Genomic DNA, 72089 nt, shown 5'->3' with positions numbered 1-72089 from the left:
CTATGTTGCTCAGAACTGCACACAAGAATTTCACCTACTGTTGCACTTGTGTACATGGTAGTGTGACAATAAAGTGATTTGATTTGATTTGATAAACCGGCGTCTGTTCAGGGCATCACCTCTTGACCGTCGACTGTGAGTGACATCACTTCCCAAGACAAACACGCCCCATAGCATAATCCAACCCTTGACCCTGATTGACAGGTTTCTGTGTAAGGCATCGGAAATGGAAATACTAAGGGAATTAGTATTCCATTTGAGTATTAGAAAATCAGTTATTTTGAATTCTTATAATAAAGGTGACTTAAATTTCATTGATTTTGATTCTCTTAACAATACCTTAAAAATTAATTGGCTTAAACGTTTCCTTCACAATCAATCTTCTATTTGGAGTATAATCCCAAGATATATTTTTTCTCAATTAGGAGGTATACATTTTCTTTTAATGTGCAATTATTCAATTAGTAAACTTCCTGTCAAACTTTCCAATTATCATCAGCAGATGCTTATGGCTTGGAAACTTATTTACAAGCATAATTTCTCACCACACAATTTTTTAATTTGGAACAACTGTAATATTCTTCATAAGAGGAAATCTTTATTTCTTGAAAACTGGTTCAATAATGGGGTGATATTAGTAAACCAGCTATTTGATAGTGAAGGTAATTTATTTAATTATTCCGATTTTGTTTCAGGATACCAATTCCCAGTATCTAGTAAAGAATTTAATATAGTTTTCAAGGTCATCTCTTTGGAAATCTGTATGCTGTTTAGAAACAATAATAGTGCTACAGTGACTTCTGTTTCTCCCCTAGCCCTGAATCTACTGTGGTTGGTTCTATTTGTTTTTCAATACATAAATCCAATTATAAAATTAGGTCATTATTTTTGGACCCTGTTACTTCAATTCCTTCCTCCATTTCTTATTGGAATAACCTTTATGATGATATTAAATGGTCATATGTTTGGTCACTTCCTCAGAAATTCTTTCTAACTAATAAAGTTAAAGAAATATCCTATAAAATTATTCATAGATTTTATCCAGTTAAATACTTTTTAAAGAAATTTAGAAATGATATTGATACTTCCTGCTCTTTTGTGAAGCCTCCTCTGAAACTGTTGATCATTTGTTTTGGGAATGTCTTTTTACTCGGTCTTTCTGGAACAATACTGATGCTCTGATTGTCCAAAAGGTTTTATGTAACTTTTCTTTATCATATAGACACATTCTTTTTGGATTTTATGTTAAAGACAAGAATCTAATTAATGCATGTTTTTGTATAAACCTTCTTTTATATATTGGAAAGTTTCATATCCATAAATGTAAATATATGAAAAGTAAACCCCAATTTAGCTTTTTCAAAGAAGAATTGAAGATGTATTTAAATACAATTTCAACTTCTGTTAACAAGAAAGCAATGAAAACATCCAGAATTAGTGCCATGTTTAATATTCTCTCTTAATGTTTTTTTCTTTTGTGCCCTCTTCTTCTTCTTTTTTTTTTCTTTCTTCTCTTACTCTCTTTTCTTTTCAGACTATTGTTGAATATATTTAAATTTCTTTCACATTTCCTCTCTTAATGTATTCGGAACCATAATTTCTCTTTTGTTTTGAAAGATTGTTTATATTTCTTGTATGTATCGTCTTGTTCTGTTTGTTAATATTGCAATAAAGGGAATTAGTATTCCATTTGAGTTTTGGCTGGCTACATACGCGACGCTGAGAAAGTGAAAAAGCAGACGTGGTAATTGAAATTGCTATTTAAATATGACAGGGCCAAAACTCGTAAGATATGGGAAACGTCTCGGGTTACATGTGTAACCCTTGTTCCCTGAAAAAGGCGGAACGAGATGTTGCGCTGCTAAGCGCTACGGGGAACAGCTTTCGCTGTGAGCCGAGCTGAAATAATGTGTGGAACACGTCAATGAACATTGACCGGAATTTATAGCCTCGGTTGATGTAATCATTAGATGCACCTGAGGCCAGGCTATAAATGGATACGTCAACAGGTGTCGTCAGATACTTCTTTTTGAAGAGCAGTCCTGGGACGTCCCAGTGCGGCAAAGCAGCGCAACATCTCGCTCCGCCTTTTCAGGGAACAAGGGTTACACATGTAACCCGAGACGTTCCCTTTACAACAGGCTTCACTTTGATGTTGCGCTGCTAAGCGCTACGGGAACGCAATACCCACGCCGCCGCGACTTGGGGCTGTCCGGACCCCTACGGTTGTGCAGTGTACTCACAAAAACGCGAGAGGTCTCAGACATGAGCTTGAGATGTCGACTCAAGGGCATAAGAGCCCGGAGTAGCATAAACATCTAAACCATTCAATTTTTATGAATGTGTGTGGAGAGGACCAGCCTGCCGCATCACAAACTTGTTCAGGCATGAGCTGAGATGTCGACTCAAGGGCATGAGAGCCCGGAGTGTAGAACATCCAAACTAAAAAAGTCCAATGAATGTGTGCGGCGAGGACAACCTGCCGCATCACAAACTTGTTTAGGCATGGGCTGAGATGTCGACTCAAGGACATAAGAGTCCGGAGTAGCAAAGCATCTAGCCCATAAAGTTCGATGAATGTGTGCGAAGAGAACCCTATCGCAACACAAACTTGCCATAAAACTGATGAATGTGAGCGGAGAGGACCAGCCTGCCGCATCACAAACTTGCTCAGGCATGAGCTGAGATGTCGACTCAAGGGCATAAGAGCCTGGAGTAGCAAAGCATCTAACCCATAAAGTTCGATGAATGTGTGCGAAGAGAACCCTATCGCAACACAAACTTGTCATAAAACTGATGAATGTGAGCGGAGAGGACCAGCCTGCCACATCACAATCTTGTTCAGGTATGAGCTGAGATGTCGACTCAAGGGCATAAGAGCCCAGAGTGGCAAAACATCCAAACTATAAAAATCTAATGAATGTGTGCGGAGAGGACAACCTGCCGCATCACAAACTTGCTGCAGAGGGAGACCTCTAGCCAAGGTTTTAGAGGAGGAGTGCCCTCTGGTAGAGTGCGCCCTGAAACCTACTGGCGAAGCTTGACAGCGCGCCTCGTAGGCCCGGGCAATAATGAGGATGCCTCTTTGAGGGCACCCCGCCCACCAAGCCGTGGCAAACCGCAGTGGCCAAATACAGCCTGGCAGTGGTGAGGCAAGTGCCCGCTGACAGTTCTTTCTACAGAAAATCCAGAACTGAAGCAAACTGGCAGTTAGCTGGTTCTGTAATAAGAACTTTAGCAGAAGGAAACGCATGCAGGCGCATTTGCGTTTCTACGTTCAGCGGGGGGGGGGGGACTGGGCGACTCGGGGAGAAGTAGAGGAGACATTGCGCTATCAACAAAGGCGAAGAGGTCCTCTTCTGCCCTGTAAAATCTACCCAGATCAGTTCCAAGTGGAGGGAGCCCTAGCACTTGAAATGCTCTCGATGACCTCAAGGATGAGAAGGTCCTCCCTGTTCGGAATCGCCCAAGGCGAGCCGTCGAGGAGAGGAATTAACTCCGAGAAACATATCCTGTTCGGCCAGCGCAGCGCCATTATTAGGAGGCAAGACCCTTGCTGGTGAACATTGCCAAGACTCCAGGGAGCAGAGAAACCGGGGAGAGAAACACATATAGACGCATTCTGGGTCATGTATGTGTCTTAACGTCCAGACCCAAGGGGGCTGGGTGATTTCAGGGAGAAGTAGAGGAGACATTGCGCTATTCATAGAGGCGAAGAGGTCCTCTTCTGCCCTAAGATCTCACCCAAATTTGTTCCAAGTGGAAAAAGCCCGGCATTTAAAAAGGTCTCGATAACCTCAGGAGAGAGCCCTGTGTCCCTCAGTTGGTACCCTTAGGGGCCAAACATGAGATTCCACAATTTGGGGCAGGGATGAAATATTTCCCTGTGCCTGAGATAGAAGATCCTTCCTGTTCGGAATCGCCCAAGGCGAGCCGTCGAGGGAAGACATTAGCTCCGAGAACCAAGCCCTGTTTGGCCAGCGCGGTGCTATCAGTAAGAGGCAAAAACCCTTGCTGGCGAACTCTGGGCAACTACTACCTTAGGGTGGAGTTCTTAACTCCCCCGTTGGTATTTCCTGTCTGGACCGTAAATCTGCTCCCGTATATGGGCATCCAGGGATATAACTGACCTGAGTGACAGGAGCTTACCCTGGGCCCTAAGGAGAATCCAACGTGTCAGAAATACAGCTGACAAGAACGTGGGTCTCCTTGAAGATTTATGTAAGAGGCTACCGCTGTATTGTCCACCCGCACCAAGACATGGCAGCCTCAGGAGGAGGTATTTCAGGGCCAGAAATACAGCCATCAACCCGAGACAGAGACTGTGACAACCGAGCTGATGACCCTCCTATCCCCTTAAGCTGGAAGACCACTTAAGGCCGCTACCCCGCCCATCAGGGAGGCGTCTGTTGTTAGCAGTCTGCGACAACAAGACGCACCTAGAGTGGGACCCAAGGCAGAAAACCGGGGTCTGAACCACATAGGAAGGGAACGAAGCCTGAGGCGTGTAACCCTATTTAGCCCAGGGGTTTTGGCCCTTGGAAGAAATCCCCTGGCTTTTGGCCACAACAAAAACGGTCTCATGAGCAGAAGGTCCAGAGGGATCACCGTGGACGTGTTCGCCCTGAGACCTGGAAATCGTTGATACTGATAACAGTGCAACCTTGACCTAGCCTGACTTTGCTCAGGGTGATCTGAATGGACTCAATCCTAGCGGGAGACAGTTGTGCCCGCATTGAGATTGAACTCCATACAATGCCCGATAGACAGTGTTCTGAGTGGGAGAGAGGACGCTTTTCTTGGCGTTGAGCCTCAACCCCAGAGAAACAGATGAGCTAAGACGATGTCCCTGTGCTGAACTGCCAGTTCCTGGAACTGCGCTAGGATCAGCCAGTCGTCTACGTAATTCAGAATGCAGATTAACCGGAGTCGCAAGGAGCCAGTGCTACATCATGCATTGTGAGTGTGCGGGTAAAAAGGGCTAGGCTGAGTGAAAGAACCTGACCCTGGAAGACTTCGCCCCCGGAAGTGAACCTCAGGAACTTTCCATGTTGTGGCAGAACTTCTAAATGAAGTATAGAAGTGCGTCATAAGATCGATGGTGACCAGCCAAACGAGTTGTAGGGCTTGAGACACGACCGTCTTGACAGGCATCATCTTGGACTTGAACACCCACGGGTAGTTCAAGCTTTAAGATCTAAGCCAGTCGCCACCCCTCACCCTCCATGGGAAACGGGAAGTATTTAGTGTAATAACCTAACTCTCTCTCTGGAAGGGGAACACATACCATGGCCCCTTTAACCAGGAGATTGAGTTTTTTTTTTTGTTTTTACAAAAAATAAATCCGGTTTATGGTAGTGAGAACACGCCGTTGAAACACGGAAAAGCAGCGAGAGAATTAAATCCTGACGCCCTTATAAGACCCACAGAAAAGAATATATCCGGCAGAAGTTTCCACGCTGCCAGGATCTCTGAGATGGGTATTATATTTTAACACTTCCTGTTGAGGGGTTGTCAGGTGTTTCGCGTCCTGAATAAAATGCAGGAACAGCGAAAACACCCGATTTTGACGGAAGCCTCTGCAACCCGAAACACCAAGAGGTGGCGGGAATGGAGGGGCTTCGAGGGGGTACAGGGAGGGGTGAAGTGAAGCACGCGCCCGTCCCGAGGGAGCTACCCCTAATCTAGGCGCAAGACCGTCAGGGTTTTCTCTTACTAGAATTTATAGTCCTGAGGTCTTGCTTCGGGGCTGGCGAGGGCGGCGAGACTGTCCCCAATCCCTGGGAGGAGGAGCACGACTCGCCACGCTTTGCTTTTGAGCCTCCCTTCAGTCAGGACCGAGGTGGGTCTGAGGCTTGCTTGTCAAGCGCAGAACCCACACTCAGGTCATCCAGGAGGTCAGCCTGGTACGCCTGAAAAACAGCATAGTGTGCAGAGCAGCACCAGCCTGACCTGCTGCTTGATAAGCCCTTCCCACTAAAGTGGAGGTTGTCCTACAAGGCTTTGAGGGGAGAGAGGGCTTCTTAAGTGACGATGCCGAGCCCGGCGAGAGATAGCCCTCAAGCGTCTCTTCGACCGGCGGCATCACTGAATACCCCGTGCCTCAGCACCCACGATAGTGGAATATAATGACGTCGAGGGTATGTGAACACGGGAAGAAAATATATATATATATATATATATATATATATATATATATATATATATATATATATATATATATATATATATATTATATTTATTTTTTTTTTTTTTTTTTTAGGGGTTCTCCATGAGAGAAAAAGCTCTTCATGGAGGTTATCAAAGAAAGGAAGGGACCCATGAGGCGTTCCCTTTCTTAGACTGGAAGATAAAATCTATCCCCTAATTTGGAGCGTTTGGGGGTCTGTTTTTCGCGTGGCCAGTCCAATCTGGCAACCGCACGAGTAACAACATCGAGCAATTCCTCCGTATATTTTTTTATCGCGGACGGAAAGCTCGGAGGCGGAAGAGAATTGCGATCCACCTCATGATCCGAAGAAGCGTCGGAACGCGCCGAGATCATGTGAAGGACCAGCTGGGTTTGGGGAGAGAGTGAGAGAAAGGGATCAATCCGTCTCTTGCTCCTCAGCCAAATCCATGCACGAGCCCCACGAACGATCTTTTCGTGAGTGCTGACTCCGAAGCAAGCGAGGCGAGCACGACGCACTCTGCCTGTTAAAGCAAATCGCAGTGCTCGCACCGCCCTGCTGCAACGCGAGAGCAGAGTGCTCTTACCCCCAAACAAACAGCAAAAACTGATGTATGCCGTCTTCAGCTATAGAGCGAGAAGAGAGGAACACGCACCGTTTGCTTTCAGTCATTCTCTCTTTTTTTTAAAAATATATATATATATAATATTTTCTAAACAGAAGAGAAAAATAGAACAACATTCACTGCACACTGCCTAACTGATTCTATCTCCTAACAGAGGAAAGAAAGTTTTGACAGGGTGTGTGAAACACACAGAAACAGAATCGCTCTGAAAAAAGAGTTTCTGACGACACCTGGTGACGTATCCATTTATAGCCTGGCCTCAGGTGCATCTAATGATTACATCAACCGAGGCTATAAATTCCGGTCAATGTTTATTGACATGTTCCACACATTATTTCAGCTCGGCTCACAGCGAAAGCTGTTCCCCGTAGCGCTTAGCAGCGCAACATCAAAGTGAAGCCTTTTGTAAAGGGAACACAGTTGCAAACGGACTTTGCTTTTCCATTTGAAATCTGGCAGTCACTGTGCGTTTGCTTAAACGAAAATGCAAACCGTAATGCGCGATTTGCAATTGCGTTTGGATTATGTCACATTTTATGCGTCCACAAATTGAAAACGCAATTGCAAATACAATTTGCAATTCCTTTTGAATAATGTCCGGAATATCATTCCATATGTATGTATAAGTATAAGTAATATAAGTGTGGTAATATTCACTTTAACAACTTAATTACAAATAAATATAAATATTTTTATGTTTAGCATGCTAACAGCAAAGTAAATCTACAGTGCAAATAATGGTGACTCCAGTGCGCCTGCCGCATTCAGCATTTCACACTGTACAAGATAGAAATGTCCCGCATCTTAATGAAATGGGACATATAATTGCTTAGCGAATATCCAATCATGTCTGAAATGAACATTCTGATTGGTTGGTCAGCTAAATCAGACTGTCTATCTTGCCCATGTCTTCAGTTGTGCTTCCACTCCATAAATACATACAATTCACTCAACGGTGCTGTGGCCACATCAGTAGACTTAAAAATGATGGACCATAAGCCAACTCATTGCTCTGGCAGTCATACATATTATCACTCATTTTAGGTGAGCAAATGCAAAATCCATAGAAGGTTAGGTGGGCATATGGCATATGCCTGCGTAAGCCCTTGACTACACGACAGTAAGGATGTTACTGTATGTTAGTTTAATTGAATTACAGTCCAATTATTATGCTTATTTGCATCTGACATTACATGTTGTCCTTGTTATTGTAAAAAAGTTTGTTTACAGATATAATGGGTCATTTCTTTCTTTCTTTCTTTCTTTTAAATGTTTTTTTTTTCATATATTCACAACCTTACCTTCCCCAAACTCTGATGAAGCCTATTAGAGGCCAACAAAATGAGAGAGAGAGAGAGAGAGAGAGAGAGAGAGAGAGAGAGAGAGAGAGAGAGAGAGAGAGAGAGAGAGTCTGTATGGAAGAGTGAGGCACCAAAAAGTTCTATTGGTTTTGAGTAGATCATTGGAGCTCTTTATTTTTGCAACATCAAAGGGCTTGTGTCTGCTTTGATGTGGCAGCATGCTGTTTAAGGTACAGAGTGAATGGAAAGATGTCAAGCTGCAAGGTGCCTCTGTAGTTTGCGTGGAGGGCTCTGCAGAGCAGCAGATGAAAGGACCAAACAGGGTTTGATAATGAATGTCCAACAAGTAGCCCATCTCAGGCAGCGCTCACGCAGCGGGAGCCAGAGCTAACCTTCAATGGCGTACACAACGCCCTGCACTCCTCCTTTAACTACTATCGCTCACTCCCTCTCTCTTTTTAGGTGTACACTCAAAACTCCTGAGAAGTGAGCTTTAATCTTCTTGTCAATTAAAACTCAATATAAAAAGCAACCACACAAACACACGCTTAAAGGCCTGCGTGACTGTGGTTGCAGATGCACACAAACACACTCGCAGGCACTTTTTCTGTTCCTTTTTCTCTCTGAAAGACATTTGATCTCTTTCTTTTTGACAGAGCATCTCTCTAAGCTCTGCACTAATTGGCTTCCAATTTCACCAAGACTCGACTCAATTAGGACATCGCTTACCAGTTTGCCTCCCCAGTCTGTTTGAAGCCATTGTCCACCACTGCACTGACAGAGTTTTGCATCAGACTCTCCAGCAGTGTCAACTCACCTGTTTCTTTGATGTGCTATTTCAGAAAACAATGTGATGGGGTGGAAACTGACAATATTCCTCAACGCATGTGTGATGAAGCGTTGTTAGACTGAATACAATTGAAGGCTGATCAAACAGACAGACACATTTCTTAGAATTAGTCAATCTATCTTAACTGATGGTTTTATAAAGCCAGTAGTTGTATAAATTGTGTTGTCATGAAGGTTGACATGACAGATATATGGATTTATGACTGCTATATAGTTTTCATGTGATGAAATAGATGAGAAGCAACATCTCGTCTTTAATAATGTCAATATTTCAAGCGAGAGAACATGGCCCGGCAGTTTGAGTGGAGACGAAACTCTAGCTTTAAAGATCTGGTGTTCATCCATATAGAAAATATGTGGGCTATTTTAAAGTTAAGGAAGAGTTGAGATTCCTTTCAAGTTCTCTGGGCTAAATGTGGTATGAACCCCCTTACCTACAAATCCCTGGTGTGCAACCATTCCAATCAGCTATAAATAAAAACCTGACATGCCTGTGGTGAAATGAGAACCTTAATGAAAATTAAGCAATACAGAACCTTCAAAAGCACAGTGAAAATGATTAATAAAAGTGAGGAATTAACTAATCTGCAAAGACAATGACATCACTAATCACATAAATCCATAAATCTGAAATTACAACATATTCTAACAAAGTTTACAATAAGGGAAGGGAACATCAACATGATACCGTTTGGCATTAAATCTCTTAAGAGTGTTATATTCTGTACCTATAAAAAGATAACAAACTTATCATGGCACACATGGAAATATGAGATTAAACATTTATTACATAACAAGCAAAGAATAAAAGAATGAAACGAATGATTAACATTTTTATTTGTAGATCAAAGACAGGCAAGTGAAGGAACCACATACTGTATTTCTCTCACACATACTTTATGAATAATCTTTAAGAGCTTGTTTTACCAACTGTTTTGGAATCATGCCAATGATTTGACTTGACTTGTGTAGAATTCTTTATCGTGGACTCCAATTCTGCCAACACTGCGTTAAGTGAAACCACACATCACTCTATGTTCAACAAGCAAATTCAACCAATGAATATGTGTGGATTTTGGGGTCTTGGCGAAGGCCAGTGTCACAAACCACTCTGGTGGTTGCATTGAAATGGTCAAACAGTTTGGGCTTTATCCTTTCTATCAGTTCTATTCTATGTCTGTTTGTCGACTTAAAAAAGTAATGTAACACATTTGAGTTTTGTCCTTTAACCTCTATACACTGCTGGGTGCATTTTTCATTTCCCTTTTTTATTTGAAACTTGTAACACTTAATAATAATAATAATACTAAAATACTAAAATACTAGATTGTTTATAATGTTTCCAGGAGTGTTGATTATTCATGTTTTTGAGACATTACAGACATTACATCAGAAAAGTTACATAATTATTTCTGATTCAAAGCAATGGGTCAGCATTATCCAATCACTACCAAACATGTTAAAATATTCTGAATCTATCACCTGATTTCCATTGTCCCATGTCTGCCAAACATGCAGAACTTTTGATAGGAAGTTTGAATTGTATGCACTAGAACATTATAGGATGCTCCCTTGCTCCCTTTTTGAATGACTTAACCTCCATTACAGTACTAAAATGCAGGGTACTCTCTGAAAAAAGGAAACTTATGAATATGAAAATGACCTTACTGTGATTATCTTCACACTTAATTACATAAGCCATCAAAAAACATAAAACATTTTTGTTGAAATTGACTGAAATAGTTTTTTGAACATGGATGTTTTGTGCAGGTAATAATATCCAAATACTAAAAATTATGCCTGGATATAACAACTATAAATATTTAACATTTATTCTCTATCATGCCGGGGCCATTCCTACAATTCGGTTGTACAAGTTGTGGTATTTATGTTGCTTAATTTCACCCAATTACAATTGAAATAGACTTGATAAAAATAATTAAGACAATTTATAAAGTTACGCACTGCTGTGAGAATGGAATTAAATTTTAAATAATTAAATAATTTTCAACTATTGCAATGTGTAATTTTCAGAGCTGCACGTCAAACATCTTTGACAGAAATAAGTGCCAAATCATTGGATTTATTTCACCATACAATTAAGATTGTAGTATTACATTCTCTCACTAACATGTATTTATTTGAGGTAAATGTGTCATTTTAACACTGATAGTGGAGTTTTTTTGTGTGTACCTTGATTTATTGTCCACCATATGTCATGTCATGACACTGTGACCTTTAATTGAAGATATATGTTATGACATCACACACATACCAGAGTTATTTGAAGTTTTTAACACTTTTGTTTTATTGATTTTTTCCTTTATTCTGTTGCGTTAGTCATGTGTGGTCAAGGATAACATGTCCACTCGGATGAATTAAGATATATTGGAAATTAATGCAATTTAAAATTTGCAATATATTTATGTTAACAGAAATAAAATCATCAATATATGTTTAAAAATAATAAGAATAATATAGGTTTTCTATAGATATCAATCACAGACCATGTAGTAGAATTTATCCACTGAATGTCCACCCTGTTATTTTCCAGCATGCCAATTTAACTGGACGGACGTCTACATTTATTTAGTCATTTAGCTTGACCAGTATGACTAATACAATTTTTAACGTGCCCTTTTTTAATTATAAAACATAAAGACACTTGTAAAAGTAAGTTTTGTTTCTCAAAAATGTCAAATGTCACCAAATTGTAGGAATGACCCGGCTCTGCTTCACAAATCGCGTAAGCGTTAAGAGCAAAATGACAGAGAGAGAATGGGAAAGCAATACATTTTACATTATGTTAGAGCTCCCTCAAGCGTGTGAAATGCAGACATGCAGCCTTCTTTACCACTGTGAAAGTGAGTCAAAGCAAGGTGCTCAATTTTATTTATTTGTTTATTTATTTAAAGTAGGCAAATTAATGAATCTGTATTTTCCCCCACTTTAATTTTATAAAGCATATATTTTTTCACTCAACAACATAACTTACTCCGTAAGCTCCTGTCACCAAGACAAATTCCTTGTATGTGTAAGCATACTTGGCAATAAAGCTGATTCTGATTCTGAAAAGAAATTTTTTATTTTCAAAACAAATCATTGTTCCATACTAAATTCAATAAAATGTGGAAAAAGTCACGAAAACATGTTAGCCAATCTCAGTTGGTATTCTAATCTTATGTGCACTACTGCATATTTTGGCATGAAGAATTCTCACTGTCGTGACTTGTCTACAGCTTCCTCCTGGAAATTCAACAATGCCTCTTTCACTTTCAGTTCGGACGGTCATAACCGAGTGTTGGTCTGCAAACTCCAACGACAGAGAAGCATGTGCCATTGTTTTCCAATTCCAAGGTAACAAACAGCCTTGGAATGAAGAATCATGAAGGGAAATCTAATTGACAGAAACTTTTACAAGCGCGTGTTCCTTTCGCACATATTAACGTTACGCGTTTCAAATTCGACACAGTCGCATTTGTTAATAAATGCATATGTCAATTAGGAAATATGTAGACGTATAAAATCATGACTGATACATTCACCTTTAAAGTAGGCAGACAGTCGAGTTCAGAAGATATTTTCGAGCATGTCTGGTAAGTTTTACACTCTGCGGAGTGTGTATTCAAAGTACTATTAATAAAATGCCTGTTTAACTAAAAGTATAACTGAATAATATTTTTTTTTTTTTACACATCTAGACATACCACGCAAATTATTTCAAATGATAAGAGGTGCGTATACTTAATTTAAGGAGAATAAAAGGCGGGGACACGGGTTAGACAAGGGCGGCTTTTGGCACAAATGAGGAAATGAGCTCCTTTATATACAGGGCTTGCTACTTGTGCCAATGCTAAAGCACTGTTAATGAATTATTGATATCATAATTTGAATTTATACGTGTTTCTCTTTAAGTGATGTGATTTTTGATGTCAGGGTTGCAGTTTAGTTCACTTCTGATTCTGACTGGTGGCTCTGAACCAGCACTCCAAGATTCAGTTTAAGTATGAATGCTCAGCAGCTGGTGCTAAATCAGAGGGCAGAGCTTCTGGGAGCCCTGTGTGGTGGAGGCAGTGCTGAACCTCTGGACTGTGTTCTGGACCTGCTCCTGGCTTGGGACGTTATTATCTGGGAGGATTACCTATGCATTCGAGTTGCAGAGAAACCTCTATGTTCCAACACCAGACACCTTCTAGATGTGGTCTATGATAAAGGAGAAGATGCTTGCAGTCTTCTCTTGGCTGCATTTCACCAGGTCTTACCTGAGGAGCAGAAGGTTGGGCTGTGCTTTGGGAAAGTATGCCCTGTAATGGAGAAAATTAGCCCATCCACTGCAACTTCCGTATTATTAACTGACAGGCCAGTGCTAGTAAGACAGCTTAGAGATAATATTGATGAAGCATTGAATGTTTTATTGACAACTGGCTGTTTTAACATCAAGGACTGCGAGGGAGTGCAACTACCTGTATACACACCCTCACAGAAGGTAACTTAATATGTTTGGATGTTATAAAACATAATTTACATTCATATTGTATAGATTTTATGTCTTTTCTTATTAGTGCCCTACGATTAAATATCACAACTCTTTGGTATTGACTGTTGAATTACTGAAATATTTGAAGTAAATTGTCAAGTAAATTTGCATAATATTAGAGGTAAAATCATTATATTTCTCTCATACATCCTCTCAAAATGTAACTCTGCTTGTCCTATAGTTTTAGATTAGTGCAAGTCAGTTTGACATGTGCAAATATTTCTTACTACCAAGCCTGTTTACAGTTACAATCTCCTCTACTTAGTCAATGAATTAATAAAATATGCTCTTGTTGCAATGTGTAGGTTCGAAGGCTGTTAGACCAAGTGAGGTTTAAAGGGGAAACTGCAGCAAAGACCTTACTACAGTATCTAGAGCAAACAGAGCCCACCAAGCCAAATCCTGAAGATGAAAAAATTAAACTTTCTGCTGGTATGATACATTTACACATTTGTCAACTATGTCTTAGATTTCACTCTGTTTTAAGAGCACTAGCACTAGGTGCAGCTCTATGCCATAAGTCAGAAGCGCAAAGTCAATGGGTGTGACCACAGAGTTTTGGTATTTTTGTGCTAGCATGCGCTAATGGGCTGGATCAAGTGCAATTTAATTCTGAGGTACTTGTTTGGTTATTGCAGCGTCTGCGTCCTATTATATAGAAGTCCATTCACTCAAGAACCAGTGACAAAGACTGCACATTCATAAGAAGTTGGTAGTGTAAATGGACTATATGAAATGAATTAGAAGAATAGAAATATGGACAATATTTTGTGCATTAAGACCATGTTGAATGTGACATGCTACTTTTATACGCATTGAAAATGTGGTTCATGATATGGATGTAGGTTCTGTTAAATTCTCGAGAATGTAAGTAATATTAATAATTTTCCTCTACTGACACACAAATCACAGCTAGTATTAACAGTTATTGTATCGGCACACACCTCATTTCTACCTGTCGATGTTCATTTTGAAAAATGTAATCCATTTATTGAAACACCAAAAAATAAACCAAAAATATTTCTAGACTTCAAACTAAACTAAAATATAATTAAAATAATAAATCATGAATACAACTGTAAATATAAACATAACAACAATAATAATCGAAAGTTTAACTATCCATTTATTGACGGGAGACAAGCAAATTTTGTCATCCTGCGAACCCGGAAATGTGCTTCTCATGTTGTCAGTTACATGCGATATTTAAACCCTAGTCGACTAGTTCTGCCACTAGTCGATGCATCTGGTAAGGTCCTTGCTTACTCTTTGTGGATCACATGATTTCAGTTGCGCTTGTTGCATATTGTGATAGGAGGAGGAACAATTCTCAGTCCACCAACTGCGTCCTCTGTGCAAATACATTCTCAAACACAGGCTATGCAAAAATATATTTGGAATTATGCTAAAGTGTAAATAGAGTAAACATGAAGCACTTTTCATTTTCAAAGCATGTATTTGGAAACCATGCTTCTAAGCACTGCAGACATCGTGTTCATTTTCACATATCTGTGCAAGCCATTATTCTTACAAAGTACTCTGAAACTAATCAAGAATTATAGGGACATACTGTAGTTGTTTTACACAGTTTCTGAGAAGTCGGTAATTCGGAAATTATCTCACCGACATTTCGGATTTGGATGGCAATAAAATCACTGATTAGCCCCTGTAAATGCTGTAAATATCTCACGTCCCCTTGTAAAACAATTACTGTCCAAATAGGGCTTTAGATGTTACTACTGTCTTTTGACTTCAAATTTATTGGTTTGTTATTGTTGGCTAATCTTAATATCCACTTCTCCAGAATGTCTGGTCTATCAGAGGAAACTGCAAAGCTCTGTTGCTGCACAGTCCCACTTTCTTAGCACCTATGGTGGGACAGGACGTTTCTCCCTGGATGACATTTACACGGACGGACATCTTGAAGTGATGAATGGCTCTGGTGAAACTACAACATTAGGGCTGGAGGATGTTGTGGGCCCTGTGGGAACACTTAATGAAGATGCTGACACTGTGCTTGTGTCTGGGGAGGCAGGTAGTGGCAAAAGCATATTGCTTCAGCGACTCCACTTGCTTTGGGCAAGAGAAGCCTTGCTCACAGATATAATTGTGCTTTTCCCGTTCAGTTGTCGCAAGCTCAACGCAGAGCACAGAAAGCTGTCCCTTAAAGAGCTCCTCTTTTTGCACTGCTGCTGGCCTGATCGAGGTCAGGAAGAAGTTTTCCAGTTTATCCTAGACCACCCTCATTTAGTCCTCTTTACCTTTGATGGGCTTGATGAGTATAAACAGGGTTTTACAGATGAAGAACGTCACTGCTGCCCCACTCAGAAATTACCTATACCTATTTTGCTTTTCAACCTTTTGCAGGGGACACTAATGAAGGGTGTTAAGAAGGTGGTCACCAGCAGGCCACAGGCTGTCGGCCCATCGCTGAAACGCTATCTACGCAAAGAAGTGCTCCTAAAGGGGTTTTCCCCCGAGGATATTAACTGCTTTGTGAAGAAACATCACAATGACCCTGCTTTGGCTAAACGAGTCATAGAATCCCTGCAGGGTAATACAACATTGCTAGGCCTTTGCCACATCCCAGTCTTCTGCTGGATTGTGACCAAGTGCCACCATGAGCTTCTGGGTGGTGAGGATGGTATTCCTCAGACTATCACTGATGTCTACCTCCTGGTCTTACAGCATTTCTTCCAGCGGAAGTCACCTCATCCCCAAGGAGCTCTGGGTAAGGGCTGGTTGGAGGAACACATGGACACAGTGATAAGACTTGGACAACTGGCTTTGGAAGGTCTAAAAGCCTCTTGTTATGTGTTTTCAGGATATGAGCTGCAAAGAAATGGGGTCACAGAACAGGATGTCAGTATAGGTTTTCTCATTTACTGCAATGACTTGTCTGTGACAGACTGCAAACGCTATGAATTTCTGCATATCACCTTACAGTGTTTCTTTGCTGCTCTGTATATCACTCTAAATTGTAACAATGATCGTTCTGTTATCCCAAATCTCTTTCGGTGTCAGGATAGGCAGATGTCAGGCCGGTCTCATATGTGTCTGGGACATTGTATTGATCGCTCAGTTGAGGATGAGGTAAAACCAAACATGGCAGAGATACCAAACCTCCAGATTACAGCTCAGTTTGTTTCAGGCCTATTATCACAGCGGCACCATAACCTCCTCCTTGACTGCTGTCCTGCTGCTCTACGAGAACGTAAGGTCAAGCAAGTAGTGAAGTCCTTGTCTAAAGGGATGCAGAGACATTTCAAGTCCATTCCTCGTCCTGTAGAGGGTGAAAAGAAGAGCATGCATGCCATGCCAAGTTTTGTTTGGCTCATTAAATGTATTTATGAAATGCAAAACAACACAATTGCTCAAGAAGCCATGGCTAAGTTGGAGGTTGAACACCTGAAGCTCACCTACTGTAACATTGGACCTGTGGAGTGTACTGCATTGACGTACGTGCTGAGACACCTGCAGAATCCTGTTGGCCTTCAGCTGGACAACAATTCTGTTGGAGACACGGGCGTGGAGCAGCTTCTTCCATGTCTACATATCTGTCACTCTCTCTAGTAAGATCATAGGTCTGCTGATTGTGTCTGTTTTTGACTGATAGTTTATATAGGCTTTATGCAGTTTGGTAGTGTTTGACATCATCTTTTTAGTTTGTTGTCAGTAAATGTATTTACAAGTATTTCTGAATCCACAGTTTAAGGAACAATAACATATCAGATGAAGGAATCCGGATACTTGTAGAAAAGGCAATAAACTGTGAAAGCTTCCAGAAAATAGCGTGAGAATATCAAACACCTATCAACTATGCATTTTATCATTATACTTAGAATACCAGGTTTCATTATTATCTCAACATTTTCACAGACTTTTCAACAACAAGCTTACAGATGCTTGCACCCAACTATTAGCTAGGCTGTTGAAATCAAAGCAGAACTTCATCTCGTTGAGGTCAGTGCTTGCTTCATGTCAGGTTATTAATTGTTAGTTTTAGCCATTAGGTTACTGATCTTTCCAATTTCATATACAGTATTATCTCACTGGGTTGTACTGCTCATGTAGAAACGCATTGCTCATTCCAAATTTATAACTACTTTGTAGGCTTGGAAATAACAACATCACGTCACAGGGAGCAGAGCAGCTTGCTGAAGGCTTAAGTTGCAACCACTCTTTGCAGTTCCTGGGGTGAGGTCAATAATGAGAGGAATGCATTGTTGTATGTGTCTATCCGGAAAATATGCCACAGCAGATATAAGTGTCCTAAATCTTGTAGTGTAATGGCAGTGGCTGAGGAAAATGCATTTTCATTCTGACTGTTTATTTCCAGGTTATGGGGTAATAAAATTGGTGACAGAGGGGCTGAGGCATTGGCAAAAGCTCTGAAGAATAATACATCACTAATATGGTTCAGGTAATCCTCTATATATGACCATAATGCTGAGTTGTAGACATATATGAATAATTCCTTTGTAATTTGCAGCTAGGTTTCATGCTAAATACACAGGAAAAATAAGTTGTCCAGTCTTTTTGCTTGACAAATCAGATCAAATTTAATTAACAAATTGCTGAGCCACTCAGCAAGTTTTGCTTTTTATGTGTAATAATAATGTTTGGTTTGTTTTGTATCAGTCTGGTAGATAATGGTGTGGGCAGTGCAGGTGCATGTGCTCTGGCTGAACTCATCAGAGAGAGCAAAACTCTGGAGGAATTATGGTGAATCATTTATTAAACACTTTTAAAAATGTATATTTTTCTGATTTACATGCTATCTCTTTTAAACTCTTTCTCAGGCTAAACAAAAACAGTATCAGCAGGAATGGGGTTGAGTGTCTCATAGAGGCACTGAAAATGAACTCTAGTGTGAAGGACATCTGGTAAGATCATACTTTTTTGATTACTGTATACTTGTATGTTTTTTATTTTCTCCCCTTTTCCCCCCAAATTGGAATGTCCAATTCCAATGCACTCTAAGTCCTCATGGTGGCGTAGTGACTCTCATCAATCCGGGTGGCGAATCTCAGTTGTGTCTGCATCTGAGGCATCAATCTGCGCATCTTATCACGTGGCTTGTTGAGCATGTTACCGTGGAGACGTAGTGCGTGTGGAGGTCCACGCTATTCTCCGTGGCATCCAAGCACAACTCACCATGTGCTCCACCGAAAGCGAGAACCACACATTATAGTGACCATGAGGAGGTTACCCCATGTAACTCTACCCTCCCTAGCAACCGGGCCAATTTGGTCACCTCCAGGTGTGGTAGTCAGGGTCAATACTCGCTGAGCTACCCAGGCCCCCTACTTTTTTAAATAATTCAGTGTTTGGCATGTATGTAAAAATGTGATGTTCTCGTTCTAGAAAGAATTATGATTGATGTAATACATTTTGAGTCTATTTAGCCAGAAGATAGAGACTGCAAATTTAAATACAAATATCTGCTGAAAGCGAAATTTGTAAACATTTAGAAGGACACTAGCATATTTATGACCTTAAAGCAAATGGAGCTTAACACTTTGGCTCCAGAAGTAAAAATACAATTAATTTTGTATATAGACTAATTGATTTTCAACGATAACTTATAAACTTATTAAGTCAGACCTATGAGGTTGTTCACAGATGGTGTATGCTTCCATTGAAGTCATCCGTCTGTGTTATTTCAACTTCATTGTTTCAAAATAGTGTTTTATAGTGGAATTCATGGTAAACAACTGCATTACCCATGCTCAAGCAGAAAACGCTTCTCCAATCACAGAACTACGGCCAACTAAGCCCGTGAAACATGCCTCGCAGCAACTGCCCACTGACAAGACACACTGTGAATGACATAACAGAGTCGGTCTCTTCACCATTACTACTTATATATTTTGCAATAAACGTAAAAAAAAAATACTTATAATCTATAAATAATATAGAATCTTATAATAAGTATCTATACTTATAATCAAAAATCTGAAATGAATACTGTGGCAGGGCGGAGGGCGGGGCCGGGTCGTGATCGTACACACCCGGTCCCGTATTAGGCTAATCAAGCCTCCCGAGAGGGATAAAGGTCGACTGCAGAGGATCGTGCGGGGGAGAGAGATAGTTTACGGACATGTCCGTCATATGTGTGCGTTTGTCTTTTGTTTAAGTTTGTCATTAAAACTATTATATATATTATCAAGCCGGTTCTCGCCTCCTCCTTTCCATTGATCACTTTACAAATAATTTTATAAATTCCCATTGTTTTCAGCAATGCTTCATGGGATTGTAGTTTGTGCCCTCATGAAAGACTGTAAATACACAGTGTTGTACCTTTGTATTTTTTTATGATTTTCAAATTCTTTTTTGCCTCAAAACAAAGTTTGTGAATTTGAGATTTACCTCGGAGCTGGTTGGTTAGGTTAATGGCTTACAACTCTTTTATGAAGGATTTTATGTAAGTCAATGAGAAAAACGAATAGGAAAAATAAGTCCTGTTGTGCTCTGTAGACATGAGCAAAAAGTAACAAAACTTTCATATTGATTTTATGGGGTCTTTAACATGTCAGTTATAGCCTATATGTCAATAGGAGAACAGAGATCTGAAAATGTTTTATTGTATTATATATATATACTCTGTTTTTGTATTATATGTAACCTATATGCCCTGGTGAATATGTCAATCATGTAAATAATATTAAGGTCCTTAATATAAATGCTCTTTTTTTGTGTTCTTGAAGGCTGAGAGGAAATAATCTGAGCCCAGAGGAAGAAGAGGAGCTGAGCAAGCAAGAAAGCAGACTGACCTTCTGAGGGCAAGAAGACTCTGTAATGCCTGCCGCCAAATACTATATTCAATGCGCATCATTGTCCTTTTAAAATCTCAGAAGTAAAGGTACAGTGGATATAAAAAGTCTACACATCCATTAAAACAGCAGGTTTTTGCACTTTTAATGTAAAAATGACAACCTATGTAATGCCACTGAAAACCAAAGAGACATCTCCGAGAGAGGGGGGAAAAAAAAAACTTAGAATAACCTAAATGCATATGTGTGCACATCCCTGAACTAATACTTAGTTGAAGCACTCATTGATTTTATTACAGCACTCAGTCTGTTTGGATAAGAGTCTATAAGCTTGGCACATCTTGACTAGGGAATATTTTCCTACTCTTCCTTGCAAAAATGTTCCAGATCTGTCAAATTGCACGGGCCCTCTTCAGGTCTCCCCAAAGATTTTCTATAGAATTCAGGTCTGAGCTCTGGCTGGGCCATTCCAAAACAATAACCCTTTTTTGCTGAAGCCATTCTTTTGTTGATTTGGATGTGTGCTTTGGATCATGGTCTTGCTGAAAGGTGAAAGATCTCTTCATTTTCAGTTTCTAGCAGACGCCAGAAGGTACTGTGCCAAAACTGACTGGTACTTGGAACTATTCATGATTCCCTCCACTTTCACCTTCCCCAGTTCCATTTGAAGAAACAGCCCCAAAGCATGATGCTGCCACCATGATGGTGTTCTTTTGCTGATGTGCTGTGTTGTTTTTGCACCAAATTTACCTTTTACAATTTTGGGCAAAAGTTCAAACTTGGTCTCATCAGACCATAACACATTTCCCCACATGGTTTTGAGACTGAATATAGGTTTTTGCAGGCTTGGATGTTTTTTTTATTTTTTCATCAGAAAAGGCTTGTGTTTTGCCACCCTGCCCCATAGCCCAGACAGATGAAGAATATGGGAGATTGTTGTCACATGTAGGGAGCAACCAGTTCTTGCTAGAATGAGATACAGCTCCTTTCATGTTGCTGTAGGCCTCTTGACAGCCTCCCTGACCACTTTTCTCTTTATCTTATCAATTCTGAAGGGATGTCCTGTTCTTGATAATGTCACTGTTGTGGCATACTTTCTCCACTTGTTGATGACTGTCTTCACTGTGTCCATGTTATATCTAACTCCTTGGAAATTTTTGTAGCCCTCACCTGAGCAATACCATTCAACAATGAGATCCCATTGATGCTTTGTAAGCTTCTTGTGGCCCATGGCTCTTGTAGTATCGTGCAACCAAGATGATGTCAGAAAAATCCTACAAGAACAGCTGAGATTTATTTGGAGTTAATCTGCGTCACTTCAGGTGAAGACAGACATGTACTATTTCACTTGATGATTGATTGATTCTGAACACAGCCACGTACCCAGTTATAAAAGGGTGTGCACACTTTTGTTTTGTTTTTTCTCTCCTCTGAAATGTGTCACTTTGGTTTTCAGTGGCATTGCATAGGTTTTAATTTTTACATTAAAGGTGCAAAAAGTCTGATATGATTTATCTTTGTTTAATTTTTTACATCACAAAAACCTGCTGTTTAAAAAAGGGTGTGTATACATTTTATATCCACTGTAGCGAAGTAGTACATAATCAGGGTTACCAATCAGAAAGATTCAAAGCACAGAACGAGCACTGAAGCACTTGTCAGGTTGTATACCAGTTTGCGTTTATTCTACAGAATGTGCAATATTTCATATTTTGTATTTTATTTTTGTATTGTAAACATGGTTTATTTAAGGGTCTGTTACTTTTTAAGGGTGGGTTTGTATTTTTTAAGTGTTTTGAACACATTTGCTTTACACCATCCAATAACTATATTTAGTTGCATTGTAGCCATGGTTGTATTTGTTTTTTCCTTTTCTCACAAAATAACATGGAAGGGGAAAAGTTACTCTATTGTTCACAGATTAAGAGATTTATTTGTGCAAAACATGCTGCAAAAAATTCAAATAACAAGCCAAATATATTTTCTGTTACATTTAACTGAAACACGCATGATATTTTCAGTATGCATTCAGAATCAGATTTACATGTATAGCGTTAGGGAATAAACTGCACAACCTGTCAAACAGCCAGTTCCTCAAACAGCTCAGACAAACTACTGGAAAACCCCAGGAGGCGGGGCTTAATAAAAGTGAATCGAAACGACCAATCAGAACCGCATGTGTCACTCATTCGCCAATAGGAGAGCAAGTTGTATTCCTGAGCATAACATGTTAGGTTTCACTATCACATATACAATCTCACACTGTAAATAATGTCACACTGATTTCAAATTAAACGACGGGCTCGGCTGTGTCAACGTTACCGGGTGTTCTCGTGTTCCCCCACTCTTTCGCCTGTGATCATCAGTATTATTTCCAGCGGGATTATAGTTCGTGGGTTGGCGGCTGTCTATCTATCCATTAACCGGCTGTGTCAGCCCAGAGTGGAGTCAGCCCTGGCTTTAGCAGAGCCCATCCGACAATGTCAAATAAACACCGTCTTCACTAACAGCGCCAAGAAAGAATACTCGCTTTCCAATTTCGAAGACGGACGGGATAAAACCGGGATATTCAAACGTCAGGTAAGAAGAAAAAAAAAAAAAAAAAAGTCTGATCAGTCCATGCTAAAGTCGCACCTGTTTATCTTCTGTGCTGTGAATCTGATACATGATCAGCTTTAGATCTGGATCTGGAACTGTAACAAGATCCATTGGTTATACAGTACACGTTATTAGACAATTATTTATCTCTACACCGACCTCTAGGAGTGTGAGTAACAGCAAGAATAGAAGCTAATCGTTTGTTTTGCTAGCAGATCACCCTGTACCTGATCGCCATTGTCATTATGTGTAAGGCCTGTCTTTCTCTGCTGCATCCTTTTCAATTATCAGTCACAGTCTAGTGATGGAGAAGATGCACATCACTAATGTGATGATATTTTCATTACATCGTAATGTGTACAGTGAATAGTAATAGCATGTTCACGGTGGTCTAGCAATGGCATTACAGGTGGGTGTTTCCAGCTCTGCATGTTTCCTGTGTTGACCATGCATTATAAATTGTGCAGAATGTGGCTTTTCTGAACTTCACAGATCACTCACTGCCTGTTGTAAATTAATGGCTGCCAGTGTTATGGAATGAAAATCAGTAAACATCAATATGTTGCTCATAGCTGGAGAGTCCCTGGATTGTTTAGAGGCAAACACCACTGGAGTTTGCAGGTCAGAGAACAAAATGTGCCAATTCCTACACCAACAACACATGGGAGCTGTTTATGGAGATAGTGTTTAGACTTGAGTTGATCAACATTGACATTTGCAGGATTGGCCAAATCATTTCAGAACAGCTGAACTGAACTACTGGGTGTTCATTCACTGCCTCATCTTACACCTCAGACAGAAAAAAAAATGCATGCAACTTAGTGAAATGTTGTTCAACAGAGCATTCTGCATCTCAATTTATACTCTGTTATTAGTCATTATGCAGTAGTGGTATGTATATATGCGTACAGGAAGTGTGATTTAATTCACAGTGTGAATTCCCCTGCTGCTGGGGGAAAAACCGAGCAGTCACACATAATTTTGTCTATGTATGTTGTACAAGTGTGTTCAGACGGTATTTGTAATATTGAGGTCACTGTTGTGTCCCTCTTATAGAATGTATTATTTGCCATTCCTCAGCACATTTTCTATCAAAGAAGTGGGGAGAAAGATGAAAACACCCTCAGAGCCCAAAGGCTGATCAGTGATCAGAATGTTTCTGTCTATTTCATGTTTATTGAACCATTCAGTATGCTAAACTCAAGGAGACCCTGATGACACAAACCTAAAGATTTAATGGGGATGTTCAGTTGCATTAGCGATTTACTCCCTAATGCTATAGGTCAGCGGTTCTAATTTCTACCTTTATAGACCCATGGATAAATATTAACAAAACAAAACTAGATTTACTTGTGAAAAATTACAGTACAAATGTATAAACTTCATTAAAAAAATTTAAACAACAGAATTACCTAATTTAATACTTATTTGTTAAAGGGGTCATGACATGTTTTTTTTTATTGTATTATTATGTTCCCTTAGGTGCAATTATAGTATTAATATATTTTTTTTTAAGAAAAACTTTTAAAATCTAGTGATTTATGACCTTTTCCCACCCTGTTTCTCATCCTCTGATTCAAACAGTCTGTTTTGGGGGCGTTTTCCATTTAAGACTTCAGTGTTAACGCCCACTGTTATGATTGGCTAACGTCAGTGCCTATGTATCAATTATTGACGCCCCAGCCAGAACAATATGCAAGTAAACGAAGTAAAAACACTGTGATTATTCATAATGAATGAAATTGCGCTTTAAAAAGTAGTTTAAAGTTTAAAATAGATTACTTACAGTTTGCGTCGTCGTTGTTCCCAGAATAGTCGGCACGGACTTATCTTTGAGCAACAGTTTTCTGGCAAAGCCAGCATCATATTGAGATTTGTTCTCAAAACAGTCATCCTTAAAATGTACAGAACAAACGCTTAAGTTAACACTGCCGTGACTGGGTCAGATCCGCAAAAAATAAACTGCATCCATTTTTCCCTGACGTCTGGATCTTTCGGCAGCTTATTCAGAGGTTTTGTTTGACCACAGCCAGGAACAGCACATCTGTGTGGCATCGTAATTTTCCTGTGCACAAGTAGTCTCTGTCAGAGCTCGCTGTCCATCGACTGAACACTTGTGAGGCGACGGCGATACTGAAATGAGCGTAGTTGTCTTTGCGCTTATAGCGTAGTTATCTTGTGCTGGAGGCGGTCATATGCAAACGCTGTTACGTCACTTCTAACCGACACGTCACTTCTAACCATGAATCCAGAACGAGCTGTATTTTGAGTTTGATTAAATAAATGATTCGTTTAGAATGGGGAGGACGTCTTAAAATATTAAACTTGCAGGACGTTTTAATGATACAAAGACCTCTTATATACCAAAAGATCAAGGCAAATTTGGTTTCTCATGTCATGACCCCTTTAATGTTTATTTAGAAGTGTCATTATTTTTTTTATTTTTTTTTACCTTAGAATGCTTATATGGGTCATAAATGGCACGGAGGTCTACTTTTTTGATTATTATTATTTAATGAAGGGGTTTTTGGGGTCTGGGACCTGTTGGATCAGAGGGTGAGGGCTAGGGCCATTCCTCACACAAATGTCCGGGAACTTGCTAGTGCCTCGGTGGAAGAGTGGGGCAACAAATCTCACAGCAAGAACTGGCAAATCCAGTGCAGTCCATGAGGAGGAGATGCAATGCAGTACTTAATGCAGCTGGACCAGATACTGACTGCTACTTTTGAGGATTTTTAGGAGTTTATATATGAGAATTTCATATTTTATCACCAAACAGGAAATTTCCCATATTACTGTTATACAGCCTTTTACACTGTCACCCACAAGTCTTTTAATTTGTATTTTTAATGAGTTTGAAACTTTTTAGAATTTAATAAAATATATATCAACCATTTGACATTTTAAATAATACAATTATCATTACAATAAATTTGCCTTGAAAAAAATGTATGAAGAATTAGCATCTGGATTTCACTTGGTTCTTTATAGACCATCATGTGCATATATGTAAGGTTGCATATCCCTTCTAGGGTTAAAGAATGTTCAACATTTTATCTTTTCTGCTGGCTTCCTTGCAGTACATTTACAGACCCCCAAGGATCCACAGACCTGTAGTTACAAACCCTGACCTTAGTTATATGATTATAAGACACTGAATTGTTGTTGTCTTGCATACAGTTGAAGTCAGAAGTTTACATACACTTAGGTTGAAGTCATTAAAACTCCTTTTTTAACCACTCCACAGATTTAATATTAGCAAGCTATAGTTTTGGCAAGTAATCTACTTTGTGCATGACACAAGTAATTTTGCCAACAATTGTTTAGCTTTTAATTGACTATAACAATTCCAGTGGGGCAGAAGTTTACATGCACTAAGTTAACTGTGCCTTTAAGCAGCTGGAAAAATTCCAGAAAATCATGTCAAGCCTTTAGACAATTAGCCAATTAGTTTCTGATAGGGCAATTGGCTAATTGGAGTCAATTTGTGGTTTATATGTGGATGTATTTTAAGGCCTACCTTCAAACTCAGAGCCTTTTTACTTGACATCATGGGACAATTTAAAAAAGTCCCAAGGAAAAATAAATAAATATGGACCTCAACAAGTCTGGTTAATCCTTGGGAACAATTTCCAAATGTCTGAAGGTACCATGTTCATATGTACAAACAATAGTTCTAGGGCTGCCCCCTAATAGTTGACCAAATGTTAGTCGATGAGAAGAGTCTTAGTCTACCACGTTTTGATTGGCTGGTTGTCGCAGAAAAAAAATATCCACATGAAACCTACGAACACCGGTATTACCGCTGGTTGGATGCTAGGTGTTACTATGGGGTAATTTTCATTAAGCAAGGTTAGGGATCAGCCTACACAATAAAGCAAGACACCTTGATTTCAAATGCATTGTGTGTGAATAAATTTGTTTTCTGTCCATCCATCCATCTTATCAGCAACCCCCAGCTGAGGGGTCGTGAATATTCTTGCTTTAGTGATTTTGCATTGAAAATTAAAATAATTTATTTCAAAAAAGATTTTTTTTGTCGAAACAAATGGATTTCTAAATTCAAATTGCACTACAAATGAAATTAAAAAGCAATTAAAATAATGAAGTGATCAAACCTTCCATTTACCGTCAGGCAAGTCTCCGTATAAACTTGCCGGTGGAAAATTACTTCCACAAATGAAACATAAAAACAATTATAAATGTAAAAATAATAATTATGATTATGATGATCACTGAAATATAAATCATGTTTCAAGGTGAACGTATTTTTGTATTGTTTTATGTTTTAATCACAGATTTTTAGGCTTCAGATTTGTGGTCACAATGAACTGCTTTGTGGAAATAAAGTGAACTGAATGCAAAGCAGCTCCAGAGCTGAGATGTCTGAGGTCATTTGCAGCGCTCATAGACGATACTGTTCTTGCAAAAAAAAAAAAGGAAAAAAAGTGTGAGAAACTTTTACATGGGCATGTTCCACGAGACTTCACACATCCGTACAAACTGCATGTCATACATGCGCATTGACGTCTTTTCTGTCATCTGATCTAAAAAATATTATTAATTGTGTTTCTTCAAGCGCATATCTGTATGTCTACAGGAAAATTATTTGTATTATTAATTTGATAATAATAATAATAGCCTAATAATAATAATGATAGTATTTATTTAATACTTTAATGGGAAAACGAGTCAAATATTGTATGGACATCGTCAAAGGCATCAGCTCTTGGCGATACCTCTGAGCATTGTCGATTTCCGAGATCATCTTCTGTTGGCAAAACCTTAATGTGCATTTCTCTCTATAAATTAACAAAATGTTCAGACAGTCTCCTTGCTGGTTTTTCAGACACATTTAGTATCATAACCACTTTTGCCGGTGTCACTGCTTCTTGCGTGTGCTTGTACAATTTATATTTTAAAGGCTCATTATTACGGTTTAGTATTTCTCTGTAATTTAGAACAGTGTTAGCAATGCTACTTATAACATTCTCAGCCCTGGAACTCAAACCATTTTTTGATGCCCCCCCAAAATATATATATTTAAGTAATTAAATGAATGTCATAATCGTGCGACAACTAGTCGACTAGGAAATCTTTGGTCGGGGGCAGCCCTAAATAGTACACAAGTATAAACACCATGGGAACACAAAGCCATCATACCGCTCTGGAAGGAGATGCATTCTGTCTCCTAGAGATGAACGTAGTTTGATGCAAAAAGTGCAAATCAATCCCAAAACATCAGCAAAGGACCTTGTGAAGATGCTGGAGGAAACGGGTAGACATGTATCTATATCCACATTAAAACAATTCCTATAGCAACATAACATGAAAGGCTGCTCAGCGAGGAAGAAGTCACTGCTCCAAAATCACCATAAAAAAGCCTACAGTTTGCAAGTGCACATGGGGACAAAGATCTTACTTTTTGGAGAAATGTCCGCTGGCCTGATGAAACAAAGATTGAACTGTTTGGCCATAATGACCATCTGATGTTTGGTGGAAAAAGGGAGCTTGGTCACAAATGGGTCTTCCAAATGGACAATGACCCCAAGCATTCCTCCAAAGCTGTGGCAAAATGGCTTAAGCACAACAAAGTCAAGGTATTGGAGTGGCCATCACAATGCCCTGACCTCAATCCGATTGAACATTTGTGGATAAAACTGAAAAAGCATGTGTGAGCAAGGAGGCCTACAAACCTGAGTTAAAGGCTACCAAATACTAACATAGTGTTTGTAAACATCTGGCCTTCTGGGAATGTGATCAAAGAAATAAAAGCTGAAATAAATAATTCTCTCTACTATTATTCTGACATTTCACATTCTTAAAATAAAGTAGTGATCCTAACTGACCTAAGACAAGGAATGTTTTCTACAATTAAATGTCAGGAATTGTGAAAACCCCCTTTTTTATTTTATTTATTTTTTATTTGGATTAGGTATATGTAAACTTCTGACTACAACTGTAACTGGTTATACCTTCTAGCTAGCCAGTTCAGGGCTCAACGCTAAGAATGAGTGGGTTGCTCAGTGAGGAAAGATGCTGATTGGGGAGAAAAAGGGGAGAATTTTTTTTTTGAGAGAAATGAGAGAAAATGTGTTTATTTTTTTACAATGGGAATAAAACAAGTGCTCTGTCTCATTACGAGAGCACATGCATGTTAAACAGTCTATGCTGCATGGAGAGAGATGATGATGATATTTTCATATCTTGCACTGAGATATGTATTTTCAGTACTATAGAAAGAAACTTTGTTGATTTCTTGTGTTCCAATGTGTGGATTGCTCGCACCGTGAACACGGAATGTGCAGGAATACTTAAAATGTCGCACAAGATGTTAAATCCCAATACGAAATACATTAATTGGGTTTTTCTACACATTGGTAATAGCTCTTGCTAATACATTTGGAAAAGAGTGAGGACAGTGCTAGGAGAGCGCGCTCGGTGTCTGCACGATCTTGTGCGTGCACACGACTGTGCCTTGGCAGGTCCAGTATATGATGCTTTTGCACGTCTTTGCGAGATAAATATACTCGCACCTGCTCCTCAGTTAGAAGAGCTTGTTCGCTCTGTGTAATTTTTGTGCTCTAGTTTGTTGCTTGCTTGCGCTAATTCTATAAATGCAGCACTGGCCCGATCGGGCAAGTGACAGTTCTAGCAACTGGCCCGAATCTTTCTCACACTGGCCCCGGGCCATAGGGCAGTCCTTATTGTCGAGCCTTGACTGTTGTGTGAGAGGCAGAAACAGACAGCTCTCAGTATTCTGCAGCACGTATTTGGTTGCTCTTATTGTCTGGCGCCATGGTATTTCCATCCACATCACTTTTCTCATGCGTTGCTGTTTGGCTCAAGTTTGTGACAATATTGTGTTAGCTAAGAACAGAACTACAGACAAAGTGCGATAAATTGGTGTACAGTATACGCCATACACACCAGGACTAATACACAGTTAAATTAATACATTTGTTTAAAAGATACTGAAAATAGTCTATCTATATTCTTTATTAGCTTATTTTCTGTTTTAAGCACATAGAAATCATTAAATCGAAGCAGATGCCAGATGTCATGTTTACATTTTCTTTATTTGAATATTTCTCATATTCATCAACCTCTTGTGAAGTGACTGCGTTCTAATCTCATTTAGGCATATCTACATCCTCCTTCAAAGTCACTGCTGTTTGGTGAAGTCTAGTTCTAGTTTAAATTTGTTGAATCTCACATTGTGGAATTAGAAAAACGTGCAAGCATCCTTGCACAATGTTCCCAACCAAGGCCTTGCAGTTGCTAATTAGGTTAATAATATGGCAAAAGCCAGCAAATCATTGCTATTTCCTGAGCGTAGCAGGAGGGAATTCGTCAGAGCTGGCAATTTTAGGAGCCAACAAAAAGAGTGGTACTTCCAAAAACATGTTGGATTTCTCTGTTCCAGACTGTGACAAACACATGAGCTAATGAAAATACTGGGATCTAACATTGAAATATAATAGACCAAGTTACTCAAGCAAACAGTAAAAAAGACTAACCTCCTTAAGACTTTATGCTTTCCCCATTTCATGAATCCCCTCTTTCTCTCTTTTTCAGCTCTTTATGTGTGTTCAGTTCATCCATCCCTCTAAAAAGGTCATGACGGCTCCTTATTCCTGGTCCCATTGACCCCTGACAACATCCTGACCTTTGACGTGTGTTCCTGTCATCAACTCACTCCTGCTATGCAGTCATGAGCTCTGCTCTATGGAGCCAGGAGAAGCCTGCAGGCAGTTACCGGGATGACTGGCGCTTCTACATTGTGGTGAAGGAGTGCATTGTGGAAAAGCCAGGCCAGAAGACCCTGCGCATCCCACGTGGCAGCCTTGGTCAAGCGTGCCAAGAACGCAACAGCCTCGGCCGCACAATCCCACCTAGCAAGGGGAAGCGTAGCCTCCGGATCCTGGATCAGACAAATGTAGTGGTGAGCCTGGATGAGTGGGATGTGATGGAGCTGGAGGAGAAGCTCGCCGAGCTTCTGTTCCCTATCACCAACTGTGAGGAGCGTTACAGCCTGCTATGCAACAGAGCACGTCTGGATAGGGCCCGTGACATCGGCTGCGGATCGAAAGTGCGAGTGCTGCTGAGGTCTGGCGATGAACCGCTTCCAGGCGTGGTTCGCTTTAAAGGAGCCTTGCTGCCTGACCGAGCACTGAGCGGCGTCTGGTTTGGTGTTGAATTGCTGGTGAGCAACACTGTTTGTCTTGTTTTATCTTGTTTTTCCTGTTTTGAGTTCACCTTGGCCTAGAGGAATGATCGGTCATCTATTGGTATATTCACTGTAATATTTGGGTAATGATTTATATATTACATGTGGCAACCATGTGGTAATGCCAATTATTAGATAATCCGTTGAATTAAGTACTTCACAAATGAAAGGTATTTTAATATAATTGTATTTTGTTTAATTATTTTTTGTCTGTTGGATGGAAACCAATAAGTATGCTATGATTAAACAATCAAATCAAACAGTATTACACACTTTAAAACAGTAGTACATTATTAATATAATTTGACAAGCTACATTTGAAGCCATTGTAAAATAGCTGATATACGCATACCTGTGACAGCGCAAATGAATATAAGTTGATTTGAATTGCTCCAAGTTGTGATATTGCTTGGCATCCATAAGCATCCTTCAGTTACATTGGATCTGTTCTAAAACCTGGTGTGCTGCCTTCTGCATACATAGGAAGTTGCCTTCTATGGCAGCACCCTAATTGAAATTGTTCCTTGCAAATGACTGATTTTTAACTCTTCGTAGGCATAGAAATTGCGCTCCTCATGTGCAGTGCACAGGATACTCAACTCACATTTGCTTTCAATACAGGTGATGCGAGAGGAACAGCTCAGTTCTCTAATGAGCAAAAATATTCAAAGCACGCATATATATAGTTTCTGTCATTATTGACAATTTTTATCATTATTTTTCAATATTGGATGAGTTATAAGTATATTTATAATCAAAATTTCTCTTGCTTTGCATGCCATCTTGGATATATTTTTCCACCAAGCTTATCATAGGTCATTCTGGGATTGCCTTCCTGTGGATCGATAGAATTTGGCCAAAATGAGGTGTCTTAGGTGGCAGTATAATTAAGGTACCAAACTTTTGTAATAGCCTTCGTGTCGGGAGGTTGCCTATGATGCCTTCAAATGCTGTCTTTGGAGGCAGATGACTAGGTTTTAGCACAGACCCACTATGTTTATCCCACAGACAATATTGGCATAACATGTCCAAACTAAATCACTTTCATTATTATCAACAAAGCTTTGTACATTGAACATGCCCATCTGCGACACATTTACAGAGTAGTCTGTAGTTTTTTGCTCTGTTGGATTTTTTTAATCCATGCCATGCAATTCCACAGTATACATGGTATAGCAGAATCTCTACCAGTTGATACATTTTTACCGTTACATGGTATATATCATCATACCACCCAGCCATACCTGGGCCCTGAGCATGTTGCCATTACAGGACATTGCTGTACTTGTCCCCAGGGCTTGACTGGGGGAATTGGGTGAATATAACTCAACTGGTTATGTGGGTGAAGGCCAATCTCAAAGCTACCATTAAATGTCTAAAATGGTTTTTGTTCATTTGGCGAACATGTTCTTATTTATGTAAGTTGTGATGTCTGTGGGGTTGTATGTAATGATTACAACCCCACAATTGTGGCTGTTATTTTAATCTGTATGATTAAAATTGCAGCTGCTGCAATTAAAGGTGCAGTATGTAAGATTCAGAAACCCTTCTTATTAATGACACCTGTGGCCGTTAAGTAACATCCTTTGAATTTTCCCGGCAAAAGTGACCCGCTCCTTTTGCATGAAAATCAGTCTACATGCTTTTATAGGCAACCTAGGAAGTCCGGGAAGGGCTAATTTTTTAAGTTGCGTTATAAGCTGTTCACACATTGGCAGAAAAAGGCAAAGATTACATGAACAATTGTACATTCTGCACCTTTAACTAATCATGAAAAGTGTCAATTGCATCATTTAATTAAGATCTATTCCTGTAGTGTCAAGATTTTCTAATTCCAAAATGTTTTGGTCCTTTGTGTGCATGAATACAATAGACAATCAGAATTGTTTTTTAATTGGTCTATTAGCATATCAGAAACAACAACTTAGAATTGTTGTGTTGCACACTTCATCTTTTTTTAAATGCAAACACAGTTTGAAAACACTTGATGCAATTAAGCAATTCAGGAACAATTCTCGGCTTGTTTTACACGTGTAGCCTACATAAAGTATATGGCATGCAGTTGCCCCACAAAAAGTATTTTAATTGAAGTGAATAATTGCTATTACAATTTCAAGTGATTATGTCTTCATGCTTTTCTTCATAATTGTGCAGCCTTACTGCAAGCTGCTGAAAATGTCTCTTTTATTTTTTATTTTTTTTAGGAGGAGGGCCGGGGTCAGGGTTTCACCGAGGGCTCTTATCAGGGTCAGCAGCTGTTTCGTTGTGAAGATGAATGTGGTGTTTTTGTTGCATTGGATAAACTTGAGCTCTGGGAAGATGAAGAGCTTGAGGTGGATCGTGTGACGCTAGTAGATAATGACCCGGAACTGGAAGGCGATGTCCCGCCACTGGAGATCAGCTCTAGAGTATTGGTGCAGACACGGGAAGGCCCAGAAAGGGGCACTATTATCTTCTGTGACTTACTGCCTGGCAACGAGAGTCTTGGATATTACGTTGGTGTTGATATGGTAAATTAATAAAAATATTCAAATGGCCAGTCACCCTGTAACAGCTCATTGAAACATACATTTTGGAGTACCCACTGTTACAGTGTGGTAGAAGCTGAATGGTTTAGGATCTGAGCTACTAATTTGTTTATTAAATTTAAAGTAAATAATGCTAACTTTCAATGTAATTGTTCAGCCAGTTCAGATTTCTGGAATGGTGTCATAAAAACAAATATTTGTATTATTATTAGGAGTCGTTTACAATGAACCAGCATGCCATGCCATGAACGCAGGTGTCTCAAGATATGTGTTTAACAGGTGTTACTGTGCAAGAAACTGAAAAACGCAGCAAGACTTAATGCAACGTTCAAAACCACAGCCAATGGATGAAAAAATGGGTTCAGTGTTAACGGCCTCTTAAGCTATTCAAATATGTCAAAGTAGTTTGGATCTTCAACTCTCACATCCTGGATTGTGACCAACTGAACAAGCTGTCAGACAGACGTCAGTCATAGTAGAAGTGAAGGGAAGGATAGACGAGAGAGATGAGGGCTGGACAGGAGAAATGTAGAAACAGATTGGTTTGTTCTGTGTGACCACCACAATGGCGTGCTGCCAAATGCTCACAAAGACACAACCATAACATGCCGTTCCACTGTTTTTTTTATGCCCTTTGTCCTGCCTTCTCTCTCTCTCTCTCTCTCTCTCTCTCTTTTGCTCTGTGTTCTGGGAGCCGGGCCGCTCACTTTTCTCTGCTGTCTTAGCAGCGCCCAGCTGGACTTGAGATCTAAACTGTGTAGATGTGATTAGGATTTAGGTTCTAGGAGTTTGAAGTGTTTTAAATGGTTCTCAGGACAGTATGTTACTATTAGTTAGTTTGAAATAGCATTACATTTCTGTGGTTACATTCCTATTAGTCCTTATTTTGATGTCTTGTTTACAGATTTCATAGAGTAGATGTTGTATGTTTGGGTCTATTTTGTAGTTTAATGCAGGTATTCATTTTAGAGCTGTATTTGAATGTAGCTATCAGTTAAATTTGTTAGGTTTTGTTTGGTTAAACAAAAAGGAAAGGTTAAGGAAACATTAGTTTATAAAAAAAATTTGATCAGAATTGGGAGATATAGATTGTAACAGTGGATATGAGAACAGACTGGTAAAAGGGTGTGGTTTAGATTTCAGAGACATCAGTAGTTTTGATTATTGTGTAGATCTAGCTATTAGAGAATTCTCAGTTAGTGAGATGAGTCTTGTCTGGGTCAGAATAGGAAAGCAGATAAATATTTCCATCAGGAGATAGCGACAGACAGGCCAAACTTAGTTTGGAATGTGTTTGACGTGTAAATGACAGTGCTGTAGATGTGAACTTTTCTCAGATGATTTAGGTCAGGTGCAGTAATAGGGTGCTGTACTTCTCACCCTCAGGACAATCCCATTGGAGACTGGGACGGGATCATCAACGGCAAACTACTGTGTGATTTTGCCAGTCTTGAACACACCCGTCTTGTCCCCATCTGTGATGTGATGCCAGGTAAGGGCTCTCAGTACATACTTCTGTATTTGTCAGATGTTGAAATTTTATGTTACTCTGGTTTCGATTAAGGCTAGAAACAGGATGTTAAAGGTATAATTTGTTTTCTTGGTTTCTAAATTGAGTTTGTAATCAAAAAATGTACTCCGTTTCAAAGAGTACTTTAGTTGTTGTTCCTTTATTAAAGTTTACGTTTAAAAATAATAATATGACGTTTATAGGTGTAAATAGGAGTTTTTACATTTTAAATTGCCTTTCTTCTGGTATAATTGTTTTAAAATGTTTTGTAGTCTTCAAGTGAGGGTGTAGACAAAATTGTTGCTGTCAGAAAGCAAAGCGCACTGTGTCCGTGTGTGTGAGTAATGTTAACACGCAGTACACAGAAGCTCTTTTGTCTGAAGGCCTTGTTTTTGAGAGTGCAGTGTTGAGCTCTCTTTGTTCCCTTTATTTATTGATTTGTTTGTTTGTGTGCATGTGTATGTGTGTGGGCTACATGTCTTGACTATTAATTTCTGAAAGGCATCGCTCTTCCTTTGAAAACTTATTCAATCTGTCAAAATAAAAATTCTGTAAAAGGCATTAAATGATCACTGTCAAAATTCTTACATTAAAAAATAAAAAATTGCTGTCCTCACACTAAATTGGAAAACTCTTGCAAAAATACACACACCTTAAGTAATACTACTGGGACAATAAATGTTTGAGCACAGCAATACGCTCTACTTCACAAATATTCTTATATTTCTCATTTCAATCTGCTTACTGTATGAATGGCTTATTTATAGTTGTCTCTGCATATTAAGCTAGGATAGTAAAAAGCATTTTAACATTGGAAGAAAATGGCAATTCATCTTTAATCGAAATGTGTGAGTCTGTATGTGCTTGCAGAATACTCCATGCAGGATCCGAGGCTGCCCAAAGTCTTTGCCAGCAGTGACAAGCCTGGCAGCCATAGCAAACCAAAGAGCAAAGGTATTCATTCTATATACCTAAACACTCCTTATATAGATCAAAATTAATAACATTTATGAGATTTATAAATTGAAGCACTTAAAAACATTAATCAGGTGTAATATAATCTAACTTAGATTTATTTGACATGCCTTCAACATACAAACACAAGTTACACACATTACAGTGCTGATATTCCTTGTGAATCCTTTTAGTTATAGTCTGCTTGAGATAACTTGTTACTGATCATGTATGTCCAGTTGTATACTGTGTATATACTGTACATGTAGTGCTGTAGTATATTCCACCAAAATGTTTGTGTTAGACTCCTCTTCATGGGAATTACTCAGTGACACCCTTTATTAGGGACATCTAACATAAAGAATGGTCTGTTTTCCTTCTGCTCCCATGACAAGGAACTGTTGTCTGAGAGAGAATGGAGGGGAGATAATATGCATATAATATGATAAACACCTGTGGTTTCTAAAACTGCGAATTTTTAAGAAATGTCACATCAAAGTAAAATTCTTAGGTAGTGTACTGATGTACATCCTGTCAAAATGTGATGTTTCAGACTTTTTTAAAAGTGATTCTTCCAGGAGCTCTTTCTTAATCTTAACATGAACTGTTAAGGATGTAGTAAGCATTGCTGAGCACTGCAGGAGTCAAAGCAGTGAGATTTGAGGTCTCTCTCTCTCTCTCTCTCTCTTTCTTTGTCTGTGTGTCACTCTCAGTAGCTCTGATGTACATTAGCTGTCATATACTGCTGTTCCGTCTGTACTTTCGAGTTTGACCTAAATTCTGTCCTGAAGATGTGATATCTGAGGAAATCTGAGGTTCAATTCACCCCAAATCCACCCACACACACCCTCAAGCACTGTTTACTCTGTATTTTCCTATCGTAACTCTTATTCAGGATTAGGCCTGCAGACTGGCAGCAGGAGCAAGTCTGAGTTTTATTATACGTTAAATGGCAGCTCGGTCGATCACCCCGCTCAGTCCAAAGCCAAAAGCACATGGTACATAGATGAAGGTAATCAATACAGATGGAAGTCTGGAAAACTAATTATAAACATCTTAACAGCAAGGTGCCACCTCTCCAAATATCTAGTCTATAAAAAAACTGCTCTCAACTTTAGGTTCCTTTCATAGTCTTGGCATGAATAAGTAATCACATGGTAATCAATGTTTTTTGCTTTTGAATACGTCCACTGTGATTTGAAAAGGCAACTTGCTGCTGAGGTCTTTTATTGAGAGTCTGATTCACTGTGATGTGAGTGGCGCATGACTTCATACAGTAGCATGACATCATTGACCAGAAAACATAAACAGCTCAGGTCTTATTTTATGCCTGTATGCTCTGTACTACAGAGTTAAAATTTGTGTTTGTATTTCAAATTCAGTTTTCAACATAAAATGTTATTGGAAGTCATTTAAAAATTCTTAATTAATACAGTAATTGAATTTAACTAGGCATTTTAGTTAGGGGGCAGGCACTCAAGTGATTACTGCACTCATTCATTGTGTAAGTGTGTTTTTGTCTAATGCGATGTCTGAAAACATTGGGAGTCTGTGTTCATCCCTTTCATCTGTGTAATATTACATATTTCATTTCACTCTTTACTAACATGCACTAATAGAGGTGGTTGTAGGGACAGTCTGTAATTGGTTAAGGGGCCTGGGCTGCTTTCATTTTTATTCACTCGACTGTCTGTTCATCACACTTTCTGTGCTCGATTCATGTGGTGGCTTTTTTCCTTTAGCCCATCACAATGTTTCCCCCAATACTCATATTCATTTTATGTTTTGGACATTCTGTGAATTAGATGGTGTGTTCATCAGTGTGGAAAAATGGCCAGCATTGATCAGCTTTAAAAATGCCTCGTATATTGGCTAAACTGTTGTTTATAAAATATGTATAGTAATATATTAAATTATCATAATATATATTGCTTTTTAACTCTAGATGACATTTGAACCATTCAATATAAGTTCACGACATTATATATATATATATGTAAAGATACATTTCACCATCTGGCTGAATGGTTGCCATTGCTGAACCGTTCTGTACCGATCCAGGCTCGTTCATATGTTACAATTGTGGTGCTGCAAATTTAGGATTAGAATGAAAATAACAGACAAGTAACCAGTCGTGAGTCCCCATGTCACTAAAGCCTTTCCACCGGAATGGTTATCTGTCACTGTTTGTAATCATAGCTTACCGAAGCATGGAAATGTTACTCGCCACACTCAGAACCATCTGTCCTTATGGAAAATCACCTTATCATGTGAACATGTGTTTTTTATTGATTGATCATTGCCTGATGCTCCACACTGATGCATCATCTGGTAATCATGACCTCTAGGTATTGCATCACAGCCTCTAATTTCTTTGGCTTTGTTTCCTGGTAGTTGGTGAGGACCCGGCCAAGTCATTGACAGACACGCCCCCAGACTTCAACCTGGCCTCATCCCCCTCTCGAGCTCCTCCTGCAACCACCTCGCTGTCCAATGATAACAAGTTCCACTCTTTGCCCTTCAGTTTGAGCCGCAAAGTTGGCCCCAATGGGAGCATGAGCCATGGCCCCCTGTCACTGTCTGCAGGCTCAGTGATGGGGGAGAAGCAGGAGGTCTTGCCCCCTGCAGTCACGCCTGCCCAGAGGCCACCGTCGCCCCCACAAGGCCAGCCAGGGTTAGAGGTCGGGTCGATGGTGGAGGTTAAAGATAACCCACCATTGTGTGGGGTCATTCGCTGGGTTGGTCTACCTCCAGGACTACAGGAGCCACTTGCTGGGCTAGAGCTGGTCAGTATATTCATATGTGATGTGTGTGTAAAATATATCTTACAATTTGAATGCTGAAGTGCGACATTTCTGTGGCACTAGTACGGAAATGCACAAATTAAACATAGTATTCAAAATTGTTTCCCAAAAACTCTACCAACTGTCATTGATTGAACAAACAGATAGTCACACACCAAAATCACAGCACTGGTTGAATATGTGACTGTATTGGGCTGGTTAAGATGCTCAACAAACAGAGTGATATTTTTTTATCACCACAAATACACAGTGTCTACTGTTTATGAGGAAATCAACCTTCCAATGGCTTATTTATAGTTCTCTCTGCATTTTAAGCTAGGATAGGAGAAATAATTTTTCATCGAGTTGAGTGACACACTTCAGTTTTAAAGAAATATAGAAATAAATATTATAAAAAATATTCTGTGTATGTTTATTTCTGTATTTGTTTAGGAGGAGGAGTGTGTGGGCTGCACTGATGGCACATTTAAAGGGATACGTTATTTCACATGTCCACCCAAGAAAGCTCTGTTTGTCAAACTTAAATGCTGCAGGCCTGACTCACGATTCCCATCCTTAAATCATTCACCCAACCCCATCGAACGATGCAACTCCATAGGTAAGGTTTAGCATAATTTGTTTGCCACTTTGGTATGATGTTATTTATGCAATGAAATGCAGACATTTTTAAGAATGACTTCAGTGCCCATACGTGTATAACTTTATAAGGCCACTGTAAATTCATTTTAAGTATTACTTTGAAGTACTACTTGTATGAAAGTTTTATTATTATCATTATTATGCAGGGTGAGTTTCAGTGTTAAATTTTCCCTTAATAAGTGTCAAGAGAGTACCCACTGTAAACCAGAGACCTCATTAACACCTGGTATTAGGGGTGTTTTCACACTTGAGTCCTCTTTAAAAGAACCAAACTTAGACCCCTTTAAGTGGACAAAAAAGTAAACCTAGTGAACAGGGACCCACTCACCTTTCCATTCGAATTGTCTGTGACCTTGAAAGTGAGCTCAAATCTATTTTTGGTCCACTTTACCTGTTAGCTGTAATAAGATAAAATAAACATGTTTAATGGTCTTAAAAAGAATAAGCAGCATAAGTACAGGTGTCTTTGTTCTGAATGTACTGTATTTTTATGTACAAATTCTGTATTTAATACAGAACATTCCCCAATGGTAAATTGGGAAAATCAAGTGTCCCCGTAGCGCTTTTGTCACAATGCACTTTTTTAGTAAATCATACTCTGACCAACTCCCGAGATGGTTTTGGTTCTGTTAGTTTTAAAAGAGTCTGAAGTGTTCTCACATGGGTCAAAAATCCCACGAACCATGCTCAGACCCCAGAAACAAACCAAGTGTGAAAACAGATGTGTTTCAGGTGATCTGATCACAAGTGGACAGTGCTATGTACACCTTCTCTGACTATGAAGGTAGTCAAAAACGCATGTGATTAGACTACGTTGCATTTGAGGTGTAAGGCATCTAAGTTTTAAACTCTGCCGGTTATGTGCGGTTTTAAAATGGACATTTTTATATGAAAATTGTAACTTCACAAAATTACTTTAGTGTGTCATATCAATATGCAGTAACACAGATGAGAAATATGGACATCTGAAACTCAGATAATACAGGTACTCTACTAAATAACTGAGAATTCGGCTCAAAATGACTAGTTTGTACTTCAATTACAAACTTCAATAAATTCAAGTATAACAGAAAATCGGTGCACAGATTTTTATCACACTTTTCTTGTCTTTTACTTTTTTGTGGTTTATCATCATTATGCAGTAATACACTGATGTGTAGAGACTCATGTATGAAGTCATGAAATCAGAGACCCTCCCCTCAAAAGTTTAACTCATGTTCACAGGAGTCACATTTGAGACACATGCTAATACCAGACGTAAATGGTTATGTCTCGCCTGATCGCTTGCCATCGCATCACCTTAAACGCATCTTTGCATTAAACAGGGCCAGAGAGTATTCAGGGACGCACAATAACATTATTATTGATATGTCTCGTCAATGTGTCAATCTGTATGTGTGTTTGCTGTAGCATTTGGGGGTTACCTGAGTGAAGTAGTTAATGAGAACACTCCTCCTCGGACAGAGAATGACAGCTTAGAGGTGATGGTGGGAAAGAAGAAAGGAATTCAAGGACATTATAACTCCTGCTATCTAGACTCCACTCTATTTTGGTGAGAACACACACATTGATTCTCACACAGACATACACTGAAAAGGCCTCGCTTCATCACAGACACTTACATACTTGCACATTCTGACAGGAGCATACAGTGACTCTTTGAATCTCCATGATATCTACACAGAGTTTAAAGTGGATTTGAAATTAACTTTTGAAGCAGGATTATGAATATGGTTGTCAAGGAACTATTACACAGAGCATCACATTCTAATTAACATTTGCTCAATATCTTAAAAGATCATATTTAACAACATTCTAAATCATAAATGTCTCAAAGACATCTGCTGAATGTCTTATTGACATCCGAGAGGAAACATCTTCTAGATGTATTGCAGATAAGCAAACAACCAAAAATACACATCAAATAGACGTCTGGGTGATGTACTTGTGCTATCAGGGTAAGCTGTTGTCAAGTTTGTAGTTTAGAGCAGATCGGGGTTGGAGCAGTACATTAGTTTGACATTATTGTGATGCATAGAGATTATCTTGAGATTACAACCGAAGTCTTTATTAATGTCACATTTGATACATTTACTGTTATATCTCTTTCTGTATGTCAGTCTTTTCTCTTTTAGTTCTGTGTTGGATACTGTGCTTCTGAGGCCCAGATCTAAGACTGATGTGGAATACTACAAAGAGACACAAGAGTTACTGCGCACAGAAATAGTCAACCCACTGCGGATGTGAGTGACATGCACTTTTATTGCAGTTTATTACTGCACATTATTTGCTTCGTCTCTATTAGTCAACTTGTATGACTTGTAAACATTGAACTATCTGAATAATTTATGTTACTGATTCTCTGACCGAATTGGTTAAAGTCTTTTATTACACTCTCTCTGTGTTTGGGGTGTTAGACATGGGTATGTGTGTGCCACTAAAATCATGAAACTTAGGAGGATATTGGAGAAAGTGGAGGCGGCGTCAGGATTCACTTCGGAAGAGAAGGGTGAGATGTTTTTTATTGTGTTTCATTAAGACGTCACTGTAGAAGAAATGTATTGATGAGGAAATACTGCCCTCTGTAGGCACAAATGTAAGCTGAGAAGCTGTGTATATATAACTGTGTAAATATTATTTCCAGAAAAGCTATATACAGTAAATTCAGAAAGTATTCAGACCACTTAATTGTTTTCACATTTTATGTTGCAGCTTTATTTATTTTTTCACATCAATCTACACTCCATACCCCATAATGACAAAGCACTAAACTGATTTTTGATAACTAGGACAAGTTATAACATTTATTTAAAAAGAAAATGTATTTAAAAGATTAAAACTGAAATATCATTTTGACATACGTATTCAGACCCTTTGCTATGACACTTGAAATTTAGCTTAGGTGCATCCCATTTCTCTGGATCCTCTTTGAAATGTTTCCACATATTAATTGGAGTCCACCTGTGGCAAATTACATTGATCGGACATGATAAAAGATCTCACAGTTGAAAATGCATATCAGAGCAAAAACCAAGCCATGAGGTCAAAGAAACTGCCTGCAGAGTTCAGAGACAGGATTGTGTCAAGACACAGATCTGGGGAAGGCTACAATAAACAAATTGGCTGCCAGAGTACAGTGGCCTCCATAATTCTTAAATGGAAGAACAACTAGGACACTTCCTAGAACTGGCTGCCCAGCCAAACTGAGCAATCGGGTGAGAAGGGCCTTGGTTAGAGAGGTGACCAAGATGGTCACTCTGGTTGAGCTCCAGAGATTGGAGAAACTTTCAGAAGGACAACCATCACTGAAACTCTAAAATAGCACCTAGAGGACTCTAAGACTCTAGACTGTGAGAAACAAGATTGTCTGGTCTGAAGAAACGAAGATTGAACTGTTTGGCCTCAATTCCAAGGGTCATGTCTGGAGGAAACCAGGCACCACTCATCACATGCACGATACCATCCCAGCGGTGAAGCATGGTGTGATAGCATCATGTTGTGGGGGTGTTTTTCAGTGGCAGGGACTGGGGGACTGGTCAGGGTTGAAGGAAATCTGAACGCAGCAAAATACAGAGATATCCTTAATGAAAACTTGATTCAGAGCACTCAGGACCTCAGACTGGGTCGAAGGTTCACCTTCCAACAGGACAATGACCCCAAGTGCACAACCAAAACAATGCAAGCGTGCCTTAGGGACAACTCTGTGAATATCCTTGAGTGGCCCAACCAGAGCCTGGACTTGAACTCAATCAAACATATCTGGAGAGACCTGAAAATGGCTGTCCACCGACGGTCCCATCCAACCTGACAGAGCTTGAGAGCATCTCCAGCGAAGAATGGAAGAAAATCCCCAAATCCAGGTGTGCAAAGCTTGACGTATCATACCTAAAAAGACTTGAGGCTGTAATCGCTGCCAAAGGTGCTTCAACTAAGTACTGAGTTAAGGGGTATATTAACATTATGATGTATGGAGTGCAGATTGATGTGAAAAAATTAATAAATATAATTTAAAGTATTTTAGCATAATGCTGCAACATAACAAAATGTGACAAAAATAATGTGAATACTTTCTGAATGCACTGTAGGTGTTGGCTATATTCATATTGAATATATGAATATGTGTCTTTAATATTGGGGAACAGCACATATGGTTATTGCTAGGGGTCAACCGATATATCGCAGTGGCTGATAAATTGGCCAATATTCTGACTTTTTTCATTATCTGCATCGGTTCATACATTTTCCTGGTTGGACGATTTGTTTCTTGATGGCACCGAAAATCACCTGCTTGCATGTGAAGCGACTGAGACATGTAAATGACCAGTCATGGTTCGTTTTGTTATTACGTGCCATCATGTTACTACAGTAATAGACCAGTGTGCAACACAGTGTCATTTATATGGCCTGCATATCAGACATGTTGAGCTTGTAATGTTAAAGTGCTCACCTGTTTCATACTCCCTCTCTCTCTTCAACAGTTCCCTGTAACTTTTAACTATCTCATATAACGATAAAAAAAACAAATATCTATAAAACTAGTATAATATACCATTTGCAAATATGCACATATCTAGTTAAAACAGATGTAATAAACCTCACACATCTTCAGCAGATCCAACATCCTGTGGAGCGCTCATAAATCGTCCTCTGAAGCACGTGTTCTAACGATCTCTCCTCAGCAGTTCCCTGTCACCTTTAACTTTATTTTCAAATGAAAAAAGGCAAATATCAATAAAACTTCTATTATATACCATTTGCAGATACCTTGTTTAAACAGATGTAATTCCTTACGTAAATCCAGCGTTTTCTTCTTGTCGATCGCTCAGCTCATATCTTCATCTGAAGCATGTATTTTATCAGCCAGAATCAAAATCTTCAGGATCAAAAGTTCCTCTCATTTACAAATCATGACAGTCTGAGCTGTGACAATCCAAGCAGGCATTCCAAGCCATTTAAACTGTTAGGAGATTGCTGCTGCTCGCGGTGGATCCGCACGAACGCGTGAGAGCAAGTTCAAAGCTGCGTTCAAAACTAGGAAAATGCTGCCTCCGGAGACTGTATACGGAGGTAGGATGAAAATAAGGTGCTTTTCAAACTGTTCAGAGACCAGTTTCCTTAAGAGTTCCAGTCATTCAAAACAGCTGTCAGTTAAGCCATTAACTGATTAGGCAGCTAGGTAGAAAGTCAGTTGCTTATGTTTTCGGGTACAGCCCAAGGTAAAAGCACTTCACGTGTGCTTTAATGTCTTTTTCACTATGTACTTTATGTACAGTTGATTTGATTCTGTATTTTTGGAGAAAATGTGATTGCTAATGTGGACATGCCATCAGTGGTTGCTGGACTACTATGTGTACTGTTATTTCCTCCTTTCATATATGTTATCAATTTCTTCATGTGCAAATAAATTGCAAACATTTGATGACTAAACAGAAATCTGAAGAAACTGCTATTTACCATTTAAAACACATTTTTTTAGTTTTGTGTGAAATTGAGTAAATAGAGTTTTATATTTGTTATTTACTATATTAAATTGTGTGATATATCGGCATTGTGTCAGTCTATCGGCATTGGCCAATAAAAAAAAATCCATGTTGGTCGACCACTAGTTATTGCATTAATTATTAGAGGGGCACCATCGGCATATTTTACAGGCAATGTTGATCATTTTACTGGGCAAAACTGCAGAGCCCCTTAGAGGATAGGGCAGATTTGTCTTTTTTTCTGAAATAGATTTGCCTGCCCTCGCAATAGTTTGCGTTCCCTTGCAATAAATTTGCCATGGTTTTACTATATGAAAGGGTTGATAGGATGATAATTCAGTGCACTAAAAGCCAAATAATTAACCAAAACACGCATTCTATATACTAATATACTGTACAGCGCTCCGATAATGTACTACATGCAAAAGTAAAAGCGTCTGTGTTCAGTGCCATAATTGAGCTGAGGCATCTGTTCCTTCTCCATGTAGATCCAGAGGAATTCCTCAACATACTGTTTCATCACATCCTGAGAGTTGACCCACTTCTCAAACTACGGTGTGCCTCACTCACAATTTTCAAATACATTCTAGAATCATAATACAAGGACTTTAATTTGAATGTATTAAAGAACCATGAACCAGATTTCCCCTCTCATTGTGCATTGTGGTAAAGATGAACATTAAATGTTTTTTTCAATGACCAAATCATCAGTATCAGCCAATGTTAGTATTTCTTTTGAAATTGTATCATACTTATATTATCAGGGCTTATTTTGTTATAATTCAAAATACTTTTCTTTGTCAGGTCTTAAGAAGAACTAAACAGTTATATACTGTATCTCTTTAGCTGTACATTTGTAATTTTTTGATTTGCAAAACAGTATTGATGATATTGTCAGCAACCATATAGCTTATCAGCCATAAAATCTAAAATAATCTGCCATCAATGTTGACCAAAATCTCTCTTTTGTTGCATTGCTTCAGAAGACAAAGTGGTGTAATGTGTTTTTCTGCAGGTCTGCAGGGCAGAAGGTGCAGGACTCTTACTTCTATCAAATTTTTATGGATAAGAAAGATAAAGTGCTGGTGCCAACCAGCCAGCAACTACTTGAATGGTCCTTCATCAACAGTGACCTCAAATTTGCTGAGGTATACATAACCAGGGCATGCACTTACTGTATCTTTTTGAAGCACAGAATTAGTGGAGATGCCACTTGCATTAAAAATTTGAATTTAAACGGTTTCCTTCTTTCCCATTTATGAATTTTATATGTGTCTGTAAAGCACTTTGAAGTATTAGTTGTGTGAAAGTTTTTAATAATTTGTATTATTATATTGGAGTATGAGGACAATTTTACACTGAAACTTAAATATGCAAATAGACAAAATACAGAGAAGACACATTCAGAAGAGATCCTATCCAAATATTTTTGGTTAATGTGGTGTTAGAACCAATGAATGATAATGCTCTTCTCTATTTGTTTCCAGGCCCCCTCTTGCCTTATAATCCAGATGCCTCGCTTTGGAAAGGACTTTAAGATGTTTAATAAGATCTTTCCTTCCCTGGAGCTTGACATCACAGATCTATTAGATGACAGTGAGTCAGTTCAACAACTCGGTTGAGTTGTATTGTTAGTAGGATAATATTCACCAGATACCAAAAATAAAAATGTATAAAAAAATTTTCACATATTGTTATGTTGCAGCATTATGCTAAAATGCTTTAAATTATTTTTTTTCCCCCACATCAATCTACACTCCATACCCCATAATCACAAAGCAAAAGATTTGATAACTTTGCAAATGTATAACAAAGAAAAACTGAAATATCACATTGACATAACTATTCAGACCCTTAACTCAGTACTTGGTTGAAGCACCTTTGGCTGCGATTACATCCTCAAGTCTTTGGGAATGATGCGTCAAGCTTTGCACACCTGGATTTGGGGATTTTCTTCCATTCTTCGCTGAAGATGCTCTCAAGCTCTGTCAGGTTGAATGGGGACCGTCGATCGACAGCCATTTTCAGGTCTCTCTCTTGTTTCTTACAGTCTGAGAGTCCTTTTGGTGCTTTTTTATGCATCTTGAATGGAGAAGAAGCTTCCGTCTGGCCACTCTGTCGTAACGCCCAGATCGGTGGAGTGTTGCAGTGATGGTTGTCCTTTTGCAATTTTCTCCCATCTACACACATGATCTCTGGAGCTTAACCAGAGTGACCATCATATTCTTGGTCACCTCTCTTATCAAGGCCCTTCTCCCAGGATTACCCAGTTTGGCCGGGCGGTCAACTCTAGGAAGAGTCCTGTTTGTTCCAGACTTCTTCATTTAAGAATTACGGAGGCCACTGTGTTCATGGGAACCTTCAGTGCAGCTGAAATGTTTTGTTGGCTTCCCCAGATCTGTGCCTCGACACAATCCTGTCTCTGAGCTCTGCAGGCAGTTCATGTGACCTCATAGCTTGCTTTATGCTCTGATATGCATTTTCAGTTGTGAGACCTTATATAGACAGGTTTGTGCTTTTCCAAATCATGTCCAATCAGTTTAATTTGCCACAGTTGGACGCCGAGCAAAGTTTAGAAACATCTCAAAGATGATCCAGAGAAAAGGGATGCACCTGAGCTATTTCAAGTGTCATAGCAAAGAGTCTTAATAGTTATGTCAAAGTGATATTTCAGTTTTTCTTTTTAATACATTTGCAAAGTTATAAAAAATCTGGTTTTTGCTTCGTCGTTGTGTAAATAAATAAAAGTAATTTAAAGCATTTTAGCACAAGGCTGCACCATAACAAAAATGTGAAAACATGAAGGGCTCTGAATACTTTCTGAATACACTGTATATGTGTGTGAGTCATAACTTTGAAGCATTCTTTTATAGCTGTTCTCTGTTTTAATGTGAAAAAAAACCCCAAAAAGGATAATTTCTATGTGTGTGTTTGTGTGTCAGCCCCCAGAGAATGTCGAATCTGTGGTGGTTTAGCTCTTTATGAGTGCAGAGAGTGCTACGAAGATGGTGGCATCACACCAGGAAAGATTAAGCAGTTCTGTGAAAAGTGCAATACACAGGTAAAACACAGAAAAATGCAAACACAAACATACCCTTCACCTGTATGTATGAAAATTATAAACTTATCTGCAATATCGCTCATATCCACTAGATGGAGACTTGTCCATATGAATCAAAGTCCAGCTCAAATGCATTTACATAAGAGTAGACTTAAAATGTAATTACATTGGTTAAATATACATTCATGTGCTTATTTGATTTGTGCATAACTGTGTGTTTATACATTTTGTTTATGTGACACTGACCTGCTTCTGTGGCTATGTGCATGTTCTTATGTTTGTGTGTGACCATGCATATGTTTCACTTCCTGGACCTCCAGGTACATCTGCACCCTCGGCGTAAGGCTCATCGGTATGTTAAGTTATCTGTCCCTAAAGAGCTGCTGGAGTCAGCATGGAGACAAGGTTCTTACCCTCAACAGCAGATGGAGCTGTTTGCTGTGCTCTGCATTGAGACAAGCCACTATGTCGCCTTTGTCAAATACGGATCCGCAGACTCTGCCTGGCTCTTCTTCGACAGTATGGCTGATCGTGATGGTACAGAGGAAACAATAATAGCAAATTATTAATAATAATAATGATAACAACAACAAACTCTCCATTTTATAATTGACACCATATTGTTCTTTACAATCATTTATTTCAATAATTTTCTCTTCTGCTTTTGGTTATAGGTGGCCAGAATGGGTTTAACATCCCACAGGTGTCCCCATGTCCAGAAATAGGGGCCTACCTGAAGATGACCCCTGAGGAGCTTCATGCGCTGGACCCCAAGAACATCCAGGGCTATGCCCGCAGACTTCTCTGTGACGCTTATATGTGCATGTACCAGAGTCCTACTATGAGCCTCTATAAATAGAGAGGAGTAAATAGAGAAAGGAGGACAGAACGGTAGAAAAGAAAAAAGGGTGAATGGCAGAGAATGAGAGAGATGATAGAAAGAGGGAACAGAGGAAAGTACACAAGCAAGATGCACGCCTACGAACCCTCTAGATTGAACAAACCACATACAGCCCTCCAGTCACCTCATCCTCTTTTCTGCATCTCTCTGTACGTACTGCAGAGTAAATACATGCATGAGAGAGAGGGAGAGTTCAAGAGAACAAATAGAAAAAAGCCTTTTTGCACTGAGTGAGAGCATATATGTTTGTGTGTGTTTGTTGAAGTGTTGTTTTCTCTTATTTGTGCTATCTTTGGCTGAGCTCAAACTCTTGAGTGTGTCTCACCCCCGTCATGTTGTTTGAGCATGGAGAGAATCCGCACTCTTTCCAGCCCTCAGGCATATTGCAGACACTCACTCACTTGATGGCTTCATATTCTCCGTCTACCACCAGAACTGACCCCTCTAAACAACAACACATTCATCCCCTGTAAATGATGCTGTGGAAGAATGACCAAAACATCTTCCCCTCTGTCTGAACACTTCCACTCTTATCCCTTAACCCATCTAATGCACTGCAGCATCCAGTATTAATTATCGTGCAGACGCATTATGTGTATAGTCCCTGGTTTTTTGCCTCTATAGTTTGCTGTGAAGTCTTTGTCTGGTGTGTTCACATACTGCAAAGCCCTTGACTGCCACGTACTGGTCACAAATCAAGACCGAAGAATGAAACGGTGATTGAAAAAAAGCACACAAATATTTTTAGAATATAGTTTTTATTTTGTTTTATTTTTTTTATTTATTATTTTTTAAAATTATGAATATGATTGAGCTTTGTCTTGTTGAAATAGGAACTACAACTAAAGTATTGGCCTTTCCATTACTTGGTTTATATAAATATTGATATGTTATTTTAAATTATTGCAAAAAATATTAGCAGTTCCCCAAGCCATGCTTCTCTGCTAGGGTGTGCAATTTTTTTTTTTTTTTACAAAAAATCTACTGAATTACAAATACAGGTCAAAACTTGCAAGATAAAATAATATACTGTAATGATATTCCATGTTACAATTTTCCAGTCAATGACATGTAAAACATGTTATAAGAGCTATGATTGATTAAATATTCTGGGTTCAATTCAAGTGAAACACATTTGACAGCATTTGTGCAATAATGTTGATCACTACAAAACATTGTTTTAACTCAGCCCTTGTTTATTTAAAAATCTTGGTTACAGTAAGGCACTTACAATGGAAGTAAATGCCAGTCCATAAACAGTCAAGTACACATTGTTTCAAAAGTATAGTCACAAGATGCAAACATTATATGTATTAACATGATTATATTGTGATTAAATCACTGAAAGGATTTACAGTGTTAAGTCGTTGTAGCAGCGAAGTTTTAAAATGGGTTATAACTTTACACAGAAAAGGTAATTTATCACTCTAAAATCTCATTGACACGTATAATGTTTATGTCTTGTTGCTATACTTTTAAAACAATGTCCATCTTAATGTTTACGGACTGGCCAACTTCACTTCTATTGTAAGTGAACTTAAATAACATAAAAAAAACGACATTTTGAAAAATATTTTTGTGGTAATAATGCCACAGGTGCTGTCGTTGAGTTTAACTTGTATTGAAACCCATGATATTACTTTTAAATGTGTTGTTTGTATATGAAGTGCTCTGGTCAGAGAGTTAAATTAAGAGGCTGACTCGGCAAGAGCGGTCTCAATCTATACTGCAGTGCTGTTGGTTAATCCGCAGTAACACTGTCCATTGAGATACTGGCTTAATGTATAGTGCACGTTTTTGCTAAAGGTTACTTGATTGTTTGCACAGACCTGGTTTATACTGAAGAATTCTCTCAGAATTAGAAAATGAAAGTGACATATTAGTCGGCACATATATTGGGATTGTTTTTTAATCTCTGCTGATGTAACTGTACACTATGGGAGAGATTCTCTGTGAGAGGCTGTAATGGGAGAACGGATGAAGACTGGTGTACTTGTATAAAATTAAGCCAGGTGGACTTTATCATCTCTGTGCTGTTCTCTTAAATGTTAACTAAATTAAAACACCATTTTAAAAACGTGCTGTGATGGCTGCATTGCTTTTAATTAGTTTAAAATTATGTGCATTTAAATGTGTGATTTTCCCCCTCCCCAAGACAAAGAATTAGGCAAGTTTCACGACAAGCAGGAGGAAGGAGAGCAGGACTGTGTGTGTGTGTGTGTGTGTGTGTGTGTGAAGTGAATATTTACCTTGAAATGTTGACAGATGTGCCACCAAGCTGTGAGAATCTCTGTCTTCACATGTCACAGAGATGTGTGCTATGTTTGTGCTTTTATGCCAGCAGTGTTTTTTTTTAACCTTCCAAGTGTGTGACAGTGAGGGTCAGTGTGTTTGTAGACAGCCTTCAACAGGCAGATGTGTGGAGGTCTATTCATTTAGATGTCCATTGCTTTTCAGTGTTGTCATAAGTCTGAGAGTTTGTGTGGTGATTTGTCTACTGCCAGCAGTGCTGCTTTCACCTATCACCTGTGTGTATCTCATTAACATGGTGTCACGGCCGCAAATACACCAACACTGGACAGATGGGGCTGATCTATAGTGAAGGCTCAGAAGTTGGAGACACACACACACACACCATTTAAGTCTCCGCCCTGGCTCTGCTCTGATGACTTCATATGGCCACAGTCGTAACGTGTTTGGTATTACCAGAAAAGTGAGCAATATCATTTTCCCAAATTGGCCAAAGCCCTGATCAGCCACAGTAAATCAGTTCATGTGTCTTTATAAATGTGACCACATCTCTTGTTTTTCACAAATAAAAATGTTAAATGTGTGTACTCCATCTTCAGAACTCCAACACGCACCACTGCTACTTAGCCTTGTCATTTCTTGTGCACTTCCAGCATGCAAACTGCACAATTGTCGTGCCATTATTTGCCATCACAACAGCTGGCACACAATGCTCTTTTGTATCTTTATGCTGTAACATATGCCTACCGTGTGCCTCATTCTAATTTAGCCTACGTTTGCGGCACAACCTGACCAGATGGAGAGCAGTATTGCCATTCTCACCATTAGAGTATAGCCTCAGGGGGGTGAATCTCAAATAAAATCAAAGCATATGGATTCTTTCTCTGTCTACTGATAAACAGAAGACCTACCGTTGTCAGAGGTTTACCTTAGAGCCTCCCAATGAGAGTTCAGGAATGTAACGATTAGTTCATTTTGTGTGCTCTGGCTGTGTAAGACTGAATTGTTTATGCACAGTACAGTAATAGACCTTATTCCAACTAGCACCATATTTGAGTTTGGATGGGAATGAAAACTAGGCTGTGAGGGATCACTTGCACTTTCTTCAATGGCACACACTGCATAAAACAATTATGTAAAGTTTCTGGATAACATCTAATTTTCACAGCTTGTGTGTTTTGTCTACTAATTATATTTTTGGAAAGATGTACGTTATGTTTAATCAGCTAAATAAGAAACGGCAAATTTTAATTAAAGTCTATCCCTCACAGACTCGTTTTTTATTTCCATCACAAATCAAATATGGTGCTACTCTAAACTAGGTCTATAGTGATTTGAAGTATCAGAGCCACTGTCTTCTGTTTGATAAAAGAAAAAGGGACCCAAAATGCCTTGCAAACAATTATCACTTGAATTTTTCCCAAAGCAATGCATTTGAACACATCTTTCATAGGTTGGCAAAACACTCATGGTCTTTGGCATTCAGATTTGCCAATAGTAAGAGTAATTCTCCTGTGACCACTTCTGTTCGGGTTTTGAAGCACTCATACGTCACTCACTATGTCAGTATGTTACTGTGTGTTGACAGCACAAAATAAGTCAAGAATATAAAGTATTAATGTGCTTTTTTTTATGTGTTTTGAGTCCCCATGCATATTGTTTGTAGTGCCTGATCAGAAGTGTTGGTAACTAATTTCTGTTGCAGCTGATCATGTAAATACAGTATTACCATTTCCATTTGCCATATGCGTTTTGCTATAATTAATTGAAGCACTTACGCTAATCGAGCTTAGTAAGGTAATTTTAATTTAAAGGTGGACTCCTCATTTAGAAGTTTTACTTCTAATGAAATTAATTGTAATTTTTAAATATATGTATAAAATCAGGAGAACTCCCTTGAGATGAAGACTCCAGTCATATCAGTAATCTTGGATGGAGAGGGCCCCCTCATGGGGGCTGCCATTTTAGGATCACATGGCCATCTTAGAATTACTCTCTAACCACCCTGTTTTTGGACACTTTCTTTCATGGATTAATTTAACCATGGATAACTGTGAATTGTGATTTTCAACAATGGCATCATGATGCATTCCATTCAACTCAGAAAGTCATATTTTCTAACTTCCTACTATGAAAAGTGCAATAAAATGCCTCTTGAAGTCAGAATTCCAACTTGGAAGCTTGTGCGGAAATTTTCAGAAATTAAGCATAGTAGGATTATTTTTCTGAAAATAAACACTAAGGCTCTGTTGCGCTTTTCAAAATTGCTTTATTTGTTTTTAGTGGCCCGACCAGCTTGACACATTTGTTGTTTGGCTCAACAAATAGCACAAGTTTGAGGTGGAAACATCTGTTTTTTCGACCAATGGCAGATGGAGGGTGTATTCACAAATCTGTTTGAAAACTAAGTAAATATTACGCAGGAATCACAAACTTCAGCTTTAATTTGACCATCTATTGCTTTGGTTATATCATGTGATATGTCATATATTCTCCTGTTTCAGTAACCTATGGCAGCGGTCATATGTGACCAACAGTGGCAGGAAGCAATGGTGGTAAATGAAACATCACCGAAAATCATCTCTCATTTAGAACTTACAAATGCTTTTGTGTTGTTTTCTGGTCTTATGTGGTCTCAATATTACAAAACATCTGTGATAATCCCATCTGTCTGAATGTAAACACTGCTTTCAACTCATTAAGAATTATCTTTATAAGATTGTTCTTTCTCTGCTGTCTGCGACCAACTGTAGTCCGAATAGATCTGCAACACACTTTTGGATCGCAACCCACCAGTAGAGAAACACTGCTCTAAAGAACTTGTCTGTTGTCTGGGAGCGACAGCATGCCACACAGTTCGGGGAGCATTATACAGTGTGTGTGCATTCCTCCATCCTTATGACTTTGCAGTGTGGATCTCTGAGATATCTTTCAAAAGTGCCAATAAAATTGCTCTTTGGGACATTTCAAGTTTGTATTTGATTATTTGCTTTGAACTTGCAGGATTTAGATTTTCATGACACCTGTATTTTGTGATCTCTTACTTGTTGATCTTCAATTGTGATGAAGTTCCAACGTAAAAAGTGTGCATGACTTTACCTTTGTTAAACATTCCGTCAATTATTTTATTTGTGAAGAAATGATAACATTATTTACAAAAAGATTAACATTACCAGGTGTACACACACAGCACAACAAAAGGACAGGCATTGCCTACGTTGAAATATTTAAGAGACACAAAGTTCTTAATGCTTCCCCCATTTCACAGACCAAGGGACCACCAGACAGCCAGACATTGTTTGAACACAAAGAATACACTGTTTCCTCAAGTAGCTCTGCATCTTCCTTTAACTCAACATGGTGCCGTAGTACCGTTGAAGTTGATGTGAAGCTCCAGAGAGTTAGTTATACTGGCAATGCTAACGCATCATCCCTTTAAACACAGCACTGAAAACACAGTGAGATGTGTCGCAATGATCAAAGACGTCTATCTAGCGCATGTTTACATGGGCCAACAAATTAAAAAGCACAATGTCAGTGGTGAATGCCATCAAACAACCAGAAATAAATCATGTTGTCAAACTTCACAGCAAATTCCATAAGAAATATACGTAACCTGAGGTATATTCATTTAATTGTGGGATTTCCAATATTAGTAGACTCTCAAACATTATATATGTTTCTTTCCTTGATTAAGATTTGCAATAAATTCTTGCTAGAGTACTATACAACTTTAAATCAACAGATCAAGTACCACAGGGTCATCTGTCACATTGAGAGTATAAGATTTCATGCTTACTGATAGTGCCACCTGGTGAACTAGGTTGGTACCTAATGTATGCTACTTGTTAGCTATCAAGCTAAAAAATAAAAAATAATAATTAAGAGAGAGAAAAAAACATTTTAGAGTGAAAAAATATATATATATTTTTTAGAAAAAATACTTTTTTTTTAGAGAGAAAATAAATGTTGCGATAAGCGTGTTTGTTGTGTGTGCTTGAATGTTTGTATTGTTGTTACTGTTGCTTTGTGTATTTCTCAATCATATTTATTTTTGCAAATGTTATGTCTATTGTACATAGCTAACCAACTGAGAAGCTGAAAAGGGTGTGTGCATTTTTATGTATAGTTTTTGACATCTCTTGTGTCTTGTTAGGTAGTTAGGGTATTTATTATATTTTATTTCTCTTTTCATTTATTAGGCAATTTAGTTTCTATTGGGGGAGATTGTTTGTTTGTTGTTTTGGCCTTTGCTCACCCCTGAAGTTGTTCTTACACTTGTGGTGTTGTACATAAAATATGTAAAAGATTTTTATTTTCTTTGTCCCAAGTTTATGTTTTGGCCGGGATTTTAACCGAGGACCTCTCGCACAGAATTAAATTAAATGAATATGCAATTTAACTCAAATAAAAATACCTCAGGTTATAGTTGTTTCATATAGCATTTGTTGTCAAGTGTGACAATGGGGGTTATTTCTTATAGCTTGATGACCTTCACCACTGGGAATATCGATGCTGCTATTGATATTGTACTTTCTTACATTACATTTACATTTATGCATTTGGCAGACGCTTTTATCCAAAGCGACTTACAGTGCACTTATTACAGGGACAATCCCCCCGGAGCAACCTGGAGTTAAGTGCCTTGCTCAAGGACACAATGGTGGTGGCTGTGGGGCTCGAACCAACGTCCTTCTGATTACCAGATTACCAGTTATGTGTTTGGACCACTACACCACCACCACTCTCATCTCTTACATTTTTGGCCTATGTAAACATGCACTAGATGGACATCTTTGACTATTGTGATGCCTCTATCTGTTGATCTATTCACTTTAGTAACGTGTTCTAAGAACACAGCAGATCTCACTACAGTTTGTACAGTTCCTACAGTTTGTCGACTGCACCCCAACATAGAGGTAAAAAACAGGTGCTGACATTAAAAATAGCTTTACATATTTAACAAATATCTAGTAATCTGCTTAAATTGGCAAAAACAACAGATCAAACTATTACCTCACAAACATAATGTAAAAAGCACAACTTAATGAAGACTCATGCAGTGATATAAACTCTTTTATTTTTACAACATTGTGTGGTTAAAAGAAGGATTGTCCTTTATTTTCTGCAGTGCATTTCACGTAATTCTGCCAATTAAGAATGATATGCCGATAAATAAATGGGTCTCTTAGACTATCATCTGTCCTCTCTGACAGATGGGATTGGCTCAACTATGCTCAGATTCAGAGAAATGTGAGAATTTGATAAACCAATTAAAATATTGACAAAAAAAATCTTTTTGATTTTCACATTTTCAGTTTCAGTGTTGGTGCAAGAACTGTGTTTGCATTTGTAGGCCAGTGTTGACTTCAATCTATTAAACAGCCTGTTTGTCGCTCATAATAAGATTAAGCAGAAGCTTAATCCCCATTCAGAACTGCTCTTTTACATAGTGATCATTAGCTGTCAGGGTGAACACAATTTGATTTTTGTCTTTAGAACAGTAAAATCAAAACACATTTGGTATACAATAAAAATGCATGGTAATCACTTGCAAATTGCAAATTTGACTGATTTATTCCTAACAATAATAAAAGATGTGTATGTGTAATACTATATATTTTTAAACAGCCCTATCGAAAATGCAATTGAGCCTGATGCGATGGCTGGCACACGTATCTGGAATTGAACCTGGGTCACCTCTCAAATAGCATGAAGGCTTTACCGCTTGACTTGCAGTCCATTAATATTACACTGAAACTATTTATAAAACTATAAGTGGGATAGCTTTTCAGGGGGGGCTCATTTCTTCATGACAATGGCAAAGTATAAAACTCTTGTTTAAGTGCAATGGTTGATTGACTGGTGACTATGCAGTCCTTCACTGTTGTTCACTGTTCACATTACAGATGCAATTTAGTCATATTTGGACAACCTCCAAATGTGGTTTGAGTGATCACATTGCAAAATGTTTTTAATATTATTTAAACCTAAATGTAATAAAAAAACGAAACTCTCTGCATATAAAGTAAGTGCCTATTATCTGTGTCCTCAACTTTGGCTGTGATATGACAACTGTTTCCTGATTCACCATGGCTTGTTATTCACCAATACTGCTAGTTAGTTGAAATTCACACTTTGAGCTCTTCCTTCTCAAGCTCCCAAGGGAATACATTCACACAGACTAGCGAGCGAGAGAGTAAATGTTTAAACCTACTCAGACAACAGGAAAACAGTGATTTCCAGCGATAAAGATGAAAGGGAATCTCGAGACAGAGCAATTTAAAGCCAATCAGTACTAACCCAATATAAACCTGGAGAATCACTTTAATTTTATCCTAACAGCAGCTTTTATTGGGTGTATTCAAAGCTCAGAAACTGGTGCAGGTAATGCTGGGATGATGACTGATGATAGCAATAACTCTCCTCATTCACCCCTCTCTAAATTATCTCTTTGATTAAGAGTCTTAGCTCCAGTTCCTAATGATCATCTTGATGTCTCTGATCAAACTCTATCTGGTTGTCATTTGTTTTAGCTATAAAACATAGTCTTCACTAATCAAAGGTGATTATAAAAAGTTAAGTTTGTGAATAGTGAAAAGTGTGTGAGAGATAGAAGATACATTGAGTGCCTTTCGTTTAATGCTTGTTACTGTGTATCCGTACAGTCGTTAATGAGTTGTGTAGCAGATGCTGCTGTTCGCTCTGAAGAACAGGTGTTGCAGAACTACATATGCAATGTGCATGTGTAAAATATTTAACTCTATAACAGACAGCACTGAGCAGAGATACAGATACACACACACACACACACATACACACTTTGGCATGTTTAAGGTGCCAAAAGCAGTTAGCATCGGAGTGTGACTTGTGGCAAGACTAGTATGTCTGGCTGCACACCTGTGCACCCTTAATTTACTTCCTCCTTCCTCTCGTCTGTCTCACACAGCATTATTTACAGGTGCTTATAAGGAAGTTTATGTATGTGAATGCATGTTTTAGCAAACAGATTTGTTCTTAGTTCTGTGATGCATGCGACTATATTGTCTCTGCAATAGCTTTCCTTTAAAAGTAGTAAACAAATCCTAAATATATTGTTAAGGGATTTAAGGGCTCCAAAGTGCTAGACCTCACACATTATGGCAAATACATCTATTACACATGCAAACACTAATTCGTAATATAAGGAAACATATGTCTTCTTTCATTTATGTACTTGCAAAATTGGAGGAGCACTCAAGGCCTACAGAGAAACACTGAGTTTGCTGTGAGTGAACCCTCATCACCATGCAGATGACACAAGTCTATCCCCTCGACTCTGAGGTAAAACTCATAAAGAGTGCTTGTACACACACAATAGCATCTTCTCCCAGTGCTGGCAGTTCTATTGTGCTATATGGCAGGAGTCCACGCGGAGTGCAATTATTCGTTTGTGATACATCCTTTTTTCCTGTCATTCCCTTTGTAGCGCAGAATGCTGGTTTTGTTCCGATGCTCGGTGTTCCGGCTGGCAGCTGTCAGCTCCGATACCGTCTACTGCTCTCAGTGTTCCCGGCCGCTCCAGTCAGAATTCCTAATTAGATTTGCCATTTTCACGCGGCTGATTGCCATACATAACAACACAAAGAGGCCGACATCACCCCCACAGCTCTAACTGTAACAATTCATAACAATGCTCATTAACATATATGGTGTGGCAGCATTGATTATGACATTACCATCTAAATGGATGACCTGCCCACGCAATTTCATTACCGGGATGTAGATATGGATTAATAAACTTCTTATTCAAGGCCAGGGATTGTTATTAATTACACAAATTAGCGAGGGCAGGATAATCAACTTAGAGTCCGCTTGCCTTATAATAATTGATCTAATTTTTAGTGAATGTTGCTGTTGGGCAAGGCTGAGAGATCACCTCGTTAGCAAAAGTTTAAGTCTGATCATAGTTCATGAGTCGTTTGTCAGAAGCATTTGAAATTGATTGGTGTTAAATTAAATCAATGTCATGTTCAGGACCAACAGTAACAGTTAATGGATGAGGTTGAATCACCAGCTGGTGAGGGAGAGAAAGAGCGAGAAAGAAAGAAATGGAACATTAAAGGAATTATTTTCGAGTTCAATACAAGTTAAGCTCGATCGACACCATTTGTGGCATAATGTTGATAACAAAAAATTACTTTGACTCCTCCCTCCTTTTCATTATTAAAAGCAAAAATCTGGGTTACAGTGCTGCACTTACAAAAGAAGTGAATGAGGCCAATCTGTAAACTTTAAAATACTCCCTGTTTCAAAAGTTTAGCCAAAAGATGTAAACAATATGCATGTTAACTTGATTTTAGAGTGATGAAATCACTTAATAACCTTTTCTGTGTAAAGTTATAGCCAATTATGCAACATTGTTGCCGTGACGATGTAACACAGTAAACACTGCAACAAACAAAATTACATTTTAAACTAGGGCTGTCGTTTTAAATGTATGCAATTAATCGCAATGCCCCCGGACCATAATAAGGAAGATTCCTGAGAAATGTAAGCTTGTAGTACCACCTGTTTACTCCAGAGGGTAGTAAGTGAAATTTCAGCTGTATAAGCAACGCTGTTTATACAGTGAAGAAAACACTTCAGTAGGCAGAACAACACAAACATGTGTTACGTTCTTGTGTTCAAATCACTCGAAGAAGCGCAAATGCGATCTAAGGGATCTCAAGATGTGTTTAAAAATTGAGTATTAAACTATATTTATCTTGACACAGTGAACTAAACATTTTATGTTTATGACGCAACACACCCGAGACGTCTGACATAGGTGTAAATTGACAAGCCCTCATAATTAATCTCCAACTGATTGACAAATTCACTTGTGAAATGGATTGCTGTGAACTGTATGCCAGTGATTGTCTTATGATCAATAATATGGTAGTAAACAATACATTGTATTCTAAAACCGCTTTTTGTATTGTCTTATCAATGATGAACTCTTCTGCTACAGGAATGTAAAGCATTTTAATTAACAGAATATTTATATATATATGTTTTAAAATGTGTTTAAAATAGGGCTGTCAATCGATAAAAAGTTTAATTGAAATATATATATATATATATATATATATATATATATATATATATATATATATACAAATATTATATATGCGATTTGTATCATATTGTTATATGCTATTAATCCCGATTAATTGATCGGGACACCATGTAATTAATTCAATTAAACTTTTTTATCGATTGACAGCCCTATTTTAAACACATTTAAATGCCAATTTTTAACAGAACAATTAATGTAAGTGCTTTTATAAAATTATAAGCCTCACATTTATGCATTTATGCCCTCCAAAAAATGGCCCCATTCACTTCCATTGTAAGTGTCTCACAGTAACCTCGATTTTTGCTTTTTTTAAAAAGAAAAGGATAGACGAGTCGATTGAGCTTGTATTGAACCCAGAATATTGCCGTACGATCTGCTGTTCTTGTGTAGAGTGGGGAGAAAGAGAAATTGTTGATGGAAAAAAAATAAATAAATGGCCAATCCACAAAAAGAAGCTGACAACACTTTAATGCAACTGAAACAAAGAACACATTTTAGTCAACCCAACTTGTTTTGCACTTTATTTCAGCAAGAGTGGCTGAAGCTAATAACTATCATCAAAGTTTGCAGAATACAGGCCTCTGTCTTTTTCTCCATCACTTTTTTCTTAGCTTACACTCTATCTTTGTTTAAAGCGACTGGAAGGATGCCAGCTGTTGCAAATCCTCCTGATTGTTTACAAAACTAGCACATATGGATGGTAAAAAAGAGAGAGAGAGATAAATATAGAGGAAGAGATTTATTAGTTCTATGAACTAATATGAACTGTCTTCACAAACACCTGGCTTCTCTCTCTCCACCTGGAAGAACACCAGCTGTTTTGAGAACTGTGTTAAAATTCACACTCGTTTTTCACAACACATTTTAATATGCACTGTGCTTTTTCTTGCCATCCTTCCATCCTTGCCTCACTCACTCACTCACTCACTCACTCACTCACTCACTCACTCACTCACTCACTCACCACTCACTCTCAGCTCCATGTATGAAATCCTTTCATTCTTCTCTATTTGCAGTTGGCAAACTCGGCCTCCCTGCCAATCATGGCTGAGCGACAGCACATACAATTTTCCACCAGCAATTTGCCCCTTAAGAGGAAAATTGCTTTGGAAAGAACCTCCTCCAGCAAGACAACCACAATAAATAGCTACAACTGTAATGGCATTGGTGCTGTCAGCCCCAGGCCGGGACAGGTGCACTCACACTGAGGAGAGATGCTTTAACCAACTCTGCCCTGTAATATCCACACCTGCGCAGAGCAGAAAGCTCCGCCAATCCTCCTTTAAACATAACTCACTGCCATTGTGCCAGAATGACTGCTATGAAAGGCTTTTGTCAGATATGCTCTTGGATGGCATGTGTGCGCGTGAGGATTGTCATTTATTATATGTTGTGTGGTTTTCTGTCAGTGTGTGTATTGATTTGCGCAGCAGCAGCGAGGCAGAGGTCACTTTGATCGGCGTGAGATGAGGAGAGGGAATAGTAGAGAGCTGACATTCCATTAGCTGAGAAAAAAGGACTCCAAATAAAGAGGAATATGTTAAGGACAGGCGGCGGCAGGGTGATATGACTGTAATTAAGAGAAGAGAGGGGCCCGGCCACCCACGAGAACAGAGGAGTGTCTGCGGCAGGAGGCTATTGTCTGATGGAGACGGGCGAGATCTTGCACTTATATTACATGCTTGACCTTTCTGAAACTGCACCCCCACCCATCCACTCCTCCTTCCTCCCTTCGTTCCTTCACAGGTCTCAAACAATAAAACTTTTTCCTCTCCTGTTTCACTTCAGATAGAAAGGACTGGTCATCTAGACCATGTGCTACCTTTTAAGCAGTCAGCTCAGACTGAAATGGGTTGTGCTAAAACAATGCTGATATTATTAGCACATGTGTGAGGGTTAGTATATTTGCATTAGGGTGAATTGGGTAAATTGGGACACTTTTGCCATTCATCTCAATGTCAGAAATGGCCCAATTTAACTGAATTCACCATATATTTACATCTTTCAATCGTTCACTGGCATGCACAATTTTTCAATAAACAAAAACCTAAGAGAAACCCAGAGAGCCATCTCCTACATTACATGTGATATATTTGTGTACACAGGGTGTGTGGCTATGTGTGTGCGCATGTGGCAGTCAGACAGGGTTTATTAGTTAGGCGTTTTGAGGTCTGCATCTCCTCAGACGAGTGTCAGAGGAGTGTCAGAGCCATAAGAGCACTACTTTATCATTGTTTGTCTGACTGGGGATCCCACAGGGGCTTCCTGTGTAAGTGTGTGTGTGTGTGTTTGAGAGAAAGAGAGAGAGAGAGAGAGAGAGAGAGAGAGAGAGAGAGAGAGAGAGAGAGAGAGAGAGAGAGAGAGAGAGAGAGCGAGACCAGGCCCTCTGAATAGTTTTTTATTGCACTCTGAACCTTAGGCTTTTGAGTGTGGGCTGTGCAACAAATCTAATCATCTAATACAACATTTATCATATTTGTGTTGTAAATGTGTACAGTTCAATGCTCTTAACCCTCCATGAGAGCAGACCAGAACTGTGCGCTTAACATATTCTCTATTTGATACACCAGGCTCTTACAGTTGATTTACCACTATGTTGTAGTGTGACGGAAACTTACAGTAAACCAGAATCATACCAGTCTATGTTTTTCCCTAAAAGTTAATGAGCACAACATAACCCCACTTCCAAATATGCATATTTCCCTTCTACTGTATATGGTGTGCCAAATGTAGTGTCAATGGAATTGCTTTTTTTAACTTTTTTGTATGTATTCTTATAAAAAGTGAGAAATACCTACAATCTCCAGCAATATTCTTAAGTGTGCAACCACAGTACACTTTACTATCACATAATCTCACAGGAGTTGAGGAGCCATCATATTCAAAACATCAGAGTCTGTTGGCTCTTTTAAACTGTGTGTGCTGTAAATAACAAGATAGTTGTTCATTGTGGTTAAAATACAATTTTAACAAAACCAGAGCAAAATATTTCCATGGTTGTTATTTCTACGTCATATATTCAGGACACAGGACAATGCCCACGTTCCTGTATGAAGTATGTCCAGGAATGTATTCATACTACTCCCCTGCATACATGAAGAACTTTATAAATGGCCGAGAAGTTTGTTCTAGACAGTACGCTAGTTCAGGCGCAGTTATACAGGTGAAACTCGAAAAATTAGAATATCGTGCAAAAGTTCATTAATTTCAGTAATTCAACTTAAAAGGTGAAACTAATATATTATATAGACTCATTACAAGCAAAGTAAGATATTTCAAGACTTTATTTGATATAATTTTGATGATTATGACTTACAGCTTATGAAAACCCCAAATTCAGAATCTCAGAAAATTAGAATATTACATGAAATCAATAATAAAAAAAAAGGATTTTAAATACAGAAATGTCGGCCCTCTGAAAAGTATAATCATGCATATGTACTCAGTACTTGGTTTGGGCCCCTTTTGCATTAATTACTGCCTCAATGCGGCGTGGCATGGATGCTATCAGCCTGTGGCACTGCTGAGGTGTTATGGAAGACCAAGATGCTTCAATAGCGGCCTTCAGCTCTTCTGCATTGTTTGGTCTCATGTCTCTCATCTTTCTCTTGGCAATGCCCCATAGATTCTCTATGGGGTTCAGGTCAAGCGAGTTTGCTGGCCAATCAAGCACAGTAATACCATGGTCATTGAACCAGGTTTTGGTACTTTTGGCAGTGTGGGCAGGTGCCAAGTCCTGCTGGAAAATGAAGTCAGCATCTCCATAAAGCTTGTCTGCTGAAGGAAGCATGAAGTGCTCTAAAATGTCCCGGTAGATGGCTGCGTTGACTCTGGACTTAATAAAGCACAGTGGACCAACACCAGCCGATGACATGGCTCCCCAAACCAACACAGACTGTGGAAACTTCACACTGGACTTCAAGCATCTTGGATTGTGTGCCTCTCCATTCTTCCTCCAGACTCTGGGACCTTGGTTTCCAAATGAGATGCAAAATTTGCTCTCATCAGAAAAGAGGACTTTGGACCACTGAGCAACAGACCAGTTCTTTTTTCTTTAGCCCAGGTAAGACGTTTGACATTTGAAGCCCATGTCCAGGACCTGTCTGTGTGTGGTGGCTCTTGATGCAGTAACTCCAGCCTCAGACCACTCCTTGTGAAGCTCCCCCACACATTTGAATGGCCTTTTCCTGACAATCCTCTCCAGGCTACGGTCATCCCTGCTGCTTGTGCACCTTTGTCTTCCACACTTTTCCCTTCCACTTAACTTTCTATTAATGTGCTTTGATACAGCACTTTGAGAACATCCAACTTCTTTTGCAATTACCTTTTGAGGCTTTACCTCATTGTGGAGAGTGTCAATGATGGTTTTCATAAGCTGTAAGCCATAATCATCAAAATTATATCAAATAAAGGCTTGAAATATCTTACTTTGCTTGTAATGAGTCTATATAATATATTAGTTTCACCTTTTAAGTTGAATTACTGAAATTAATGAACTTTTGCACGATATTCTAATTTTTCGAGTTTCACCTGTAGACTGGAATACAACCAGGGCTGGACTGGTAATCTGGCATACCGGGCATTTTCCTGGTGGGCCGACACACTTGGGGGCCAGTCAGGTGCAGACTGGCCATCTGGAAAACCGAGCGGGCCGGTCAGTCGTCCGAGAACGTGCCGAATGGGCCGCGATAAACTCAAATGAACTAGAGACTCTAATCTTTTTACTCAAACAGGTTTCAATGTAAATACTTAATTTGGTTTCTTACCAAATGTAGTTTTTTTAGGCGTTTCTCCGAAAGACAAACTCTGTTGTGATCAGTGCCATGTTGTTTTGTCACATGATTCCATGCATCGAATGTTTATCCCTTTACTGACAGCACAGAGTCTCCTGAACTGAGATCAGTTGGTTTAATGAATAAATAATCTAAATGAATTTAAATTATACGTTGCGTAAAGCGAAGCCAAAATACAATGTTCACACATGTGTATTGGGGGTTACATGAGGATATAATGCCTATTGCTGGTTAATCACACCACTGTGAACAACAACATCACCAACTCCTGTAAATACTGGTTGGCTTGTAAAAGTTCAAATAGAGCCTTTTTTATGTGTGTGATGATATGGGACACAAGTCACACTAATTAAGTTCATAAGCAGGATGAACTGATTTCATTATTTCACTGTCACCATTCACTATTGTGTGAGGGCCAAAGAGAACAATAGTTAGGTCATACAAAAAGACCGTTCTTAAAATGTAATCCAATTGAGCATTAAAAAAGAGAAAGATATAGTTAAACAAAGAAACAGGGACTGGCGGGGGAAGGAATACATCACACAAAATTGATTAATATTTGCTTTCAAAATGACACTGGCATGATGCATGGGTGCTTCAGCTGTGCAAATGAGTATATTCAAGAGACGAATCACAGCAGCTCCAGCAAAGTTCAACAGGCAGATTTGCATATTTATATTAGCTGTAACAGATAGTAAGTGTATCAGGGAGGAGGAAATATAATGCATTTGTCAAAGTACGCCTCTAACATGGCCAAACGTTGAGCTTATTAACTTCTAAAATTCTGAAATCTTCAATTATTTACACAAAGCATGCTCACTTGATGTATTGTAGGAGACTTTGACAAAAAGAACAGGCATTAGAAAGAATGTAATGACCTAAATGGAGCCTGTACTTATTATAAAAGCACTGATATCAAAGGCTATATACCATTGATCCAAAACAATACAGCCATTTACCATTGTGATGTAATCATAAAACAGCCACAGACAGTGAGGGTTGTGTCAGAGTTATGGTTAAGGCTACATACCGCATTAAAAGCAAACTAAAATCTTTTATTGCTCCTTCCCTTTTAACATACATTAAACTGAGAAAACCATTTAAAAAGAATCTTGGAAATACAACAATTCATTAAACAGCGCTGTAGAGAGAGCATACAAAACAAAATCCCACAGTCTCTGCTGTATTATTGTCATCAGCTGCATCTGTTGTTATTATAATAATAGAAAAAATGACACATTTTGAATGAAATGCACAAATAACAAAAACGTGTAGGCTATATGTATGTTTTCAGTCTAAATATGGTGTACAGTGTATAGATTTCACATGCTATCAAACAAAATGTGAAATTTGATGAGTTAATCTACCCATCTTCATCCTCCCACACTAATGGCCAACTGCCTCCCTATTCATGATTACAACTGATAATATCATGTGACGCCATATGCAATTTATGGACGGAATAACATATGCAATATGCGAGAGGTTATATGCTGCCTTCACGAAATGTGATACACAAAATGAGAGATGGAATATTCAATTAGTAATCTGCTGAGCCATATGTTAAGCACTCAAGCCATTCCTCATTATAAAGAATATTTTGTGAACAATGCCATTTTGAGCCATATCAATGAACGCCATTAGTTTAATGCAGTCCAGTGGAGTGAACTGTAACTTTATCTGTGAGCAGTTTGAATGGTTGGGTTTAGTGTTGGCAGACACTCAATCTATTGGGTTTGCTCATTGTTTTCAACAGGTGCACAGATCCTATTCATAGTGTTAAACAGGCCATTATACAAAAGCAATTACAACACACTCCACCACTCTGCAGGTGCTAGGAACCCTAGCAAAAAGGGGAGTTTTAGCTTTGCTTACACTTAGAGTGAATGGAAACCCAGACTTTGTGATTGCCAGTTTTGTAGTGTTGGTTCACTGCATCAGTGTTTCCAGATTTGGATATTTTTACACTGCTGGCTGCTTAACACTTTGACACTAGGGTAATATAACCCAGGGGACAAAGATTTAGCTTTGTGAATGTGGTGTTGTGTGAGTGACTCATTTGTATAGCTTGACTTCACTTGCAGTATTTTGGCTCAGAATGTTTGTGAAATCAGGCAGCCCCGGGAACACTTCCCACAATCAAGTTGTTGTTTTATGAAATAGTGTTTAGTGCGTACTCCAGGTAGGGAATGAGGTTTTGCCCCAAGTGAAGGAGTTCAAGTACCTTGGGGTCTTGTTCACAAGTGAGGGGACAATGGAGCGGGAGGTTGGCCGGAGAATCGGGGCAGCGGGGGCGGTATTGCACTCGCTCTATCGCACCGTTGTTACGAAAAGAGAGCTTAGCCGAAAAGGCAAAGCTCTCGATCTACCGGTCAATCATTGTTCCTACCCTCACCTATGGTCATGAAGGTTGGGTCATGACCGAAAGAACTAGGTCGCGAGTTACAAGCGGCCGGCTTCCTCAGAAGGGTGGCGGGCTTCTCCCTTAGAGATAGGGTGAGGGGCTCAGTCATCCGTGAGGAGCTCGGAGTAGAGCCGCTGCTCCTTTGCGTTGAAAGGAGTCAGTTGAGGTGGTTTGGGCATCTGGTAAGGATGCCCCCTGGCCGCCTCCCTAGGGAGGTGTTTCAGGCACGTCCAGCTGGGATGAGGCCTCGGGGAAGACCCAGGACTAGGTGGAGAGATTACATCTCCACACTGGCCTGGGAACGCCTCGGGGTCCCCCAGTCAGAGCTGGTTAATGTGGCTCTGGATAGGGAAGTTTGGGGCCCCCTGCTGGAGCAGCTGCCCCCACGACCCGACTTTGGATAAGCGGTTGAAGATGGATGGATGGATGGATGGATGGATGTTTAGTGGTTAAAAAGGTTGATATGATATGAACAATACATTTTACTATCAACACAGACATCCAGGATGGATAGATAGACAGAAAGAAAGTAAAAAGATAGCTCGATAGATAGATAGATAGATAGACAGACAGACAGACAGACAGACAGACAGACATATACTAGATAGCAGGGACTAAAAATGGTTCAAGGAACAAAAACCAAAAACTAACAAAAAATTTTGCAAAATGTAACCAAAAACCAGAACAAAGTGTTTTTCAATTGTTCCTGAGTGAAATGTTATTTTTAAGTGCTGGAACCTGGTTATAACCACTTAATTTTGTTCTGATCATTTTTTCATGAAACTAGAGGCCAAAGGGTTTATCAAAGTATATTTTTGGAACTACTCCACTTCATGTTGCCTGAAAAAAATAAAACATGTGCTTTGAACCTGAAGGAAACTGCTGCATCACAAATTTCTTTGCCTATTTGTCCGTTGTGGATGTCAAATTCTCATGAATGAAGACCATATTTAACAACTATGTATAATTACTACATAACATGATTAATTGAGATAAGGGAAAACATTATTAGGCCTAGATGCAAGTACTTTTCTCATTTGTTTCCAATTCATCATTGAATTATTGTTAGATATGATGCCTTCATGTTTTAACTCAGAAGCAATTTTTTTATTAAAATGTTACTTAACTCTTAATTAACTGCATGCTTATTACGATTTCGGTTGTGATGAATCAGTAATCATTTGTTTATTTTAAGGCAAGTGGCTTATTTTCAGTTTGTTTTGACAGACCAGATTGCTTTCTTCTCTTGTGAGATCTGGCAACGCTGAAATTGGAAATTCACCCATCCCTTAGCACAGAGTACTGTCATTTTAAAAAGAAAGTTGTTCTAACCGGTAACCATTTGGAAAGAAGGCTGCATAACTTTTGAACCGAAATTAAAATAATTATGTTTTTGCACAGAACAAACTCAAATATTTTTAGTCCCTGATGACAGACAGACAGACGGACGGACGGATGGACGGACGGACAGACAGACAGACAGACAGACAGACAGACAGACAGACAGATAGATAATAAAAAGATAACCAGATTAGATAGATAGATAGATAGATAGATAGATGGATAGTTAGATTCATAGATAGATAGATAGATAGATAGATAGATAGATAGATAGATAGATAGATAGATAGATAGATGGATAGTTAGATTCATAGATAGATAGATAGATAGATAGATAGATAGATAGATAGATAGATAGATAGATAGATAGATAGATAGATAGATAGATAAAAAGATAACCAGATTAGATAGATAGATGGATGGATGGACAGACAGACCCCTGGCGGAGCCTAATTAAAACCTGTTCACAAATGCAGTGACTTGATAGCTTAAAGTCTCTAGTCTCCGTAGCTACTGTGAAGTCGAAGTGTCCATATCTTCTGAAAATCTAATCACAGATTAGACATATTGCCGGTAAAACTAAGATATCATTCATAATTGACAAGGAATTTGTTTTTTTGTTGTTAAAATACTAATATTATGCAGTGGAGAGTGTTTTCACATAAACTACAGCAGTGCAAAGTGCATTAAATCATTATCCTGGTGATGAACAATCTATCAGTTCATGCAATCTATGAATCAAACTGACTCAGACTTCCAACAATTTCTGAAACGTCATTCTAATTTGACAAAGAATCCGTTTTCTTGTCCTAAAAAATTGACATTCTGCAGGGGAGAGTGTTTTAATAAGAACTGCAGCACTGATAAGTTTTTGCATCATGTAATTATGGTTCTCAATCTTCTTTTGATGAACACCCCCCTACTTCATTCCCTTATCAATAATATTGCATATTGTGTCCCACTGAAATGCGCATTTTACATTACAGCATTGATTTTGAGTTGGATGTAGATGCAAATGTACTAGTATAGTAGTATAAAATCTATAAAAAGTAATGTTAAAATCTGAGTTGGAAAGTTCTTATTGATTCAAATTCTGTCATCTCTTGGTATTTCTGAAAGCAAAAAAAAAAAAACTTGTATTGTCTTACACTTTTTTTTTTTTTTTTGATTTGTGCATTTCTATTTCATCTAAATAAATAAATAAATAAATAAATATATATATATATATATATATATATATATATATATATATATATATATATATATATTATTAATTGCATTTACCCTTAGGAAAATTGTTAAGTATTTATTTATTTTTATATTTAACAGTGGTATATTTAACAAGACCATAATAAGCACATGAAAGCATGGATCGTCTTCACAACTGTGGTTAGATGTAACATGATTTCTATAAACAAATTATGGCATTTTTGTAATAACAAACTGTAGGCCTACTCTAAACTTGTAAAAACAATACATACAAAAAATTAACATTTAAAAGCTGTAACAAAATTTTTTTATATTCCCACACTCCCCTAATGTAGCCTATGACAAATTCAATAGAGCTGAAGTAGTGATATGATAATATTTATTATGAATCTGTTTTTGCCTAAAGTACAGTTAGTGTTACTGTAGTAAATTCAAGGGTGGTCATGTAGAATTCTGTGCTGAATTCAAATGATTTCCGCATCTGGCACCTTGCTTCTCACTGGTTCTCACAGTCCTGCAATGATCAGAGGTGCACGTTTAAGAGCTCGAGATTGGTCTGTGAGTAAAAAACGCTCCTGCTTTGTGCTTGCGTTGCTCTGTACATTGAGCTGCATCCACCTACAGAGCCATACAGGTGCATTAGCGGAGGTTGTCTTAGCTTGTCTATTTGACGTTGCTAAACCAGATACATCAGATGCATCACTAGACTTCAGAAACAGATGAACAGTGGTACAATGCATACCAGCCCGTATAATGGATTCAAGATAAACATTTTAATGCAAACATGAACTTGACAATACATTTTACAGATAACATTACAACATTACTTCCCAACATTACAGTTAAATGCCTCCCATTAACACCAACATTGATCTGCCAACGTATTAATTAAACTCACTTACTGACTGCCGACAGTTTCTTTTCCATGCACCCTATTTATTATATCCATATATATGATTACATACAAATCATGTAGAACATTGAAAAAGCTCTCAGAAACATTAACTTCACCTCTGTCTTTTCTGCACTCGACTCCATTATTTCATACAAGACAGATGACGTGAGCTCCAATAACAGCGTCTTCACTCCTTCAGGTTGACGCTGGCGAAAGTTTCTCCTTATTTTAACTTTCTGAAGTCACTGGACCCACCCACAGAGTCACCAGGGGTCATTGTCACTCATGGCAGTCGCCAGCTCTCATTGAAAATGAATGAGATCATTCCGCTTTGTCGCTGGAAGTAGCAGCATGTGTGAACGGGCCTTAAGAAGGTCATAAGGACTTGTGGTTTGTGGAGCCAATATATCTTATTCTGCCTTAACTGAAGCAGACAGGCCCCAATTAGTTGAATTTATTTTTCTTCAGAAATATGAACAACCTACAGTCATTTCAGCACTGCAGTGATGATAACACTAAATCTAATCAGAGAGAGGAAAATGATTTCTAAAAGCATGTTGCTGTAATGCTCCCACTCATAACTAACCATTTTAACCACATGCTTAACTTAATTCCCTCAGAGAGACAGGCTGCCCAGAGAGGGCTGAAATATTACTGTGTCATATAAAGAGACTCTTTCTCTGCATTTAACAGGCAGAAGCTCAGTTTAACTCAGGTGTATGGTGGGATGAATTACAGACTGTGAGGAATAACAAACTATGCATACATTTCATTATGCTTTCCCACAATAACAAGATTATGCAGGAAAAGATACAAGCAGATAAAAATATGGAGAGATGGATTGATGGAAAGCAGTTTATTGTTTATTTTCAGGGACAGATATGGTAGTTGTCAGGATTCTTGGTCACACTAGCATTATTCAGCTAATGCTGAACATGCAAGTGCCATTTTGGACACAAAGCAGGCAGTGAGATACAAGAAATAAACACGCACAAGAACTATGACAGATAGACAAGTTTAAATTAAACTTTCAATTCAACTGGAGAAAGAAGTAACCACATGATCAACAATGATTTTGTGGTCAAGTAAATATAGAATTAAAAATGTGTACTTAATTCAAACATGTAAAAATGA

General features: G+C 38.7%; 2 protein-coding genes across 4 annotated transcripts; both read left to right on the top strand.

Moving 5' to 3' along the window:
* Positions 1-12242: 12242 nt before the first annotated feature.
* Positions 12243-22352, top strand: nod2 (nucleotide-binding oligomerization domain containing 2). 2 transcript variants are annotated; one of them, XM_052090837.1, is made up of 11 exons: positions 12243-12302; positions 12882-13431; positions 13788-13914; positions 15287-17054; positions 17192-17275; positions 17362-17445; positions 17596-17679; positions 17822-17905; positions 18124-18207; positions 18285-18368; positions 20193-22352. In XM_052090837.1, exons 2-11 carry the CDS (start codon positions 12952-12954, stop codon positions 20263-20265), a joined length of 2952 nt encoding a protein of 983 aa, XP_051946797.1. In that variant the 5' UTR covers positions 12243-12302; positions 12882-12951; the 3' UTR covers positions 20266-22352. The 2 variants fall into 2 exon arrangements, with proteins under 2 accessions (XP_051946797.1, XP_051946789.1); XM_052090829.1 differs by lacking the exon at positions 12243-12302 and having other exon boundaries at positions 12686-13431.
* An 8218-nt stretch (positions 22353-30570) lies between these two features.
* On the top strand, positions 30571-51048 carry LOC127618412 (ubiquitin carboxyl-terminal hydrolase CYLD-like). 2 transcript variants are annotated; one of them, XM_052090848.1, is made up of 16 exons: positions 30571-31062; positions 33291-33596; positions 35001-35106; positions 35995-36078; positions 36974-37090; positions 38473-38864; positions 39315-39480; positions 40932-41073; positions 41642-41764; positions 41939-42030; positions 45490-45556; positions 46017-46149; positions 46489-46597; positions 47944-48062; positions 48383-48599; positions 48737-51048. In XM_052090848.1, the coding sequence occupies exons 1-16, from the start codon at positions 30571-30573 to the stop codon at positions 48919-48921; spliced, it is 2850 nt and encodes a 949-aa protein (XP_051946808.1). In that variant the 3' UTR covers positions 48922-51048. The 2 variants fall into 2 exon arrangements, with proteins under 2 accessions (XP_051946808.1, XP_051946816.1); XM_052090856.1 differs by lacking the exon at positions 36974-37090.
* The last annotated feature ends 21041 nt before the right edge of the window (positions 51049-72089 follow it).

The sequence above is a fragment of the Xyrauchen texanus genome, chromosome 2 (genome assembly GCF_025860055.1).
Source record: "Xyrauchen texanus isolate HMW12.3.18 chromosome 2, RBS_HiC_50CHRs, whole genome shotgun sequence".
Lineage (NCBI taxonomy): Eukaryota > Metazoa > Chordata > Actinopteri > Cypriniformes > Catostomidae > Xyrauchen > Xyrauchen texanus.
Note: the sequence above shows the minus strand (reverse complement) of the source record. Positions and strands in the feature narration are given on the sequence as shown.

Bases quoted from the DNA above. Each gene is read 5' to 3' on its own strand.
- LOC127618412 (XM_052090848.1), top strand. From the start codon at position 30,571: ATGAGCTCTGCTCTATGGAGCCAGGAGAAGCCTGCAGGCAGTTACCGG. The intron at 33,597-35,000 runs GTAAATTAATAA...TCTCACCCTCAG, and splicing joins ATTACGTTGGTGTTGATATG to GACAATCCCATTGGAGACTG. The intron at 46,150-46,488 runs GTATACATAACC...ATTTGTTTCCAG, and splicing joins GTGACCTCAAATTTGCTGAG to GCCCCCTCTTGCCTTATAAT.
- nod2 (XM_052090837.1), top strand. From the start codon at position 12,952: ATGAATGCTCAGCAGCTGGTGCTAAATCAGAGGGCAGAGCTTCTGGGA. The intron at 17,055-17,191 runs GTAAGATCATAG...CTGAATCCACAG, and splicing joins CATATCTGTCACTCTCTCTA to TTTAAGGAACAATAACATAT. The intron at 17,446-17,595 runs GTCAGTGCTTGC...ACTACTTTGTAG, and splicing joins CAGAACTTCATCTCGTTGAG to GCTTGGAAATAACAACATCA.